The sequence below is a fragment of the Marmota flaviventris genome, chromosome 16 (genome assembly GCF_047511675.1).
Source record: "Marmota flaviventris isolate mMarFla1 chromosome 16, mMarFla1.hap1, whole genome shotgun sequence".
Taxonomy (NCBI): domain Eukaryota; kingdom Metazoa; phylum Chordata; class Mammalia; order Rodentia; family Sciuridae; genus Marmota; species Marmota flaviventris.
Genome location: NC_092513.1, coordinates 16,531,589 through 16,592,536, shown reverse-complemented (window position 1 = coordinate 16,592,536; position 60,948 = coordinate 16,531,589). Strand labels below are relative to the sequence as shown.

The following is a 60,948-nucleotide window of genomic DNA, read 5'->3' as shown; positions in this document are numbered from 1 at the left end:
TGCCCTGCATAAAACAGAGGCCTAGCATATCTTGGTAAAATGACTGCGTATTCTTGAACCTTGACCAGTCATAATTTTATTTCTTGGTGAGGGGCAAACATTAGAAGGGTCTTGAACTATTAATTACCCCAAAGCAAAATTTTCTTTTTCCCTTTTATCTAGGTGATGTCTTAAAACCATTTTAAGTGGTTTGAACTGCTAATGATTAATCTGTGCTTGTGAGTTGTGCTCATATTTTTTCCCCTATTTGACAAAAGATGGGGTATTTAACACTGAATCCTAAAAGCAATATCATTCTTATTTTTAATGACTCTATGTCAGCAACTGTCTTGTAAGTAAATCCAGATTGAAATTTTTCTGATTCATAAACATGCAAATTATGTAAGCTTCTAGTTTTTCCAATTCCCTTCTTCCACACATTTTTTAAGATAGGAAGAGGGCTTAGTAAGGAACTCTAATGGTGACACATTCGTTCATGACAAGAGTCTAATGTTTTTGTGTTATGAGCTCCAAATTAATAAACAAAACCCTTGCGTGGTAGGCTCATTAATGACTTTAAGCCAGTGAAACTGAACCAGATTCTAAGAGCCAAAACATAAACCCTGGTTTGTGGTCAAATTAGGTTCCTTTTCTTTCTTTTTTTTTTCATTATGTTTTGATTATTGCATCGTAATTATTCATAATCGTGGAGTTTATTGTGACATAGTTGTGCAGGCACACCACATAATTTGCTCCATCTCATTCCCAGAGCTTCCCCTTCTCGCCAGGTTCCCTGTTCAACACAAGTTGCTGTTTGGGGTATAGTTCTGGGCTGGATGCTATCTTGCTTTTTGCACTGAAATATTCTACTTCATTTTGACAGCGTTCTCCAACCGATGGACCAATATAGCAGGAGATACTCCTGAAGGGAACACAGAGGATTTCAGTCATGGAAGACCTCCCTTCCACAAGGATCATTCAGTCCTTGAATCTCTTCTCTTAACACACTAGTCCAGTGTTCAGCCAGTAACAGAAACCCTCCAAGGTTGGAGCCTTCTGCTCCATTTGAAAAACCCCCCTTCATCTTCGAGGGTTTTATTTATTTATTTGAGACAGGGTTTCACATGCTGCCCAGGCTTGGTCTTGAGTTGGTGAGCACAGGGGATCTACCTGCCTCAGCCTCCCAAGTGTCTATGACTACAAGCATTTGCCACCATGCCTGGCTTCTTATTTTGATGGCTAGAAAGTTCTTTTCTAATGTTTTGAAACTCTCACCTTTACAACTTGGATCTAATGATCTGGTTTTGTTTGTTTGTTTGTTTTTCAGAAAACTACCCACCCAACAAGGCCTTAACAATCTCAGCCTGTGGTATTTGAATGTTTGTTTTAAATTTAGCCTGATAACAAAAAGTAACACATCACTGCAATAGCTGCTGTTCATTAAGGATCTATGACAGGTCTATGACTTCAAGGTCCCCTTGAGTGTACATTTTCTAGATGTCTGATGTAAATACATAGCCAGATGCAAAAAATAGTAGACATTTAGAATATAAAAACTACAGCTAATATTTCTTGAGTATTTGGTGGGTCAAGTATTCTTAGGAGTTTAAAAATGTTATTTAAATCTCATGGTTTCAGGATGTAGAGACTATCATTATTCTCATTTCCCAGATGAGGTCAATGAGACAGCCTAATTGCAGAGGTCACATGGGTAGTGACAAGTTTGACTTTTAATCATGGCATGAATTGCCTCTGAAAGAAGTCCAGGAAAATAAAAGGAGGATGGTGTCTGCCCTCCTGGAGCTTCCAGTCGGAAGATGCCTCCAATGTGAGCACATAAAGGAGTACTCAAGCCAGGCAGTACTTAAGCCAGGAGTACTCAGCCAGGCAGTACTTAAGCCAGGAGTACTCAGCCAGGCAGTACTTAAGCCAGGAGTACTCAGCCAGGCAGTACTTAAGCCAGGAGTACTCAGCCAGGCTGTTCCCCTGCCTGTTCCCTGCAGGGAGGATGTGCCAGAGGAGTCAACGCCTACTGAGAATAAATAGGAATGGATGATACGGCTCCAGATGAGGATAGACAGAGAAGGGAATGCTGGACAGGAGTGTAGTAGGAACAAGAACCAAGAGGAGAGGCAGAGCACATGCCAGGAGAGAGGCAGTGGCTTGGGATGCTGGAAGACGCTCTGAAACCCACAGGCAGCAGGAAGTGGCACCAAGTCGCAACCGCCCCCATGAGCAGATGTATAACCAGCACTGTCAACAAGATTCCCAGACACTGCGTCACCTTTTAAATGGAGATCTAGAGGTTGCTATTTAAAGAAAGCCTTTCTGGAACGAATATTTACATCAAGAGAAATCCCAATTGACACTTTCTATGTTTCCTTGAAGCTGGTGGACACAGGTACCCCGTCTTTCGTCAGCAACACTTCCTTCCCAGGATGTGTGCTCTAAATCTGCTTGTGTGGATGTGTGTCCATCTGTCCTATTGCGATCGCTTCTCCTTCCTGTGGGGGAGTGCGTCACTCCAGGGCTGACACCACTTTCAAAGTCCAGCAGAGCCAGCAACAGATGCATGATCTATCCGGATCACAGAAAAGCCCTTCTCTGCTTATCATCTGTCCAAACATGTCATAGGTTGGATTTAATCATCGTTCCTGGGCAAAACCCAAATATTGCCACTTAACGTCATTGGTATATTTTTAAACCCAGAGAGATACACCACATCATCTAACTGGAGAAAATCAAGCCTTATCCACGTTAGCTGGAAAGGTTAATCTGCATAACTAAAGGAAGCCAGGTGGTCGGCGGTGCCCACATGCGTAGCAGTTATTTTACTCAACAATAACAAGTTGTATATAAATTGGTTTCCATGGTTTGTTCATCTCTGCAGGTGGCTGAAGAGACGGGTTTGTCTCTTTGCTTGTTAAGGAGCGAGCAATGTCACATTTATCCCCAACACATCGTAGAGAAGTGCTTCCTAAATATAAGGCTCTTTGTCTAAGAAGGAAGGTTTATCCTGACGGGTTGAGAGATCATAATGGCTTCAACTTTACTATTTTGCCTGCTCTCTTTTCAATTATCATTTGTTTTTTCTGCAAGAAACATTTCTCTCAAGTGCATGCAAGATACTGATGAATTCCTTTCTGATTTGAATTCAGTGAAGCCCAAAGAATACGCTCTGAGAAGTAAGTAGGCTTCCCTGGACCATTGGGGAGGTGGACGCAGGGCAGTCTGAGGTTTGTGCTAGAAGGATGGTAAACAAACTCGTAAGAATGAAAAACACAGGACCAAATAAAGAAGTGAAGAGAGGCTTAGCTTACAAATGGCACCAGGAATCAAAGAGGGAGGAGACTTTATTGCAGAAAGCTCGGTTGCCTGTCTCATCAGAGAACTCTCAGGAGAACCAACTTCAAATGAGAAGAGAATTGCTTATAAACTGTGGTACTGATTACTATTATTGAAGTTGATAACATTTTACTGTCCCAAGGCATAGCTTGGTTTATTTCTTTTTCTAGATGTTTAGTCTGCTGTAGATAATGAGTTGCTTTGTTATTTAGGGAAAAAGTTCTTGTTCATTATGTATGCCCTTGATACTAGATTCTAATGAGTGTGTTGAAATATGCGCTGACCTTGGGCCAGAAGTGAATTTATAGCCCGGCCTCTTTGCATGTGATATGTATGGACTTCGAGCAGCTACAATTTGTGTTTCGGTTTTTCTTTTTTCTGTGTATGTTTCCCAAAGTTATTCTTGCAGCTAAAGGGTCAGGAAATCGGATTCATTTTTAGTGGGATAAAACTCTGTCCCAGGAGCAAGATTCCCTGTGGCTGATGAAAACCACTAACAAAGAAAAATGTAAAAACTCCCTCTTTCTAGAGCCAGATAAACCAACATAGCAATTTCCACTTCCATGGAGAATTCACAACTAGTTTATTTTGTATTGAAAACCACTTAGTAGCATAATATATATCATAAGGAAAAGCATTTTGATAGAATGTAGGGTAACTCAAAATCACACATGATTTGAAACAGTTGCTATTCTATAGTGTTCAGATGTCCTGGTATCCAATGAAATGGTGATAAAATATAAACCCAATTAAGTCCAGTAGCCATTCTTCAAGTCTCATTTTGGAATTGATCATGTTTTGCTACAACACTTGGTGATATTGATAGGGAACATTGTGACAAACACCGGCCAAATAAGCCAGCCAAGAGAACCCAGAAGGTGCGATGGCTGGCTCAGATTTCTGGTGACGAGGTGGTGGCACATATTGTCATCATTAGTCACAGTCACAAGTTACGCTCCTCATACACCAACCATGTTCCATCTGTGGGAGCCTGATATGTGAAAACTATTTTTTTTTTTTAGTTAAAAAAATTGCCCAAGATAAGTGGTCGAGAGAATTGAATGACAAACATCAGTAGCCTAGGTGACTGTTAATTTATGCTAATAGATGAACACATCTATCTATAGTTGTTTTAACCGATTTTCATTCTAATGTACCAGAAAATACTTGGCATCGTCGCTCTGACATTTTGCCTGATATTTTTTGAGCACAGCGTGTGTTTCTGACCTTGGTTCTCAGCATGGTTTTCCTGACAGGCATGTGGAGGGAAGAGAACTAGTTAGTGAGCACTTGGACGGAGCAGACCCCCTTCTGCTCCCTGTGCAGTTGCCCCTTTTAGTCCCCAAAACCCCCCTTAAGGAGGGGGAGAGAATTATTAGCATTGACTTATAAATGAGGAAACCAAGCCACAGAGATGTCAACGATCTGACTTGAAGCAAGGGGTAGAGACAGGCCTTGAGCCCACATTATGACAGCCCACAGTCATCAGATTCCGGAGCCCCCGATTCAGAGCCTACTTTCCATCCTTGCCTGAAATAACCAAAAACAAAAGATCCAGCAGCAAAAAGGGATGAGAGGTATATGTATCAGCCCACGGATACACAGAAATAACATCAAGAAGGAAGAAAACAAGTTGCAGAAGATTATATACAGTATATAAGTTTAAACTAATGCAAATGAAGGCTCTGTGTGGCTGGGTGTCCGTAGTATAAATGTTAAGGAAAACATGAGACCAACTTCCAAATTCAGTCCCGAGGCAGGTCTGGAGGGGTGGTAAGGGTGGAGATGCATGGGGTGCATATGAGATTTCAAATGAGTAGTCAAGTTTTATTTTAAGATAAATGATAAGAATATAGATGTCTGGGTTTTTTTATGCCTTTTAAATATTTTTAAAAATTTTCTAAACACAATATCTTTATTTTATTTATTTTTTTTATGTGGTGCTGAGGCTCAAACCCAGTGCCTCCCTCACACGTGCAAAGTACACGCTCTACCACTGAACCACAACCCCACCCACTAAATGTATTAAATATCGCATAATTACATTTAAAACATCATTCCCAGTGGTGCAGAGATGGTAACTGGTGTTGATTCTGGGTAACGAGTGGGTGCTGAGGAGTACGGTGGAAAGAAGGCCCGTGGACTACATGCAGGGATGTTTGGTCTTGCAGAGGGCAACTGGAGTCGTGGCTGCTCTAGAGCAGAAGACTGAAGTCTAGAGACTCAGTCTGAGCAGAGAGGATGGTCTCAGGGGTAGACAGAAGACTCATCCTACATCTCTAAAACGAGGCTGTGTGTCTTCCTTTCCACTACGCCTTCCATTTGCTTTTTAGCAGACACAGGTTTACCATCTTAAATGGGAAAGAAATGCCCCAAATAACTCTTGTGTGCCCCATGGGATCTGGTGGTCTTATTTAATATCTGTTTACTGTTGAGCCCTTGAGAGAATGTTCTGGTCCCTTTAGTTCTCAGTTGTCTTCCTCTTTGACTTTGTTGTTTAAAACTCCATAATCCACAGAAATGTCTTATCACATATAGAAACTGCATCTTTGATAAAGTTGGTTCAAATGCCCCAAATCCAACTGGGCACCCTTGTATTTCCAGCTATTCTGGAGGCTGAGGCCAGAGTCTCACAAGCTCAAGAACCCTGGCGTCCTCCCTGCTGACCGACTTCTCAGTTGTCTTTCTCTCTGACCAGTGTAGTGTTAGCTGCCTCCTTTTTCTTGACCTTCACCTCTTTCCACGCCGGGGACTGTGCCCTCTGGGACGTCCTGCCTTGCTGACCGGCCTTCTTCCTCATTCCTTTTCTCTATCTGACCTCTAGAACTTTCCCAAGGTACTTGGTCCCTTTTCCCATTGTTTCTTGTAAATGAATCAAGCTTTAGTGACTGGAGGTGGTGCCCTCAAGTCCTATGAACTGTGCTAAGCTGTGACTGCACCCAAGCCCTGTCAGTTTGCTCCACGAGTTTCCTCACCTGTGAAATGGCTGGGCGGTGTGTCCCTCATTCTGGAAATCTATAGCAGCTTTTAAAAACTTTCAACTTCTAGGTCCAGCAGTATGCGACAGCCCATCTGGCTGGCTTGCCAGAGTCAACTGCTAAATGGTCAAGCTGGTTGTTGAACCGTTGTTTTTAAGGGTTAAATCATGTAAATTCACAATTAGGTTGTTCAGAACAAAAGTAAAAAGTGATCAATGTCCATCACTCTCTGGTTATTGGACTACATTTTATTATTATGTGTGTGTGTGAGTGGAGGGGGGAGCTGGGGATGAACCCAGGGCCTCACTCATGCTGCGCAAGTGCTGTACCTCTGGGCCACATCCCCAGCCCTCTGTCATCAGTTCTTTTGAAGGTACTCACATTGCTTGTGTCTGAATGGTGGGAATTGCTGCTACACTGCTGCTCGTGGCCTTCTGTCTCCACGGTCAGGACATCGTGTTGGGAGGTAGAATCAGTCATGGAGGGAGTATCTTCACCATAGAGGTCAGTAAGTGCTACAAGTTAGAGTTTACTTTCTTGTTTCATTGATTGTCTCCATTTAAGAAATTGATGGAGGCATGGTTAGGAAGGCAGATTGACTTAAAGATGTGTAGAGCATTGAGCCCTCCCATCAACATCACAGAAAGGTGAGGCAATATTCTTTAACACTCAGCCCATCATCTAATTCAGCACATCTCGGACACATGAGTGCATTTTTTAAAAAAATTATTTTTTAGTTTTTGGCGGACACAACATCTTTATTTTATTTTATTTTTTTAATGTGGTGCTGAGGATCGAACTCAGCGCCCCGCGCATGCCAGGAGAGTGTGCTACTGCTTGAGCCACAACCCCAGCTCATGAGTGCAGTTTTGACACACAGCTTTCTTATTTCACGTTCATATGACTCACTAAGATGAACAGAAATACCAACCAATATTCATGTCAGGATAATCCTTTTTGGTCAACGAAAACCGTAGATTGGCTATGGATGCAAGAGTTTGGAGGGGGAAAAAAAGAGTCAGTCAAGGATTCTATGAAGATCAATTGGCTATATGTGGAATTATACTAAGAAATATTGTGGATTTCACTATTACTTGTCATTTGTGTTTGTTATGTGTTGAGTTGTGTTCCCCCATATTCGTGTGTTGAGATCCTAACCTCAGGAAGTCAGCTCGTGACTGTATGTGGAGATTGGTGCTCAAAGAGATAATGAGACAACCATGAGACGACTAGAACGTCTCCATCCAACAACAGGTGCCCTTGTAGAAAGGAGGGATTAGGACAGACATGCTTAGAGGAGAGCCGGCTTGAGGACACAGCATGAAAGCAGCCATCTGGCATCCCCGAGAGAGGCCTTGGAAGAGACCAACTCTACCAACAGCCAGGTCTTGGACACAACAGGCTGCAGAACTGTGAGACAGTGAATTCTTATTTGTTAAAGCACCCAGTCTGAGGCATTTTGTTTTGGCAATGCTAGCAAACTAATACATGCCACACGTCCTTTATGTCAGTACAGTTTATAAAGCCACCCACTTGGAGAGTGTTGAGGGCAGAATTTTGTCACCAAAAAGATATGGTGATGCCTTAACTCTCTGGTTCTTTGGAGAGAGGGGTCAAGATTTTGCAGGCAGTCAAGATGAGGTGATACTGGGTGAGGGTGGGCCCCCAACGCTTGGCCTCCTTAAAAGAGGACGGTTCAGACACAGACACCCACAGGGAGACACCGTGCAGTGGTGGAGGCGTAGACAGGAGCGCTGCATCTGGAAGCACAGGAACGCCAGGGAAGGCTGGCCACCCCGGGAGCCAGGAGAGAGGACAGGACAGACTCTCCCTCGGAGCCTCCAGACGGAGCCAAGCCTGCCAGCGTGTGATCTCAGACTTCTTGTCTCCGCAGCCACAGGAGAATCCATTCCCCTTGTCTAAGCCGCCGGTCTGTTTGGAGATCTGTTAGGCCAACTCTAGAAAATGAATACAGAAATGAATGCAGCTCACTGCGGCTTGTCAAACGCACTCTCTAGAATTAAAAGCTCACATTTATCAACTGGGATGGAAAAAAAGAAACAAGACAATCCATCGTGGGTAGGGCCTGGGCCTCCTCTTCCCTGAGATGCCGCTGACCCGTGGGAAGCCGTTTATCAAATCCAGGCTGACCGCTCCTGACACTGTCTGCGGCCGAGGCTTTTGGAGAAGCTGCTCACATGGAATTCTAAGTCTGCTCTGCACTGGGCCCTGGCTTCCGGGGACTTCTGCATTTTCCTGGACTTTCTCCCTCTGGACAGAGTGATGGAGGAAGGGATCCTACTGGTTCCCAAGCAGCCTGCAGGGCTGTTCATTTCCTGTTTTCTCTCATCTCTTAACATCCTCAAAATCTTCCCCAAGTGGCTACTTTTGCTCTCACTTTTTCTTAACCCTTTTCCTCCCTGGTTCCTACACGAAGTCCCTGTGGCCAGGATGCCTCGCTTCCTATGCCCATGGCTGGCTTCCTCGGGCTTCACAGTTGATCTCCTGGAGAGATTATTTTATGCCTCATCTGTGTCCTTCATCATTGGTGCTGAAAGGGATAATGAGACTACCATGTCAGGGGAGGTGGTCGGTAAGTGGACACTGCGTAGGTGGGCACCAGCGCTCCACCCCAGCCATTGCTCTTCATCATCAGGAGAGGAGGAATGGGTTATTTGGTTTTCTAGTCTTTGGATGTTGCCTCTTCTCCCACCCAGCTTGCAATCTGGAAGGTATTTTACTCAGTGCCAGTCCCTCTGCTGGTGCTGGAGTTTGGAACAGAAAAGATGCAGAAATCAGAAAATCCATTAGAGCGAGGGTGACATCGTGGGCTCCATGGAACTTCTGGGTTTGCTGGATATCAGATATCCTTGCTGTGGCAGGCTGTAACACGCCCTCTCCCCAAAGCTATCTACATCCTAATTTGGGGAATCTACGAATTTTACTTGATATGAAAACAGGGTGTTTATAAATGTGATTAAGTTAAGGACCACTGGGCACGCTGGCACATGTCTGTAATTGCAGCAGTATGGGAAGCTGAGACAGGAGGATCACGAGTTCAAAGCCAGCCTCAGCAACACTGAGGTGCTAAGCAACTCGGTGAGACCCTGTCTCTAAATAATATACAAAATAGGGCTGGGGATGTGGCTCCGTGGTTGAGTGCCCCTGAGATCAATCTCTGGTACCCCAACCCCCAAATAAAGTTAAGGATCTTAAAATGGGGAGATTGTGCTAGATTATTCAGTTGGGTCATATACATAACCACATGTATTCTAAGAGAGGGAGGCATAAGGAGATGTGACACAGACACACACACAAAGTTGATGTGGCCACAGAGGCAGAGACTGATGTGGCTGCAAGCCAAGGGAGGCTGGCAGTCACCAGAAGTTGAAAGAAGCAATGAATAAATTCTCCCTTTGAGCCTCCAGAAGGAGAGCAGCCCTGTTAACACCTTGATTTTGTCACAGTGATAGAGATTTTAGACTTCTGGCTTTTTAGATCTGTGAGAAAATAAATTTTTGTTGTTTTAAGCCATCAGGCTTGTGGTAATTTGTTATAGTAGCTACAGGAAATGAAAATACATGCTGTTCTTTTCTGCAGGTCTAAGATTAATCATTGACCAGACACAAAGGGAGTGTTTGCAAAGAGCCTGACTTGGGAATTTGACATGAAATTGATAGCATGTGCAGATCTCTTTCTCACCACAAGGAAATCCCCAGCACAGGATGGTCAGCATTTTATGTGTGTTTGCCCTGTATCATCAACTATAGGGCAACAAGTATGCATTCTAGTTTTTTAAAAAAATCTTCATTGTAGTGAAAAAAAATCTGTTAGATGCTTAATAAATATTTGCTGTTAATGCTGAAGGTGATTATTTCTTTTGGGATTTATTTCTGGCTTAGCATTCCAGAAGCTTCTATTGCCTTTAACTTCATTGTGTAAATGTGTCACATTTTATTTATTGATTTTTTTGTGGTGTAGGGGATGAAACCCAAGGCCATGTGCATGCTAGCCAAGCACTCTAGCACTGAGCCACACACCCAGACCCCATCACATTTTAAAATTTAAGTCAGTCAACCCAGGTCTTTCTTTCTGCCATTCAAATCCAGCCAAAAACACATTGGCTGCGTGTTTTAATATCCACATATCATTGCCACCTTATGAGAAAGATTCGTCTGCCAATTAGGCCTACAGAATTGAAACAAGTTGTTTTTTTAATCTTTTGAAAATGAAAATCTGGAATAACTACCATGTGATCTGAAGTAGCAGGTGTGATTAATCATTAGTTTATTCTGTTCCTCCCTCCCCCGACGACACAGTGCATTTTGATTTAGATGGTGGCCTTGCCCTGGTTATCTCTTAGGTTCTTGACAGAAACTAATTAGGGATGAGGCTGGAAAAGGGCGACTTGTCCATTTGAGTTCATCATCAGGAAAGAAGTAATTGAAATTTGAGATTTTGTATAGCACACAAAACACACTGAGCTAAAAAACCACAAGTGCAACCAGTTTGCAAAGCAAAATGCCAAGTGGAAGAAAAAACTAAAATTTACTGTTCTCAGATGAGGAATTGGGTACCCTCTATAAGCACCCTCGAGAGTTTACCCCAGGGGAAGGCATGCTCAGTGTTGGCACTTCTCTTGTTTCTGTCCCCTCAACCCTTACAGTTCCAGACCCTTAAACTCTAGGTGAAGAGTGTGGGGTACCCCATCAGTGATGGAGAAGGTACCTAGAAAATCATTCGTCTATTTCTAATAAATGCATCCAATGATCATTTTGTTTGTTTTGTTTTATGGGACAGTGAAGCTGGATTTTGGATTTTTTTTTTCCAGTACTGGGAATGGAACCCAGGGCATCTCACATGGTAAATATGTGCTGTACTTCTGATTTACATACCCAGACTTGTAAAATTTTATTTTGAGACAGGGTCTGGCTAAATTGCTTAGGTTGGCCTTGAACTTGTGATACTCTGGCCTCAGCCCCCAGAACAGCTGGGAATATAAGTGTGCCCAGTTGGATTTGGGGAATTTGAGCCAACTTTACCAATTCAATTATTAATTCAGTTCAGCAAGTGTTCACTGGGCTCCTTCTCTGAGCTATGCATTAACTAAGACATGGTGTGACCCTGCCTTCTTGGGGGACAGGTACACAGTGACATACCTTACGGTGTGATGCATTGAGCAAGAGTCTGGAGTATTTCCTGGGTGAGACGGAATAAGGATGATTCACCATGTGCCAGTAGAGGAGAAGGCGGGACAACCCAGGCAGAAAGACAAGTGGCAGCCTGGTGCGTCCTTACCATGGAGCCGAGGAAGCGCTTGGTCTTGGGAATTCAGAGTTCATCCTACAGGTCAGAGTAGGCAGGCCTGGCTGCTCTTGGGAATCACCTGGGGAACTGAAAAACATCAATGCCCGAGCCCACATTGCATCCTTTGCAAAGATAGAGCCAGGGCACTAGTATTAAAAAAAAAAAAAAAAAAAAGTCCCAGGATTGAGAATCACAGCTCTAAATAAGAAGTTGAAAAATTTTCTCTAAAGGATCAAATAGTAAAGATTTTCAGTTCTGTGGGCCAGATATCCTCTGGGGCAACTACTTAAGCCTGCTGTTCTGTCCGTGTGAACACAAAAGCCCTGAAGATAGGAAAACAAATGACTGTGGCTGTGTGCCACAGAGCCTACTGACAAACGGTGGGGTGTGCTCTACCAAGCCCCGATCTAGACAATGGGGAGCGATTGAAGTTTAAAAAAATGCACTAATTTGAAATTGCATTTATATTTTATGACATATAAGTAATATATGAATCTACCCACACTGTAAAGGAATCTAAACAATACAAAGCCCAAGGTTTTTTTTTGTTGTTGTTTGTTTGTTTTTTAATTCTGTCATTCAAATACCAGACCCCTTCCTGGATAACAAAGTGTTACAATGGTGTATGTTTTTCTAGAACTTCCAAGAACCTTCTTCTTGCTTTTTTTTTTTAAATATATACATCTAATAGAAAGATGAGTTTGTGTAGTATATTTATAGTTTGTCTTTTTCTTTTTTTTTTCCTATACTGGGGATTGAGCCCACAGGTGCTCTATCACTGAGTTACACCCCAGTCCTTTTTATTTTTCATTTTGAGACAGGGTCTTGCTAAGTTTCTTAGGGCCTCACTAAGTTGCAGAGGCTAGCCTTGAACTTGTGATCCTTCTGTCTCAGACTTCTGAGTAGCCAGGATTGCAGATGTTCTTGAACTATCTTTTCCCCCACATAATAATATGTTTATCTATTTTTTTTTTGTTTGTTTTTGCATGGTATTGTGAAACACGAAAGTCCTACTGCTCATTGAACTATTTCCTGAGAGGGAGAACTATTTGAAACTGCCAACACTAAGCTAGTTTTGTCCTATAAGATGGTGCTTTCACTTGGTTCAATCTACTGTTCTGAATCCTATTTTTATGGCCATTACAAGCATTATCACCACAAGCATCTTGCAATGGGTGCTCACATATTTCCCTGGGCAGATTCTAAGACATTGAACTTCTGGTCACTGGGCACATCAGTTAGGAAGGAATCTTGGGTTAAACTCCAGGTACCAACTTTGGTAAACTTCAACATAAAGAGCAGCTATTGGCAGGCTGTCGGGCAGCTCATGAGATGGAGAGGAAGGACAAAAGCCTGACCTTTGGACCCGTCAGGACCAAACAGTCTCAATGGCAGTGTCCACTCCACAGCCTCTCAGCGGGGCACTGGTGGGTGGATGGAGGCCATATTTGGTTTGTTCCTTGTTTTACTCCTTCCAAATCTTGGGAAACAGTAAACCTCGTGTCACCATGAGGGGGAGGGAGAAATAATTGGGTTATAGCCTTAACCTAATCAGTGAATTAATCCCCATGGGATTAACCGAGTGGTAACAGGAGACAGGTTATGGCTGGAGGAAGTGGTTCATTGGAGGCGTGACTATGGGGTATATATTTTGTATCTGGAGATGGAGTCTATCTCTGTTTCCTGATCATCATGTGAGCCGCTTCCCTCCGCCATACTCTCCGCCATGATGTTCAGTCTCACCTGGAGCCCTGGAGAATGGAGTCTGCTGTCTATGGATTGAGACCTCTGAAACTGTGAGCCGCTAAATAAACTTTTCCTCCTATACAGCTGTTCTGGTCGGGTTTCTCAGTTACAGCAGCAAAAAAAGTAACTAAAACACCCTGTCTCAAAATAAAAAATAAAAAGGGCTGAGGATGTGGCTCGGTGGTTAAGTGCCCCTGGGCTCAATCCCTGGTACACAAAACACACACACACACACACACACACACAAAGATAAAATAAAAAATAAAAGAGGGGAAGGACATGGTTCATCATTTTTATTCAGTTTTAGCCTAAAAAATGACTGCTGGCTACAAATGGCCAAGGGGATTTTTTTTTGGGGGGGGCCCAATAATGGCCAGGAGGTTTTCAAAATAGCATAGCACTTTTTTGAAAAAAGCATACATGTAAACAAAATGCAGTTATCTCAACTTGATATCAAAATTTAAATCCATTAAGTCCCACATTTTCAGGTGTGTGGATGTTTCAACAAATTTGACACAGGCATGTTAAAAAAGGTTGGAAATCATGCTGTAGAACTTATGCATTAATATAATCATATTCTGCTTATATTATTATTATGTTACAGTTTACATGATTATATTATGTATTGATACTATATTTAATATCAATATTTAAGATTTTATGGGTGTGCAACACAAGGGACCATGGGACAAAATGGGTTAAACCTCAGGAGCTCAGTCGTGGTTGTGAGGAGAAAGACAGCTGTGTGAGAGGAGCTCGGTAATTTGAGGAGCTATATTTGGGGTTTTCTCTCTGCTCACTCTAAGGAATATCATTATTTTTAGTTATGTACAAGAAGTTATCTTCCAAACTGACAAGTAAAAATAGGGTCTTTTTGTCTATTTTAGAGGGTTCAGGTTAAACTGGGTTAAACACCCACCTCTAGTCTTGACCAGTTAGTTTGAACACATAGCTCTGATTTTTGCTATCTCTTAAAAAAATGTAGATTTACAATATAAAAGAAAACAATAAAAATTGAAGGAAAAAGAAAAACCACTAAGAGGCACGTTTACATGACGTACACATTGCCTATCACCTCTGGGCCTCAGTTTTCCTACCTGCCCCACCGCTTACTAGTAACGTGACCTTGGGTGAGGGACTTGACTTCCCTCAGTGTCCACATCTGAAAAATGGGGATTACAATGGTTACTTCTCTTGTTATCTCCCAGGGTCTCTCCCAAGGGAGAGAGTGTACAGAAGGTGCTCAAAGCTGTGCCTGACACATTCCAGCTTCATGTTGGTTGTTGCTCCCACAGTGTGGTAGATTTGGCTGTTACTTAGGGTCTGAGTATGTGTGTATACATGTTTGTGTGTGAGTGTCTGCACAGGTGCAAGGAATTGATCACCATGTGTTTGCATAGGAGGGGCCATTTATGTGTCCATCACCTGAAGAATAGCTAAATCAAATTTAGTGATGGATTACTATACATCAATTAGAAACCCTGCACTAGATATGCATAAAATACTGAAAATGAAGCACTGAGCAACATGTGTATAAACAGAAGGATATTGGAACACACAATTGTTCATGTAAGTGGCAAACGCACATATACAAAACAAGAACACCTATAAATGAGAGGATACGCTTCAAACATAAGGCATCAAACAAAAACTTCCAACATAGGGGAAATTGGGGACGGGAAAGGAGTAGATGAAGAAATATGAAAGGACATAAATTTTTTAAATGAAAGAAAAAAAAATCACCCAAGCAAAAGAGGACCTCTGCAAGACGAGGGCTGAGAATGGCATTGACTGTGCAGCTTGATCCCTCGTCCCTTCTGCTCTAAGGTTCAAAAAAAAAATTAGCTCTCTCCAAAAATAAGATCCCACAAAATCAGACACATAGATTTATTTATTTGTTTTAAGACATGAGTATTCTCTCATGAGTATGTGAGTGGAGAAAGAAAAGCTACCAGATTGTAGTTACATTTTTTTCATTCCTCAGAAAGCATTTATTAAAGAGTTTGATTTCTTTTCTTTTCTTTCTTTTTTTTAAATCTTTTCGGCAACTGCTGATAGGTCCTGTAATGGCAAGAGAATGCACTTCACCATTCTGTCCTGGTGATGATGAGCGAGGCTGTGTGAATCTGTCTCTCCTCCTTTTTTGGTCAAACAAGTGTCTGATAGGTTTGGAAGGTGAAGCCAAGTTCCTATAAATTCATTTGAAAGTGACATAAGGATGCTAATTTTGCAAACCTTTTCTGCTTTGAAATTCAGTGTATGACTCTGTGGGGAAGCTTGGGAGCAACGTTCTTAATGGAAACGTGGACAGGCTGGGATCATACAGTGAGTGCCTCTCCGCCCGGGGCCCAGCAGGGAGCTTCCAAGGGCAGTACTGCAAGCTTTATGTACAGCAGGTGAGTGTTGGGGACTGCTTGCTCTTGAAGGTCAAGTGAGTATAAAGATACAGAACACAATACAACTCTACGGATTGCTTTTCTTAATTAAAAACATCAAAAATTATTGCCATGTTTTGCAAAAAATCAAAACTACTTAAATAGTTGCTCAGCTTCTTCTGAGTGTGGGGAATTATTTGAGGCACTTATCCCCAAACCACATGGATCTTGACATATTCCTCCTACCACATGGTGTGGGGCAAGACCTCTGGAGGGCCTTCATAGGGAATTCAAGTTCAAGTCCTGGCCAGCACCTTCGCTAGCAAGATCCTGTACATGTTCTTTGGGTTTGTTGGATGTTCTTTACAAGCTCAGTCTTCTATTCTTGGGGTTCTTAGGGCTTTCACCATTCTCCCCATGTCCCTTCTCGACATCCTTACTCTCAAGGATATGACACTGCTTGGTATGGTGTGTATCAAATCAAGGAGCTTGGAACACAGTTCTAAGCACTAGCTCCTGAATCCCCATCAATTTTTGGAATACCAGAGGAGGATAGACTTTCCTTTACCTATAACCCTTTTTCCCAGAAACATAGCTCTAAACACCAATTTGAGGTTATCCTAGCAGATGGGTCTTGACTTTATGAATATATTGCTAAATCAGTTGACCAATGATGTGGGGCTCACTGTCTTCAAAGTATGTTAATCCTTTTACAGCTCAGGGGAAAAACCCTAGGAATAGCACAGCCTTTTATTAAATAGAGGATAGTTTTTTATACTTGTCACACAAGACTAAAAGAAACATTACTAGTTGGCTAAAACCAATTATCTGAAATAACAATAAGAAATGCAAGCTCTCTGATATTAAAGCTTATAAAATGCTTGCAGTGGTTGACCATGGAGACAGGGATATTATCAGTCAGCCTCATTTGTCTTGCTGAGGATTGGGATAATGATTGCTTGAGACTTTAATCAGTGTGTACAAACGTCATTTTCAAAGCAGATTAATGGTTTTGATATCACAGCAAAAAGGTCAGGCCTAATCAGGAATGTTATACATTTAGAAGAAGCATTCCAGAATTTACTTATAATTTGATCTTCTCTTTATTGGGACAGACATTCTAATTACCAGATTGATTGATTAATGAAATCTTTACTAGATTCTTGTGTCCTGTTACCCTGAAATGGCAACTTATCAATTGTGTTGAAAATGATAGGGGAATCAGCACTTAATGACTTCTAATCTGGAGGAGAGATTCATTGGGTCAGATTATCCAAAACCCGTCGGTGGCTGCTTCTTAAACAATCGGCTCCATTAAATCTGGAGATACATTTTAATTTAAATCTATGTGCATCTGATGATGTAGACATTTCACTGGAATCGCTCTGTGATGGAAAATCCATGTCTTAAGTGAGAAAACTTTCTCCTTCCAACACCCTTCTATCCTTCTTCCAATCTGCTGAATTTATGGGTGGTGTGTGGTGGCAGCATTACTTGGAAATGATCATGCATACATGCTGCGAACACTAAAATTAAAGAGCTTTGTGTCGTTTGTTTCTCAGGATGGAGCCGATTATAGTGTGGGCATATGTGTCCCTGATTCCTGTGCTGAAGAGGATGTGACGACGATGTCTCGGCTGGGTAGGTACAAGAGGAACTATTATTTCAGTATCAAGTTTGAACATCCCCAACTCCTTAGAGGCAAGACGGGTGGTTCCCAGGGAGTGAGCCAACCTTCCAGTCCAATCAATCCTCTCAACTGAGAGAAAAGAGTTGAGGGCTGGGAGCAGAAGTGAATGTCATGGAGTAGGCAGGAGGCAAAGAGAAAGAAGAGGAGGAGACAAGAGCTGAACATTCATGTAATAACAATGTGGAGTTAAACCGTCTTCCTTCACGCCGCTGCCTCTCAGGCCTGAGATAGGAGGTGGGTGGCCTTGGGTTACACGGTGTGTGCACTCTGCTCGGGCGCATGTGTTTGGCACCTGCTTCATCAGAAGGTGCTCCTGAACCAGGACTGGGGAGGCCGGAGCATTGCAGTGTTAAGAGCCCAGCATTTGGTCCTGGTTGTCACCTCCCAGCTTCGTGATCCTGGGCGAATCACTTAATCTCCACAGGCTCAGTCTCTTCCTCTATGCAGCAAGTGGGCGGGCTCTCAGGTTCACCCAGCTCTAGCTTTCTGTGGCTTTATGACCACTCCTGCCCTTGGCTATGGAGAAACAATAAATTTTAGCTTCTGTATGGAAATTGGCTTGACTTCCTTTAAATCTTTCAGATTTTTCTGAGCAAGAGCTTGAAAGCCTAAATTCTTTTTCCACTCATGTCTTTTGTATTGATCGTGGTCATCTAAGAGAGAACTAATGGGACAATTATTAAGAGTTGTCCTTTAAAACGTTGATATGGCAGCTAAGTTTTTGGAAACCTAACTTGTCCTCTGACTAATAATGATCACTGCAGCTTTGGGTTCACTGTCTATCTAGCCTAATAATTCATTTTTTTTTTAATAAACAAGAGCTGGTAAGGTAGTTTAGTGGTAAAGTTCTTGCCTAGAACATGTGAGGCCCTGGATTTGGTCCCCAGAGTCATCAGAAAAACAAACTCCAAAAGCCTCAATTTGTTAAGAATCAAATTCAGTTCTTATTGGATAAGCCATAAGTATCCTAGAAACAAAGATGCATTAGAAGGTCTTGTAAAATTGGCATTTCATGTGAGCGAGTGACTCCCTAAGTCTAATGAGTAAATCATCTTTCTTATTAAAGAGATTTAATTTTTCTGGCTCATGTTAAGCTTACCTGCCAGAGTCGCCTTTGGAATAAAATGAAACATTTGGAAAACTGCTATCAATAAAAAAGATATTTTGAGAAATTCACACTCTGAGAAAGATGAGAAGGTCCTCTTTGATGAACTGGAAGGCCCTGGTTTGGGTGAGCAGAGCCGACACGGGGATTAGTGGGTATTAGTGGAAGTTAGTCTTTGGGGTTAAGGCCTTTCTCCAGCTTTGGCACAGAGGCCAGGGTAGGAATGAGAACATCTCTGCCCCGGGGAAGGTCCCTATCCGGAAGGGATTTGTCAGGTATGCCTTGAAGCTTTTTGATGGAGCTGCCAAGTTTCCCTCTATAGATGTGGGGACAACCAGCTTAGCAAGGCCCAGCTGAGGGGCCACTGTAGGAGAAAGGCCAAGTGAAGATGACCACAGTGTTACGGGGATCGAGACGCAGGGCAGGTGGAAAGGACAGCTGTGGCCACAGGCTGGGATAAAGCACTGCACAGTGGTTGTCATAAGATGTTGTAAAATTTGACCCAACAGACTGTGAGCTCTTGAGAATAAAAATACACAGCACCAGGTGCGGAGAGTCCAGCTCCAACTTGAATGCGATGACTGTGAGACCCAGCTCTGGGCGGTTTCCCAAAGATTCAGGCCCAGGACTGCCAGAATCACTTTCTCTATTCCTTTCTCAGGGCTCCTGGGACCAGTGTGTGGAATATTGGGTGGCTTAGGGCACATCTGGAGACTAGAAATCTGAAATCAAGGAGTTGCTGAGCTTTTTGGAAGCTCTGGGAGAGCCCGTCCCCTGCTTCCCTGCTAGCTCCTGGTAGTCACCAGCCATCCTGGGCACTCTTTGGCTTGTAGACACACCATTCCAACCTCCAACTCTGTTGTCATGTGGGGATCCCCCCTGTGTGTCTCTCTGTCCCCCATTTTCCCACGCATACTGGATTCAGGGCCCACCCTGACCTTGTTTGACCTCATTTTAGGTTGAGTATATCTAGGATGATCCTATTTCCAAATAAGGTTACATTCCCAGAGACCAGGGATTAGGGCTTGAACCTTTTGGGTTTATTTTATTTTTGTTTTTTGGTACTAGGGATTGAGCCCAGAGGTGTTTTACCACTGAGCCACATCCCCAACCCTTTTTATTTTTTAAGACAGAATCTCACTAAGTGGCTGAGGGCCTTTCTAATTAGCTCAGGCTGATCTCCAACTTTTGATCCTCCTGTATTAGCCTCCAGAGTTGCTGGAACTACCGGTGTGTGCCACCACACCCAAGTCTGGACTCACCTTTTTGAAGAGACTTAATTTAACCTAGAACACTACCTAACATGGACTTGCTGGACTGGTTCCATTATCTGAGTTCCCTTAAGTGCAACAGGGCATTGGTCATGTGGTGTAGGACTCCTAGTCCTCTTAGCCCAGGGCGCTGCACTCAGAACGCTTGCAAACGTTGGACAAAGCCTACTGAAGTGCAATGTGAAGCCAGCCACTTTACCTGTCGTGCGGACAGCACAAGAGCTGAAACAGAAGAGCCTTGTTCTAAGGGTCTGTTTAGCACCGAGTCAACAAATTCCAGAGGCAACACGAGAGGGCTACAGATTTCTACTCTGAGGGGTTTGCTAGGAGTCTGTCTGGTCGGAAATTTTATATCATTTTATGATGATCACACTGTTCTGCAGAGGCCAAAAGCACTGAGTTCTTAATGGCTTGGAATCGGTGCTTAAGACTTCTCTTTTCTGCACCTTATTAAGCCAATTTCATCTTGCTTTGCCTATTATGATTAGAATCAGTAGACCAACCAGCACTTCGCAGAATGGATACCCCGTTGCCGACTGAGAAACTGGATATGTAGCAACTCCTTAAATTATCCCCAGAAGTGCCTTTCTGGTGAGGAATTCAAAAGGAATCTAAAATACTTCACAGAATGTCATCTTCTGTTCTTAGTTTAATCCAGAAAGTATTTCTTGAGCAATTTCATAGCTGGCCTTATGAGACGTCGCACGCGTGTGCTGGGGGTACCAAATCAACTCAGTGTTACTCATTTTGGGAAACCTGCAAGTTAGCCAGGAACATATGTGGACCTGAGCTATTAGGAGACACTATTAAGAAATGAATGTTGATCCTACACTGAGTGCTCGGGGTGAGCATCAACCTGAGGGGCAGTGGGGAGTGCAGTGGACAGGGGGAAGGAAACTTCATGGAGAGGGCTTGGTCTGTGGGTGCAAAGGAAGAGGCAAGGTGGGTGGGGTGGGAGGTCAGTGGGAAACAGATCAATGAAGTTTCTACTAAAGGCTTCATAGTCTCCTGTGTTGGTCTGGAACCCGGGATGGCACAGACACTTAAGGCCGATGGAATGTGCACCGGCAGCTCATTGATTTTATCGACTGTAGCAGAATTTAGAGCTGGGTGTGAATTCACAACACTGGAAGGGAGGTACTATTATTATCCCCATTTTACCAAGAGTGGGGATCTAAGTCAAGGAGAGATTATGTAATTTGCCCAAGGTCACATAGTACAGATAGACCCAGGATCCCAAACCTAGGACGTTCTTTTTGCACTCTGTGCTACATCCCCAGCCCCTTTTAAAGTTTCGTTTTGAGGCAGTGTCTGAGAAAGTTGCTGAGGCTGGCCTTGAAGCTGCAATCCTCCTGTCTTAGCCTCCCGAGTTGCTGGAACTCCAGATGCACACACCCAGCAGAACCTGTTCTTAATCACTATGCTCAATTTATGAATTTATCACAGGCTGATTCTCCTTGTCTGTAAAATAAGGAATGTAGTAATCCCCATGTAGGGTTGTTGTAAGATTAGAAATAATGAACAAAACATGCCTGACATCTAGTAGGCACTTAACAAACAGCAGCATGTGTTGTTATTCATGATTGGCCCTGTGGCTATATGAAACCCACCACATCCTCACCCTTTGCTGAGCCTTGGAAAGTGCTGCCTGAGAGCTTGCAGAAATGCAGATCCTTGGGTCTCTCCTGGACCTCTGCATCAGAAGCCTGTAGGAAGGGGAGGCAGAGAGTGACCCTTAGTAGGCTTTCCAGGTGATTTGAAGCCTCAATAACGTTTGAGACCCTGGTGCTTGTCTTCTAGTAAGATCTTTATGATTTCTTCCAGAGACTCATTAACTGTGTCCTAAGCCAATGCTTCTCAGCTTCCATTTGGGATGGTTCCCTCCCCCAGATTTCCAGCTTCCTTTTGTATTTTTTTCATCTAATATTGCATTTGTTTCTCTCTCTTGTGGCGACCTGTTCACAGAGAGAGATCTGAACCAGAAATGGCTCATTATTAGGCTTCTCATTCCCAGGGTGGTGTGCTAGGAAAGGATGCAGGAGAGCGGACAGGCTGTGCATTCAGGACACGTGGTCCATTTCCAGCTGGGCTGAGGGCCAAGCTCTGTGGCTTCCAGCATATCTGTGCCCTGGTTCCCCTACCCTCTCCCTACAGCACACACAGTGATTCCAAGACTCCCGAGGATCCCCAGCTCCATGGGTGCCGAAGTCCCTTAGATAAAACCGCGTGGTGCTTGCGTAGAAACTTCACACATCTTCCTGAATGCTTTGAATCATCTCTAGGTTACTTATGATGCCCAGCATCTCAGGTGAATGCTGCGTAAATAATACTGTATTGTTTAGGAAATAATGAGAAGGAAGAGAGTCTGTCTGCGCTCATTACAGATAGGATTTTTCAAAAAAAATATTTTTGGTTTGAGGTTGGATCCATCCAGGGAAATGAAAGATCTGTATACAAAGGCCATCTTCCCTTTCTAATGTCAGACTTTCATTTTAAAATAATAGGAAAGTACTTATGAAAGTGCAAAGGATCGTAGTAAACTCAGGAATTAACACAGCCTCTTCTTCTCTCTTGGTAGATATTTTGAGGTTCAGAAACACTTCGTTCTTGGCTCCTTCCCTCTCCCTCTTTACAGCAAATTCTTCCTCCTTGTCGGCTGGGAGTGTGGCCAGATGTGCTGCTGGACTGTTCCCCCTGGACACATTTGCTGCCCTGTGTCTGTGAGTAGAGGCGTCTGAGGCACCTGGCCCGGTGGTCTTGTTGGGACCTCTTTATCAACTTCCCCTCCCCCACTGCTTTTAGTTACCTAATTTCCTTCACGGAACCATGTCTGGCCAATGTGCCTTGCCTGGATGTTTGTCCCCCAAACTCCTGTGTTGGAACTTAACCCCAATGTAGTGGTTTGGGGAGGTGGGGCCTGAAAGGAAAGTGAGACAGCAAGAGACAGGCAAACGAGAAATGAAGGATGGAGACCAGGTAGAGAGCCACACGGAAGTTTATTCTTCAAAGCTGACACACAAAGGCCATCTGTCCATAGAGAGGAGAGAGGCCCCAGGATGTTTGGGTGTTCCGCTTTTGTGAGGTAGGGGCCTGGAGTTGTAGCTGTGGCGCTGTGGGATAGGCTCGCGGGTGTTACATCAGGGCTAGGCCGGTGGGAAGAGCATGGGATTGGGGCACCATGGGGTTTTCCAGAGTCAAGGGGTGGTGTGCTTCTGGGACTGGCTTGGGGTTATGGTACCATGGGGTAGTTCACTAATGGGGTAGGGGGAGTTCGGGTAAGAAGTACAGGAAAGTGAAACTTACCTCATAAGATGGCGGTTAACATTTAAGATGGCTGCTCAGATGTTAAATCAGTACCCTATAGGGCCTCTGGGAGGTGATGAGATTGTGGGATGGAGCCCTCATGAGTGGGATTAGTGCCCTTATAAAAGGGACCCCAGAGAGCTCCCTAGCCCCTTCTGTCATGTGAGCTCAGCTAGTAGGTTCCAGGAACTAGAGAGCTGGCCCTACAGATCCCGAATCCACTGGCTCCTTGGTCTTGCTCTTCCCAGCCTCCAGAACTGGGAGAAATCAAGTTCTATGGTTCATAAGCCACCGGATCTGTGGCACTTTGTCACAGTATCCTGAGTGGGATAAGGAATAGAGAGGTCTCCATTAATCTTCACAAGAAGAAGCAAAATGTACCAGGGAAAGGCTGACCACACCCATACATGGCTGGGTTTCATAACCACTGAGAAACAAGTCCTGTCCCAGAATGGTCCAGAACTTAGCTGTCATGTGACTGCAGTGAAGATAATTTCTTTGCTTGGAGGTGTTGCCTCTCCTGTGAGTATCTTGCCCTTTCCTTCTTGTTTGCATTTTTAATTGTTCCCGAGGACAAAGCAGATAGATGTGGAATTGTCAGGTCCTAACAACGGACTCATTTGACCATGTTTTCCTCAACAGTTCATTCCTACTGTCCCAGTGGGAATGACCACGTCTTCTTTGTTCCCATCTCACCAGCATCGAAAACCACCCTTATAAAAACTGGCATCAATCTGATAAATGAATAAATTGGTTTAAATTACATTTTTTAAAAAAAACTGGTAAGGAAGATTTTTTTCCCCTGAGTTTATCCACCGCTGTATTTTTCTCTTATATTATTTTCCTCACCCTCTCCTGTGTGCATTAGTTGGGTTCTTATTGATTTTTAAAGTTTCTTACATTTATAAAGTATATTAATCCTTAGTCATATCGCTGCAAATATCTTCCTCCGTGTTTGGTTTGCTTATGATAATTTTTCCAATGATAATAAGGAGTTAAGTGAAACTCATTAATCTTCTCCTTTGTCATTTTTTTCATTATTTGTTATCTTTAGAATGTCATTCCCCACTATTAAAATTGTTATGAATACTCAGTGGGTGTGTTTGTCGGCTCCTTCCTCGGCCCCTCCCTTTGGGGTCAGGGAGGTAAGGCCCAGCCCTGTGTCTTCTCCCCGCAGCTTTCTCACCTTGCTGGGCCTGGCACTCCCTCTGGCTGGAACCATCCTCGTGGCGGCCAGGGGACAGGGCCCTAACCCTGGGACTTCACCAACACCTGGGACACCTTCCACCCAGTATGGGAGTGTGCCTTTGAGAGAGGCAGAGAGCAGGTGGCCAAGAAGCAGGTTCCAGTGGACGGCTTGCCCCACCCATCTCTCTCCCCCAGGAGCCACGAGTGGAGGAAAAGGTAGGCATTTTGCGTTTTCATGAACCTAAGACCACCCAAGAGAGGTGACTTGGTTGGAAAATGACCCCTCCAGCGCTGGGTTCTAGTGAATGCCCAGCAGCTTCTAAATGTCACTGAGGAGGCCGGCTCCCTGCTGCTCACAAGTCCGCCTTTGTTTCCCACCCGGGTGCCCAGGCAAAGCAAGGTCACCAAAAAGGCCGCTTTATTTCTTGGGTACAATTATCCAGTGTGTTTTTGTGCTCATCAAAGACTGGGTCAGGACCGAGCTCAGGGTTGTGCTGTGGTCAGTCTCAGGACAACTCAACAGGGCTCAGAGGTGCTTCTGCCATCACTAAGGTAAATAAATGCTTTATACACAACCTGAAGCCCGGGTAGGGGTGAGTGTGCAACACAAGCTGATGAGTGGATCTGAGCCAGAGACAGATGTCGCACGAGGCTGGACTTGAGAGGGATGCTCTGTGTTTTGTTTTAGTGGGAAGCCACGGGCACTGACTTCATGTGCACCTGTCCATCTGCAGGGGAGAGCACCTATGCACACACTGTGCACAAGAACTGCCTCACCAGGCAAAGACCTCTAGGACACGTGGAGTAATTTGGGCAGATTCTCTTTAGGGCTACACAAGTGTTCTTCCTTAACTTGAATGAGGGCAAAAGAAATTAAAAAAAAAAAATCAGTGAGTGGGCCAGAAGAAAATGATATGGGATAAAGTGCTTCAGGGAACATGTCCATGGTGGAAAGCATAGCAATGATTTTTTTCCTGACCCCCATTTGCATTTTAAACAAAAACAACAGCAAGGAGAAAAACAACAAAACATATTTGTGTTAAGCTGGAGATAGTCCAAGGGGGAGCTGAGAGGACCTCAAGGTCACTGGTACCCACTTGTTCTCCAAGTCAGAAGCAGTTGGCAGCTCCCCAGGATGCAGCTGTGATGGAGGGCAGATTTTTTAGCTCCTGGGCAAGGGTCCTGCTGCCCTGCAACGTCTACACGTGGGTCTGGTTTTGCCTGCTGGGCCCTGGAAGATCAATCTGGAAGATCGACTCTCCTGATGATCCTGTCAGATCTTGAGAACAATTATGGTGACTGCCCAGATCTTGGAATCTCTCAATGACTTCTTGCACGATGAAGTTCCAGACTTTGCTCTGCTCTTCGTTGGGTGGCATGGTCAGCATAGCAGAGAGTACAGGCTCAGAGATCCCCAGTTAAGCCTGCCTTAATTGCTAACTCTGACCTTGGTCAGATTGTTTGACCTCTATGAGCCTCAGATTCTACATGTGTAAACAAGGGCACAAGATGGGACTTGTTGAAGGAATTAAATGAGATTATGTGAATTTACCTCCTCTGAATTCATCCTCCTTTCCCTTATTCTCTTCAGTTAAACCAGGAGAGGGACAGGTTAGGATTTTGATTTACTCAAACTTTCTGCTTGGACTGCGTTGACCTTGCTGAGTAGTAGGCAGCAGGGACAGCTGGATTTCAGAGTGAAGGGAACTGAAGAATCCTGCATGGCTCTCATCAGCACTTCGCCAGCCCCCAGAGACCCCACTTCAGACCAGTTGGCAAGGTTTAGGGCAGACACACCTGGCGTGGCGTCAGGCATCCACCGCTGAAACTTGAGGTTCCTCACCCGAATTGAAACTCTGTGATCAGAGAAACCCAGTGGTTCTCAAACCTCAGTGTGCATCCGAATCACCTGGAGGACTTGTGACAACTCTGATCACTGGTCTGGGGACTCCCATTTTGAGAACCAGTGACCACATGCATTATTTCATCCAGTCCTCCCCATGTCCCTGTGGTTTACAAAACTTTCCATTTACAAATGAGCCAAACGGGAATCAGAGAAGCTGTCTTCCCTACAGACCAGTTATTTTCAGATGATTTTTATGACCCTGATGGTTAAGTTCATCCCCAAATAGAATTAGAGAAAATAATAATAACAACAACAACAACATCATCAACAACAACAATGTATTGAGTACCTGCTCACCCAGGTAGCACTGAGCTCAGCTAGACCTTTGGCATTGTTCTAGAATCTTACCAAAACTGTCCATTCTAAAAGTGAGGAAACTAGGATCAAGGAGGTTAGAGCACTTGTGGGAACCTGGCAGGCCCTGGTCCTGTGTCTGTATCACAGCACGGGTCTTCTCAGGAAACCGAGGAGGAGTCAGGTGACACCAGGTGTAGAAAGCTGCTGGCTGTGTGCAGTTAATCGCCAAGTCTCAGTGCAGGACGATTTTCCTAAATGAAAGGGCGAGTGCTGGGCCTCTGGGCAGAGGTACTTCGCAGTGAGTGGCTTCGTGGAAAACTCAGATTTACCCCTAGAACCTCAAATGCTAGGTAATTAAGTTCTTTCATTTAAGAAATTGATTTAGATTTCCAGAGTTTGGTTATAAGCCAGGTCTCATTCGTGAATAAGTTCTAATTCTGCAAAGAAACATTGATGTTCAATTTAAGGCACTAAGTTCTGTACAGGAAAAACTGGGAGTCTTTTGAAGTTATTTTGAGCTTCATAGATTCTTATTTCACAATTCCAGCCACTTAATCTGCTCTTAAGGTAGTTCAAATTAAATCTTAAAAAATACAGGAAATAAATTAACTAGGAGTGAGTGTTCATTCCTAAAGCAATAAGGCTTAAAATAGTGATAACAGTAGCTGTGATCTCATGTTGTCTATGGATTGGTCTCTCTTCAGGGTATTAGCTCCTTTGTTCTTCATGATGATCCTGGGATTATAAGATCTATTCTGAGTCCCATTTTGCAGGTGTGCAGACAGACACAGAGAAGTTAATTATCTTTCCAGAGATCCCAGAGCTAATAAATGACAGCCAGATTCAGAGCCAGGAGCACCTATAAGGCCTGTACCTTTGTTACTGTGCCACCTCTCTTGTCTCCATGCCTGTTCTAGATCAGAGTTAAGGTGTTACTGTGGTGGTTCATCCTTGGATGAGCACCAGCTATGCCATTTCAAGTAGAATACAGGTTCTGTGGATCAGGTGATTACTTACTGATGTCTACTTTCTTCCCCCAACCTTCATAAAGGCCTGGGGAGAGGGACTGGCATTCTGGGGCCTCATGCTGGACAGTGCATTCTGTGCAGGGCTCTGTGGGTCACCAACCTCAGGTCAAACTTGTTAGGGAGGATCAAGGTTTGGGGGTGGGGAGGTGTGCAAGAGTCTGCAGATGGGTCTAGTGGGGACCGTGGAGCAGTCCAGGGTTGGAATGAGAGCTTCAGGTGGCTGCCAAGATCTCTGTGTGTTTTGGCTCCTGTTAAGGGGTGCTGTGTTGATAGGGCTGGCCTTCAGGGTGGACAGTAACAACTTTGCTCTGGCCCAGGGTTTCTAGGAGCCGTGGATCATGCTCTGCAGTGCTTTTCTTGGCAGAGGAACATGCCGGCCATCTGGACTACAAAGATGCCAGGAGGCACCTGCCCTGCACTGAATGGCATCCGTGTCTTAAGTCTCCTCTGGATCATCTCAGGACATACCAGCCAGATGACCGCGTGGCTGTCTTTGGGTGCGGAGAGCTGTGTGCCTTCCCTCTGAGAACTGTCAGGGAGGATAGAACCTTCCATGTGAGATGGAGTTGGGCCACGGGACATGAGCATGGCAGCTCCCCTGTTTTAGAGACTCTAGCCTGTGACCTCTATAGTGAGTGGCTCAGAGGAGCCACTCCTAGGTATAAATACTACATATAATCACATACATAGTGATTCCTGGGTATTATATATTCATCAGTCAGAGAGCTGGGTTTCCTCTGGGACTTGGTTGATAAAGTCAGAAAGTAACTTCTTTTTCTTTTTTTTTTTCCTACCTGGAAACAGGCAAGCATAAGTAAACCTGATTTGCTGGCATCGAATCAGCCTTTCTTGACAGCCCTCTGCTGCCACTCTCTACCATAACCATGCTGCTGTCTAGCAGCGGACCACACATGAATCAGAATCAGAGAGGGGGCTGGTCCAGGGCAGACTGAAGGAGCCTCCTAGGTGACCTGCACCTGGACTGACGTTGCTAGAGTCCATGGGGGCTGTAAGCACCGTGAGAGCACAAGGGAGGTCACAGCCTGAGTGACAGCGACTTTAGTCAACACCTTTGTTCCCAATCTAAGTTCCCTTAGTGAAGGACAGTGGCTCATAGGGCCTCCCAATGCACCGAATGTTGATGGTGTTCCTCTTGCTTTTCTGAATTGAGAAATCATGTGACTTTCCTCCATTAAACAAAAAAACCCTGCTTTTTCATGTTTGTTACAGATAACGTGCTTGAATGGAAAACCAGAGTGCTTAAAAACCCACTGTACCTTTATTCTCGGAGTGGCCCCTTCTATCTTGGGGTTGATACCTTCTTCCTGATAAGGTAATCAAGTTGACTGCATTTGCCTCTGTTTTGCTGGTTCTGGGCCGTGTGCATGCACATCGCCGTTCTCGCCTTAGTGAGCAAGGCTGATCTTCCGCACTTACCTGCCTGGGCCTTTGCTTCTGTCCTTTTATAGACGGTGCTGTTGTCACAGGCTACTCCCTTCAGTATCCATGGTTCATTGAACAAGTTAGGATGACTCTAAGAATTGGGCCTTTGACAAAAGTCAATTTTCTTTACCAAAATTGTCTATTTCATTGGTTCTCAAAATCTAGTCCATAGACTGGTGCAGATTCATGATGAAGTTTCTAATTCTCACTACAGTGAAATGTGAAAAATGAAGAAAATGATGTGATGTTTCCTAAAATTGTGTTTATTTAAACTAATGCAAAGTTAAAATTTCCTAATTGTTTAATAAATGGCAGGTATTGTGTTAAGTACTTGGAAGCATTACCTCACTTAATCCTCTTGATATCCCTGTGTAATAAAGGGATTGTTTCCTTCTTTCCTCCTTTTCCTGAGATGTGATTCATATAACATAAAATTAACCAAAGTGTAAAACCCAGTGGCATTCAGCACACTCAGTAATGTTGGCAATGACCCCTATCTGGCTCCTAAACGTTTTCATCACCCCACATGGCCATGGAGCAGTTACTCCCCAGTACCTCCTGCTCAGATCCTAGAGACCACCTGTCTGCTTTTTGTCTGCATGGATTGACCCTTTCTAGAGAATTCATGTGTGTGCAGTCATGCAACACACAGCCCTTGGGCCTGCCTTCTTTCAGTTAACATGAGGTTTTTGAGGTACACCACGCTGTAGCATGGATCAGCACCCCATTCCTTTGGAGGACTCTGTAATAGCCATCGTGGGCATGCACTAAAGATCCCCACTTGAAGACAGGGAGGCTGAGACTGAGGGAGATAGTTCTAGTGGACATGGGATCTGAACCCAGGATCTGACTCCGGAGTTCATGTTCTGTGTTTTTCCATGTCCTCACCTGTTTCCCAGGGAGATGGTGACAGTAGAGGGTGTGCATTCAGTCACCACCCACTATGTACTGAATGCCCTCTGTCAGCCATTGTTCCATGCCCTAAGGTTATTTCATGGATAAAACAAATGAGGATCTTGCTTGGTGCTTCCATTAGTGAGTGTGGAGGGGGTGGGAGGTAATTAACAAAAGAAAAAATAGTCTAAGTAAATACCAGGAAAAAAACAGAACAGGGCTGTGGAGGAGAGGGAGTGGGCAGATGTTTAGAGTAGGTCTGAGGAGGCTACCTGGTGAGGTGCTGTTTGAGCGGAGACCAAAATGGCAGGAAGGAAACAGATTTGGGAAAAGCTAACCAGGGGAGAAGGTTTCAGGCTGAGGGATTGACTAGTGCAGAAGAGCCAGGGTAAGAGCGAGGAGACCCTGTGAAGGAGAGGAAAGGAGGCTGGAGCAGAGCCATGGTGGGGAGGTGGGGGGAGGGGGAGGGGGGACGGGGGGGGGGTGGGAGGTGGGGGGGAGGGGGAGGTGGAGGTAAAGAGGAGCCACGGGCCGGGCCAGACCACGGAGGACCTGATGGGAACACCAAGGAGTTTGACTTTGTGTTGGTGGATCAGGAAGTTGGTTGTTTTAATTCAGAAAGTGATATGGTTTTATTTATTTTTAAAAACCATCACTCTGGCTCCTGTGTATTTGAATGATAAACCCAAGAAGGGCAGGAGTGGAGGCGGGAGGTCAATTATGTGATCTTCATCATATTTCAGATAAGAATTAATAAGGCTGGGGCAGGGAGAAGGTCATGTCAAGATCGGTCTTAGAGGTGGAATTGGTAGGACCTGCTGATGGATTGGATGTGAAGTGTAAGAACAGGGGAGCTGGGGACCATTTCTAAGTTTTGGCTTCAGTTACTGAGTCTGTGGTGACTCATTCACTGAGATGGGTGACACTGAGATGGGAGGAGAAGCAGGGAGGGGAAGGATAAGACTTCTGTTTGGAACATGGGCCCTTGGGACATGCACATGGAGATGTCATGAGACTATGACTGACATTACATGACTATGGGGATGGGTGGAAATGTCAAGGCCGGGGGCATAGATTTTGGAATCCTTGGGAGAGAGGAGGGTTTAAAGCCATAGTATTGAAACTGATCACACTAGGAGGGTAACAGAAAGACAGATCTGGACTGAATACCAGGGTCTCTGGTGTCCTAACCCTTAGAAGCTGGGAAGAAGAGGAGGAGCCCACAAAGGAGTTTGAGAATGACTGACTGTGAAAGGGGGCACAAGGTAGACCCTGTGGACACCAGAAAGCCCAGGGAAGAGAGCTGCTCAAGGAGGGGTGTGGTCGGAGGGACCTAGCACTGGGAGCTGAATATGCAGAGAAGTGATCCCTGGACTTGGCAGCTGGAGACTTTGGGTATCCTCATCAGGGCCATGGTCAGTGAAGTGCTGGAAACAGAAGCCCATCAGGGTGAGGTAAAGATGGGGGGAGGTAGAGGCACTTACTGTGGGGAGCTCTTTTAAGACATCTTGCTGTTTAAGGGAGAAAAGGAATGGAGTGGGCCGTATGATTTGTGGGGGACACAGGGTGGTTGGTCATCCACAGAATGCTTCAGGGCATAGCTATAGTGTGTTGGGAATGACTGAAGAGAAAGGGACACATGGGTACATGATGGAGATGCCAAATAACCATAGCAACAGAGCAATGTTTCCACATTTAAAACAATTTTTTTTTCCAAGCCCAGGAAATTCAAAAGTATATGAACCATGGCGTTAGGAGAGAACTAGCTCCCAGCTGGGCAAAGCACTAGTAAGGGATTACTAATCCCCATCCAGCCTTGCAACACCTACCTCCCTACTCTCCTGGTGGCTTCCTCTCTTCTCCATCAGATGTCTTCTCAAATGTCACCTTCACAGCCCAGTGTTTCTTGACCCTGGTCCCCATTTAAAATGAACCCCTCCAGCATTCTCTAGTTCATTTTTTCCTGAGATTTTCTTTATGTAACATACTATTGATGGGTTGATTGATTGTTCTCCTTCTTTTTCCACTGGAATGTACAGTAGGACTTTTTTCTCTGCTGTGTGCTGCTGTGTCACCAGGGCCTGGAGCAAGGATAGCCATAGAGGGCTGCTCTACATTGAAATGAATCATTTCTCCATTGTTGTATCTCAAGACTCTGCTGTGATAATTCTTTATAATGCAGAGCAAGTGGGGTGCAGAATGAGCTGAGACCTACCTGTGAGGGCAGTGGCTCAAGCTAGAAGGTGGCCAAGGTGACAAGAGAGAGCAGCCCAGTCAGGCAGAGTTCAGAGCACTCGGCAAAAAGTCTAGTATTGATACAGGAGCCACTGGGCACTAGACTTTTCCAGAGAGCACAGTGGGGTCTGGGCAGACAGGTGAGGCACACAGTTACAGGACACCTGTGAAGGATCCCTGGGGAATGGGGAGGGCTGCCTGTGGGACAGCATCAGACACCAGAACTCTTTTCCCTGAAAGGGCAAAACCAGGCATGCATACATGCACATGCATATGCACATCACTCACACACACACACACCCATGCCATAGGCTGGAACGGGTCTGACTGGCAGGCCTGAGCCCTGGGAGGAAAGCTGGCAAGGACAAACCAAGATGGCTAGAACCAATCTGGAGACTGGTAAGCAGCCAGTAGGAGGGAAGGATGAAGGGCATGAAAAGCCACTGGCCATCCTTGTGCCATCAGTGGGAATCTCAGACACCAGAGGAGCCACCGAGTAGCCTCATGTATCCCTATATCCACAGGCCAAAGTTGTTGAACTGCCAAATATCCACGAATACTCCAAATATGTGGAGACTGCCTTCCTCACATGTGGACTGGTCTGGGCGGAAGAGAGCTGAGCCTTTTACCAGTGATGCTCAGATCAGCATCACCTGGAAGCTTGGTAGCAGTGCAGATTCTCAGGCCCAGCCCAACCCAACCCCACTCCCTCAGGGGGTGGGACCAGCAGTCTGGGGTGTCACAAGCCCCCCAAATGATCCTGATGCCTGCTAAGGTCAAGCCCCATATGAGCCCAGGGCAGGTGGGGGAAGAGCTGGGGATGACAGATGGGGGAACGAGGTAGATCCTGATTCCAATCTAGAGTCAAAGAAAGACATTTCTTTCTTCTTTGTCCTTATTTGTTTCTATTTTTTTACTGCCTATCTCTGTGACTTTTTTCCTTCAGTATTTATTTTATTCCTTTAGAAGGGTCCCATTTGCCTTTATTTAAAATTTTTATTTGAACAATGGAACAATATTATCTACATTTTTACAGATGAGAAATTCAGTATTTGGAGATGAACTGATTTGTCCACATCTCCCCAGCAAGTAAGGTGTCAATCAGAACCTAAGAATGCAGGTTGAGCATGCCAAATCTGAAATCTAAACTGTTCTCAAACCTTCGAGGACCAACATGATGCCACAAGTGGAAATGTCCACTCCGGCCTCATGTGACAGGTTGCAGACAAAATGCAAGCACACTAAACATGCTGCTGCCTCAAAGCTACATGTGCTACGTGAGTGTGAAATGAATGGATTTTGTGTTTAGATTTGGATTCCTTTTCCAAGATAACTCATTATGTATAAACATTTCAAACTCTGTAAACACTCCTTGTCCCAAGCCTTTCAGATATTCAACCTCTAATATGTTTTTCATGGAAGCTATGTTTTAATTGCCACGTCACTGATATATATGCATCAGAACCAAAGACTGCTGATTGTCTTTAAGAATAACTAATGGAAGGGCCTGGGGTTGTGGCTCAGCGGTAGAGCGCTCACCTAGCACGTGCAAGGTGCTGGGTTCAATCCTCAGCACCACATAAAAATAAACAAATAAAATAAAGGTATTGTGCCTAACTATAACTTAACAAATATTTAAAAAAAATAATAACTAATGGAGCCCAGCTACTTGGGAGGCTTGGTGGGAGGAGGAGGCCATCCTCAACCTAATGAGACACTGTCTCGAAATTAAAAATAAAAGGACTGGGGATTGTAGCTCAGTTCTAGAGGACATCTGGGTTCAATCCCTAGCACTGTAAAAAAAAAAAAAAAAAGTGACTAGTGGATGACTGTTTGGGATCCTTTCCTACCTTGCCAGCCGGCCTCACACTTCTCCATTCCCATCCTGCTCAGGACTCTGGGACGTAGCCTTTTGCAGCCCATCATCCTGCCCACAGCCTGTTTTCCTGCCAGGCTTCTCAGTGCCCTCTGCTTATGAACCTGAAGGCTGGGCGGCGCACACCCGCACGCAGAGTGAGACCCAGGCTTTGCTTAGCAACCAGGCTGTAGAGGGGAGTGCCCAGTCTCTCTGAAAAGAAAGGATGGCCCTGATTTATCCTTTTCTGAAATGAAGAGGAAGCCGGAATCAGAATTGGCTGTCCTACTTCCACCCTGCAGCACTCTTTCTTACATGTCTCTATAAATTTTGTTCCTATTATAATGAATCCAACTTGCTTTTCAAAGGCAAATCTAGCAGGGAGAGAATGAAGACATTCTCCAGCCCTCCAGGATCCCTTCCAAGTTGGGCCCAACACACGCAGCCTTGTTTTGCAATAGGAAATAAATTTAATCCTTAGAGAAACACCCACAAAGGTCATGGGTCTAAATGCCACAGGGTTGGGCAACTCACTCACGCACTTGCTCACCTAAAAGTTATAACTCAGCGCCATGACCCACCACCTCCGTTCCTCTTGCTGAACATTCTGTCTGTCATGAGTTTGCCACTGGGCTGTGTCGGTTAGGAATTCTAACTGTGATCTTGAGCAACCCTCTTAATCATCTCTGAATCTCACTTTTCCTGTTAGGGATGAGGAATGATAATGTCTTCCCTTTGACTTAATAGACCTGTGAGTTCATTCACTCAATAAACATTTATTGGAAGTAGTTCTTGGTGTGGCTGCAGAAGCAAAGGCAATCTCATTGGGGAAAGTGAATGAAGGTGATGCCATACTGTAGAAATGGAAGTCCTTGACGTTTCTACTTGAAAAGACCAACATGGTAGCTATCAGCATTGTTGACCAAGTATTTCTGGAACTCCACCCTCCAGGAACTTGGCAACATTTCACTCTCCAAGCCCCACTGGGCCTGGGTGGGCCACATCACTAGTTCTGACTAACAAGTAGCACCTCGTATTGCCATTATGCAAAGTGCTTTAAATCCTATGCTGAGAACTTTGAACGTGTCATGTTTAGACTAGAACTGAATTGCTGAGTTAAGATCCTCCAGAACTCTTGTTCTGTGCTATGGTCACTGGTGAACTTTCAGACAGCAGCAACTCCATCAGCCTAAGTTCCAAAGCAAGGAGATATCAAGACCCAGGCAATCGGTTGTATGTTTCATGAGCAAAATAAAACAACCCAAACAACTGTTGCTTTCATATTTGGAGCTTGTTTGTTACTGCAGTATCACTTAGTCTATCCTGACATGACCATTTATCAACAAATGAACTATATTATTGATAAGTAATTCCTCTTTTCTTTCTCTTAGTGGTTGGTTAAGTGCAAGGTCATTTCTAAAGATTCAACAGAATTCAGACAAAGGACTAACCCCTAAAGTCATACTCAGATACTTTCTTAATCGTCTTATAAGGTAGGTTTTTTATATAATTTCTTACTTCATTGTAGCTGTATAATAAGTTCTTATTTTTTTTCAGTGCTTAATCCTCTTTTGAAAGAATTTCCAAAGCAAAATATACTAAGAAAATAATTTTTTTCCTTAAATACAGTTGGTTTTTGCTGATTTAATATGGTTCAAGTTCTAGCTGGGTATGGTGGCTCACGCCAGTAATCCCAACGGCTCAGGAGGCTGAGGCAGGAGAGTGGCGAGTTCAAAGTCAACCTCAGTAAAAGTGAGGCACTAAGCAATACAATGAGACCCTATCTCTAAATAAAATACAAAATAGAACTGGGGATGTGGCTCAGTGGTTGAGTGCCCCTGAGCTCAATCCCCTATACAAAAAATGTGTGTGTGTGTGTGTGTGTGTAGTTCAAGTTCTGGTAGAATAAATGCCGTGAAATTTGTATCTTCCACTGGCAAAAGCTCCCTAATTCCTCAAAAAATGGAAAGCAGATTTTGATAAAAGTACTACCAATTTCCATGATATCTATATGCTACTGGAGAATCAGTGTGACTGCGAGTTGGCCGACACTGGACCTTGTAAATCAGAGTATGAATAGTAATGATAAAAATAAAAGACGACACAGCCGGGAAGGGAACAGGGTGAAGCTCAGCTCAATGGCCATTCTGCTGAGAGGGAGGCGGGAAATTATGGCTTCCTGTGGGAAGGGGGTTGGTTGAAGCAGAAAGGATTCCAAGATTGACACAATACAGAACCAGTGATGGCAAAGTGGCAGTGATAGAATGCGATGTCAAAGTTAAGGCGAAAAGGAGACTTCAACACCTGTACTCCAACTCTTCCATTTATACATCTTTTCTGTCCTGCTTAGAGTTGAGCTGGACCCCCACTTTCAGGACTCCTGTTCCAGTCCCATCTTGGTACACCACATTGTCCACAAAATAGTGAAAGCCACCTTCAGGGCTAGTTAAATGAAGTGGGCAAGAGCAGAGGCCATAGCTCTACTGCTGAGCTGGCATTCTGGCTCAGACACTGCTGTGTGACTGAGTAAGCATCTCAGCCTTTCTGTGCTTGAGTTTTCTCATCTCTGAAATGGGGCAAATAATGGCACTTAACCTTGTAGGACTCTTGCAAGGATTAATCGAGATAATGCATGTGAAGAATTTAGAAAATGCTTGGTGGGTAGTAAGCATTCAGTGAGTATAAGCTACCATTGTTATTGTTGTTATTTATTTCTTTTCCCTTTTCCTTCCTATTGGCTAAGAATGAGGATGAGCTCAGGAGTAGACCTTTATTGGCTTTTTACCATGGTCCTTGTGGTTTTTTCCAAGGTGCTACCAAATCTAGCCCTCCTCCTGGGAAGGATAGAATGCACAATGTCTTTTGGGTGACAGGCTCTGGGTTAAGCAGCCTGTTCTTCCCTGAGGATTCCTGAAGGAGAGGGACTGGCTTAAAGGCCAAAGTTGGAGACCATTAGGGATCAGATCCCATCGTCTGGCAGGTTTCTCTGGGAAACCTGCTTCAGGAGAAAAATCTGGAGCTAGGATGGAGGATCCAGGAGGGTTTTTACAAGCGGATAAAGAAGTGGGATAGGAGAAGCCCCAGTGGAAGTGGAGTAGTGGTGAGAACTTGTGGGTAAGTTACTGCAATATCCAGGAAGGAGAGCAGGGTTTGGTGATTGGCAGAGGGAGTAAGGACTGGAGAAATCTAGCATTTCCTGGCCTGAGCAACATGGTGCCTGATGGAAGTATTGTCGGTCAGAGAACTCCGGAAAAGTGGCAGATTGCAGTGAGACTAGGAAGAAGATGACTCCAACCTGACACCAACACACAGTCTGAACTCACAGCCTGTGAGGTCCCCAGGGACAAAACCACCATGGGCTGGGACATTCAGGTGTTCTCATTCATGCCGGCAGAACTCCCTGATTCTACCTGGTTAGGATTTAATACTCCAAGAGGACAGGAGGCGAGATCCTTCGTCCACTCACTCCGTGCCAGGCACTGTTCTAGATTCAGTGTTTTAATAAACTCCTCCCAGCGTTGAGGAACACATTCAACACATAGAGATTCAACATTAAGTTACAGCATACCAGTCAATGGAGAACGGGTCAGTGGTGACGAGGGCCACAAAGTGGTCATTTGGAGAGGGAAGTGAGGTGGGGTCTGCTTCTGGAAGGGTAGTCAGAGAAGGTGACTTTGAAAGAAGAAAAGGAATGTTCTAAACAAAGAAATGCTCAGGGGGAACCAAGTGAAAAAGTCCTGAGAAGGGGTGCAGTTGGTGTGTTGGAAGGACTTCAAGGAGCCCAGACACGCTCTTGGGAGCAGAGCGAGCAGCCTGGAGGGCAGGAGGGAATGAGGTCAGAGGGCATGTTACGTGGGGCCTGGGGGAGCAATTTCCACGTCGTTTTAAGATGGAAGCCTTCGAAGGGGTCTGCAGGGGAGTGGTCCAGTCAGAGTACAAGATTCACCCTGGCTGCAGCACAGCGAGCTGGACGTGAGGGGACAGGGCTGGAGTGGGGAGACCAGTTGGGAGCTATTGCAAGTTATAAGAAAATTCAAAAAACCCCACGGCTGGGGGCAAATCAGAAAAAGATCATCTACTGGGAAATGAAGGGCACAGACACCCGGGAGCTGCAGGATAATTCCAACTAAGAGCCACATGTTAAAAATTGTTTTATATTATAGCTTCTGATGAACAGTGTCTAACTGTAGTCGAAAGTTATAACTAAAATAAGGGGGTCCCCTTCCAGCCTCTCTCCCCACAGCACACATTTGTTAACAGTTGAATTCTAGTGGAGACTTTCCTTGTATTTGTAAGCACTGCCCCCTGCTCCCCACCCCTAAGAGCATTGTCCTACATATTGCACAGTTTTGCACGTGGCTTTTTTACTTAATGATTTGGTGTCGCTGATGTTAGAGGTCACCTGCATGGCATTATGTTGTAGGAAGCCATTATGCATTTAGCCTGTTCCATTGATGGGCATGGAGGTAATTTATAACTTCTTGTCTTAGGCAAGAAGACAATGTATATCTGTTATTGTGCGCTTGGATGGGTATGTTTGTGGGGTAAATTCCTTCAAGTGGAGTTGGTGATTTGTATGCCTCTAAATTTTTTCTTTCTTTATTTTTATTTATTTATTTATTTAAATGATTTATTTTGGAGTACTGGGGATTGAACCCAGGGCCTCATGCATGCTAGGCAATGTGCTCTACTGCTAAGCTACACCCTGGTCCAAGGATCCCACTTTTCAAACCCGCTTTGTCTTTAACTCTTGGAAGCTTGGATAAAGATGTACTACTCCAGGTGTGGTAGCACACGCCTTTAATCCCAGGGACTTGGAGATTGAGGCAGGAGGATCACAAGTTCAAGGCCATCCTTAACAACGTAGTGAGGCCTTGTGTCAAAATAAAAAATAAAGAGGGCTGGGGATGTGGTTCAGAGATTAAATGCCCCTGGGTTCAATCCCCTGTACCAAAGGGGGAAAAAAAAAAGAAACAGCACATATTAATTTCTATGGTCCTATGTGTCAAACTGTCCGTGTATTTATCTCATTGCATTCTCAAAAAAGCTTAGGAGGTAGAAAGCATCATCCTTCTTTTAAAGAAGAAGGAAGAAGAGAAGTCAGATGTGAAGACTTAAGGCAAATCTAGAAGTCACGCTCTGGTTCTTTTCCTGTAGCTGCCCTCCCCCAACAGCATTGGCCCATCCCCCCGAGACCCACTGATTCTGAGCCTTCATTTTCACAAGTACCAGGGGAGGTAGATGGAGAAGGGGTGGGCGCACTGCTGGGGTGGGGCAGGAGGGATGTCCCCCCTGACTGCATCTGTCCTGAGTGCTGCTTCTGAGGGGAGCAGGGTGGACACTCTCTCCAGGGAGAGGAAGGTGGCAGATGGTGGGAAGGGCGTCCAGGGAGGTGGGAGCCAGAGGCTCGGAGGAGCAGCTGCAGTGCCTCTGGTCAGATGGCTGGCAGGGCAGGCCTCAGGCCCCAGGAAGGCTGCTGCCCAAGCAGACACTGAGGTGAGCTGATCTGGGAAGGTGCGCTTGACATCCTCACCTGCTTTTTCTCGCTTTGATCAACAATTCCATCTCTGTTCCTCGCATGCCCAGTGGACATTGTGTAGGATGCTCTCATTGCCCAGAGGCCCGGGAGCCCAACGGGCCTGATGCTTGGTACTGATTCACTGTCCTGCAGCTGTGGGTGGAGATGCTCCAAGTCCTGCCTGCACCCCACCCAGCCCGGATGCCTCATCCCAATGATCTGAGGTTGTGTTAGTTGGCTTTTTCAATGCTGTGACTAAAGGACCTGACCAGCACAATTATAAAGGAAGAAGAGTTTATTTTAGGGCTTATGGTTTCAGAAGTCTTGGTCCATAGAAGGCTGGCTCCATTCCTCAAGGCTCGAGGTGAGGCTGAACATCATGGCAGGGGAGAGGGGTCGAGGGAAGCAGCTCATATCATGGTGAACTGAAAGCTGAGACAGAGACTCCACTTGGTAGACACAAATATATAGTCAAAGCCATGCTCCAATCCCCACCTCCTCCAGCCACACCCTGCCACTTCAGTTACCACTCAGTTAATCCCTACCAAGGGATTAAATCACTGATTGGGTTAAGACTCTTACAACCCAGTCATTTCTCCTCTGAACCTTCTTGCATTGTCTAACAATGAGCTTTTGGGGGACAGCTCATATCTAAACCATAAAAGAGGTTCTATGGGGTCTACTTGCTCTACTTGAGAAAAACTACAGTGAATATCAAGATGTATTATTTTTTTAAATTAATTTTTTAATTAAAATTTTATTTGTTTTAATTAATACATGACAGTAGAATGCATTTATGCACTTTGATACATCATAAATAGGTGGGATATAATTTCATTTTCCTGAGTGTACATGTTGCATAATCATACTGGTCATGCAGTCACATATATTCATACAGTAATAATGCCTGTTTCCTTCTATTCCTTCTACTACCTTTCCTATCCCCACATCCCCTTCCACTCCCATAACTTCCCTCTACCTAATCTAAGGTAACGCTATTCTTCCCCAGTGCCCCCCCCCGCTTTATTCTGAGTTAGCATTTGCATATATATTCTTTCATTTTTAGTTTTTTGAGGTGCTAGGGATTGAACCCAGGGCCTTGCTAAATATTCATCCTACTACTGATCTACTCTCAGCCCAGAATATACTTTTTAAAAAGAGTGATCTGACCTTAGTGCACCCAGAATCCCTTCCAGAACTGTATGTGATGCCCTGTCACACCTCACTCCCAACTCTGCCAGACACCCGTGGCCAACTGAGATGTCCCTCAGGTGCAAAGTATGTGCTGGGTTCTGAAGATTTAGTAAAAGAAAAAAAGAATATAAAGTAGCTTGTAATACATTTTTAGGTTGGTTACATGTTTGAAATGATAATATTTTGGGCTAAATAAGTGATCTTAAAATTAATTGTACCTTTTTTTTTTTTTTTACTCTGTAAAGTGCAGCTACTAGAAAATGCCAAATGGGGGGTGATAGATGGGGTTCACGTTCCATTTCCACTGAGCCACACTGATCTGGACACCTGGAGTCTTATGCTTCACCTTTGTGACTACTTTGGGTCCTGCATGGGAGCAGGAGGGGTATGAAGGAAGGAAGAGATGAAGCCCCAGAAGAGGAGAGGGAAAGAGGGAGCGAGGAAGGAGATTGTTATTGCTCGAGGTGCTGTGGAAAGAACACGAACCCGTGTCAGATCTCAGCACTGCTGTGTGATTAGGGCAAGTCACCCTAATCTCCTCATCAGTAAAAGGGAGGAAAGGGCTACCTGACTGGATAGTCTGAGGGTTAGAAATATCTAAAAAGCTTCTATCACAGAGGCAGTAAATGACGGTGATTTTGTGTCAGGAGGTAGCACTGACACAGCACATGGGAGCAGCTTAGCAGTGATCCTGGACCCCTGGATGCCTGAATGCTGGAGTGTGCTGGCAGGAGGCTGGCCTCCGACACAGTCTGTTGTAGAGCACCTACCCTCCGTCCCCCAGGCGCCCACCATGGGGCTGAGCGGACCTCTGGAGAGTCACCTCCTCTCTCCTGCTCTTTCCTGCCAGACTGCAGCCTCTTCACCTGTACTCAGTGTGCTTGTTGGTTGGATTGTTCCCTGTCGTTCCCTGGGGACCTGTCTGGGAAGTACCCAAATTCCACTGGGATAACTGCCGGCAAGCTTGGTGGACCAATCTGCTGTTGCTAAATAACTTTGTGTCCGTCCAGAATGCGGTGAGTCTCGAGTTGTTGGCTTTGTAAGGGCAGGTGGGTCACCGGTGCCTCAGTCACGGGATAGGGCCAACCTGGGGTGGAGCTGTGTCGGTCTACACAGGGGGCAGCTGCTGTGGGAAGCAGAGGAGGGCATAGTAGTGTTAGTGAGGGGTAACAACCTCCAAGGTCCATGTCCCAAGGTGACAGCCCCAACCCCATCATGGTCCCGTACCAGTGCATGTCCTTCACCCCAAAGGAAAGGACACCATCTTCACCATACGCACCAAGAGCCTATCCTGGGGTGGAACCTCCCACCACACCCTCACCATAGGAAATTCTACTCAATTTCTAGCCAGACCTGACAGAGCTTGTTCAGAACTACAAGATCCGTTCATGTTGTGGCTACCCCAAAGCCCCAGAGTCCTCATAATAAATGTGGAATGAAAAAAACTGAAATAACTGTAATTAGATCATGTCACCAATTCCTCAAATGTCTTGAAAGCGGAACCAAAAGAGAATTTCCTAAGTGTGGCAGGTCCCTAATTATGGTACATAACCACTTACTAATGAAATGGCCAGCAGCTTTGACGAGCAGTCCATTGGTGACAGGGGTCCTGGGAGACAGTCTGTCTTCCCAGCAGACTGTGTTCCCATTTTGGGGAATCAGGGACAAGGACAGAAGCCAGTTACCTCTTTGAGGTGAAGTCCACCTTAGATACCCAGAAGCTAGGGTGCCAGGGCCCTCAAGACTGCTACTTATGCTTTTCCCCACCATGAAACATTGTCTTCAACTGTGGACAAAGATGCCCCTTCCTTGGCAGAAGTCTGAGTGCCCTGGGACCCTGGGGTCCAAGGCACAGGAAAACCGTCCCCTCACATTGAAGGAAAAGTGGAGGTAACTACCTTATTTCTCAATATCCATGGACAGTTCCAACCATGTGGTTTTGCCTAGACGATCCCACGTGGACCCTGTTTGGGAACACAGGGGCTTCCACCCAAGTGCATCTGGAGCCACGCCGTGGTTCCAAATGAGCACAGTTTTGCCACCTAAAGTTGGGGGCGAAGACCAGGCAAGGGAAAGAAAATAACACCAACTGCTGAGTTCCAACTGCACTGTTTTGATAATTACCTTGCACATGCCTGTAACATGATGGAGTCCAGTTCCCACAACTGTTCAAAGAGACGGTTACTGGTTTTCTAAAAACAAAAGAGAAAACTGTCCGAATCTCCATGTGGTAAAATCTACTATCCAGACTTGTTCCAAGAATCCATGGACCAAGGGATGTGAAATAGCACTTGCTCAAATTTCCTTCTCTTCCCCAGCCAGCTCCTCATCCCAACCACCTACTGAGCTCTTCCTCCAAGTCCAGGCAGGTGGGAGATGTGGAGCAAGAGGAAAGACCTGAAGGCAAGAGGTCACTTTGGCTTCTCTTTGCAGTGTAATGGCTGGACCTGGTACCTTGCCAACGACTTCCAGTTCCACCTCACCACACCGCTGATTGTCCTTGTCTACAGAAAGTGAGTCTAACTGGGATAACTGCCCCTTGAGACTCTAAAGAAAGTGCTCTAGCTGTGTGTAGAGCAGATTTTTTTAAATTGAGAAAATGAGTTTTCAGAAATGCAGGTCCCATGTCCTCTGTGTTTACCTTCTTCCACATTCTCTTTTTATGGCCCAGGTCAGTACGTTTTTGCAGAGTTATAATTAGCATGTAGGTAATATCTACTGTTCAGGTTTTTCCACGTCAACTCTTCTTATAAACACTTCCACTTATTGACATAACCTGCATACCTGTCACTTTTAGGATTTATATGTCATTTTTGTGGCTGGGCATCTAGATTGAGCCCAGTTTTTCATGATTATAAATGGCACATCAATGAATGTCTTTGAACACACTACTTCTTCTCCTGGTTATTTCCATGGGGGCAGATTTCCAAGTGGAATTACTAGGTCAAAGGGTAGGAGCAATTCTGTGCTGCTCGTTTCCTAGTGTAGATTGCTCTCTGGAAAGAAAAGAAATTTACAGCACACTCAACAATGTATCAGGGTACCTGCTTCCCCACATTGGGTATTTATCATCTTAATTTTTGTTAGTTTTAGAAATACTTTATGGCCTCAATAATTCATGCGGAGATTTATAGTTTGTGGACCACTCATGCCATATTTTAAGAGATTTATTATTCTTTTTTTTGTCCAAGTACTTGTTCAATTTAAGAAATATTGGAAAATATTAGGATTAAAAGAGGGAGATACAATCACCCAGTCTCTCGTCACTGAAGGTGAGGCAAAATCACTGTTAATATTTTGATGATTATGCTACTGATATTTTTTTCTGCCCAGCATTATATACATGAAAATGTTCTGTATAAATATGTTTCTATCTTTTATTTAATAGCTTGTGACCTACACATTTCCCTGTACTATTTTACTTTTAGAAAACATAATCATAAAGCCTGCATAACATTCCATTTCCTGGATGAACTGTGATTTACTTATACCTTCTCCCATTGTTAAATACTTGGATTCTTTCCAATTTTATGCTTTTTATAAATAATGGCCTGATGAATATATTCATGGCAATCATTTACCTCCAACTCCAATATTTCTTTAGAAAGCATATCCTTGGGAGGAATTACTGGGCCAAAGGGTATGAATGTCTTTGGGGCTCTTGAATCATAACGATGAATTACTTTTTAAAAATCGAGACACCTGTGTTTGACATTTCTACAAAACTGCAGAGCCTCTTAGTCCCAACCCTTACTTACTACTATGAGCCAGTACAGACTCCACCTTGCTCAGAGCCTGGGTTTACAAAGCTCTTGTTTCTTACCAGAGCTTCTCAGTATTATAGCTGGGACTCCAGGGACCCTCTAGTCTTACACATGCAAAATTCCAAAGTGCACAAGCACTAATTTGTGTGGGGCCACCCTTGACCCATGGGAAATGAAATACACTGGGAAAATGCTTCCCTCTTGCATCCCCAGGACAGTTCTGAGATACATTTCATGAGGCTCTGAAGAACATTCTGGAAGAACTGAGCACTGGTGACCTTGATAGCACATAACCTTGTACTGGCTTTTCCCGCTTTCTTGTTCTTCTTCCCCATCCCCAATCCTACTTCCACAAGAACTGTGCACACCCATTTATCTCTGGCCTGCTTCCAGATTGGCAGGGGGACACCAGGATCCCCTTCCTACTCTGTCCCCCTCCCATGTCCTTGGAGTGAGTGTCGGTGTCCACCTTACCTGCCTTGAGCAATTCATTTCTCTCTTTAATCAACCATTTACATCCGTATAGTATTGTGTAGATGACAAAGGACTTTCCCTGGCAAGGCCTCATTTTGAGCGGCATCATAAGCTTCTAGACAAGGAAACTCGAGTTCAAGGCCCTGTCCAGGGTCACACAGCTAGTAAAGGTCCTCCCACCTCAGCCCAGCTCGCCTGGTCCATCGGGTCTCCCCACCCCCACCCCCTGGCAAAGTGAGGCCAGCTGGAGCTCCTTGGTTGTCAGGCTTTATAAACGTGGTGGTGCAAGGACCTGCAGGGCCCTCCTCCCCATGTCCTCTCTTTGCAGAAGCAAACATGTGCTTGTCCTCCTCGGGGCCCTGCTGTTCCTGGCATCTTTCACTGCCACTGCTCTGCTCACACTGGCTTACAGACTTCCCGTGTCGTCTCCATCGGCAGCCAGGTAATGGTTCCCAGCCTGTCCCTCTGTCCCTCTCCTGCCCTCCCATGCCAGACCTCCCAGGGAGGACGGCTGAATGCCAGGCTGCTTGCTCTGTGTCCACCGGCTCGGCTCGTGGGAAAGCTGGGTGGGAAATTTTCCATCTGCTTGAGAAAGCCGGTTGCATTTTTGCTTCCAAACTTCTGAACCTTTCAACTTGCCTCGAGGGGTGCTCTTGAACTCACGCCGCCGCCCATGGAAATGCTTCTCAGAGGAAAGGAGCGCCCCCGCGTGGCAAAAAGGTGCTTCTCCTCTAGTGTGTGAATGGCTGCTCCGAATCTCTATTGTTGGATGGAAGGACCGGAATTTAGGAATTAGGGGCTAACTTTTCGAGGTGACAAGGCTACTACTAGATGGCCTGGATGTGATTGAACCTAGGACCTTACCCACGATGCTATTTTTCCTCTCCGATGAGCAACGTGTATGATTCTTCCTTATAACCACGCTGTGGAATCACCAGCTCATCTATTCTCAATTCAGCAGAGTGACACAGAGCATCAGACAGGTCAGCCATCTGGGCTGATTCCTCCAGTGACTGGCTTCATCTGTCCCCCTCCTGCCTGCTGCCTCCAGACCCACAGTGACCTCACGTCCACCACATAGCACACTCCTGGCATAGGGCCGTCACACTTATCCTTCCCCCTGTCTAGAATGCTCTTCCATAGGATCTAAGATCTCTATAGGGCTTTCTCCTTCACCTCTTTCAGATGTCTGTGAAATGTCACATTCCCAGCCTCCCCTTCATGGACCTCCCCATATAAAATGGTGCGGACAGGCCTGGTACATAAGTGCTCCCTACGTATTTGTGAGTGGGCAGGACGTGTTGCTAAATGAATGGATGAAACTACACAGCAAGCTTCTTGGCCAGGAGAGCACATGCCCTTCCCATAAATGTCATCTGCCTCTGTGGGTGTGTCCAGGTGATGGAGAAAGGAGGCTTACTCATGCCTACCCCTGTGGTTCCCTCTGCGGGATGCGCTTTAGAGTCCCCCTGGGAAGTTTAGATCCTACTGGTGCTTCTAGCCCTACCTTGGACCAATTGTTTGGGAATCTCTGGAGATGGAGCCCAGACAACTGACTTTCATAAGCATTCCCCAGGCATTTTAGTGTGCAGCTATGTTAGAAGAACCACTCACTGATCCTCAGGAAACTTCCCTGCCTGGTTGTCCCTGCATGGGCCGTGAGGGGAGTCAGAGCTGAGAGCATGTTTAGCTTCAGTGGGGGAACAGTGATACATTTAAAGCACAGTTCCCAATTGAGGCTGCGCTTTGCAAGCCCAGATGAGCTTTGACCATCTTCCTCTCTGGGTATCATGCCCACAGTTTCTTATTTAATGCGCCTGAGTGTAACCTGGACATTTCCTGTGACAGATACTCCATAGGTGGTGCTACTCGAGCTTGACGGGTATCAGGATCCCCTGGAAGGCTTCTTATCACAAGATGGCTGGCTCCTCTACCAGTTTCCTCCTATTCAGTAGGTCAGGCGAGGGGAAGGCAGGAATTTGACTTCCTAATAAGTTCTAAACATGCTGCTGCTGTTAATGTCAGGGGACCATACCTTGGAAATCACAGCATCCAAGAATACTCTTTGGTATCTTCTCAGGAGCCCAGCTTGGACCTCTCAGAACGCTTTTCCCTCATATTAGTCTCTTCTGGGCATCATGTTCTCAGAGCTATCCTGGAGTATCAGCCACCAGAAACAATTATTTAAAGTGAACAATGTCATCCTGTATCCTAGGGATTGGGCATGGAATTTGGACAAGCCAACTGCAGCCCAAGGCAGGTCACTATTGGTAGATAAATGAACAAATGTGCCCAAATTTACCTTTGGTTTTGCTGGTTACCCCAATGGACATCTCAGAGATTCCCATTTCTATATCTAGAAGAAACATAACCTTTTATTTTATTTTCTTGTATTTTTTCAGTGAAAATGAGACTGTAATGTATTTCTTGGAATACTACACCAAGCCCTACTGCCGATATGGACCATTCCTTGTGGGCCTCTTTCTGAGCATTTTCATGCACCAAAACCATCAGTCAAATATTCTCAAGACCAAGGTATGGTTTTCCCATGCCTCCCTGTAAGGGCACTGGGTTGGTTGGCTTGGTGCAGCCATCTGTTCACACTCATCCTAGCCATGGGCAGGAGGAATCAGACTATAGGGTAAGTTACTGTGCTGCTGTGTGTTGTGGATGTATCTTTGTGCTAAAAGATAGGAAGGAGTTGATTTTCTTGCCAGATCCCAATTCTCTTCAAGGAGTTTCTGTTACCAAGCTTCCAATTTAGAGCTCAGTGGAGTCTCCTCCATTAGAACTTTGGTTCAGACAATGATCTGGGAATGCATGCCCATGAGATTATCATGGCAAGGCCCTCATGGGAGGGGACAGAGTGGGTTGGGTTTTTAAATCCCTGCAGTTTCTATAGACAGGATTCCTGGTCAGGTTTGATGGTTCTATCTGGGAATCAAGATGGGAGGTGTCTAAACATGGGGAGTCTGTTCCTTTGCCTTCCATGTGGGCCCTGAGCCCATCTTCCCGTCCCTGGCTCTCTTGTGGGCAGTGCTTCTGGCTCACCACTCAAGCTCACTGCTCAAGCTGGAAACCTGGGCTTGCAGGGACACGTCTCCTGGTCACAGACCACTCCTCCAGCTCCAGCCAACCACCTCAGCCTGCAGATTGTTTCTCTTGCTGTGCTTTCAGGACCTCTGAAGCCAACTTTGTTGAAGCTGTTATCTCTTCCCTAGATTTCTTCACTAGTTTTCTTGCCTCTGGGTGTGCTGATCCCAGATCTGCTCTTTCTTGATCTGTGTAGATGCTCATGCTTCCTTCTCTGCTGGGAACGTGCTTTTCCACCCTCCAACGTCCCCCACTGCCCCTCCCTTTCACCTGATTTAACTCCTGTCTCTCCTCAAAGGCTCATTTAAGGTTTTCAGATAGGTCGCCTTCACTTATCCCTCCAGGCTGGTTGGATCCCTCCCTGCACATTGCCTGGTTCTGTCTCTTCTTATCTTTCTAATTTATTTTTTAACAATATTTTTATTGGTGCATATAATTATACATAATGGTGGGATTCGTTGTAACATCTTCCTACATGCTCACCACATAATAATATAATTTGGCCAATATCTTTCTCCTCCTTGAGGGCACAGCATCTCTTACTCACCTCTGAATCTGTGGCGCCTGGTTCTGAGATCTTAACTCACTGAAGCCATTCAATAAATGAAGGAATGAAAGAGAACTTGCTTTCCAGTGGAAGCAAGGAATTCCATTGCACTAGCACGATACAACTCCTGCCCAAATGCTTCTGTAAGACCCTCCTTTTGTTTGCCTCGGTTGTGTGTGTACCTCACAGACATTTTTACATTGGTCTTTGTAAAAATCTTCTTGTGTTGATCATGGCAGGAACAAAAGATAGGATTTAACCAGAAGTAAAGGGGCCGTGTGACTTTTTAATAGGTTGGGTATATGATATTCCATAGAAATAGAGTATTCAGTTGTAGATTATAACAGAGCACCATTGAAGGCTTGTTTCAACATAGTCCAGGTTACGTGGGGTGTGAAGATGAGTGTGAGCAAAGGGGAAAGGTTAAGATGAAGACAGAGCATTGGGGAACCACTTCAAGGGCCAATGTCAGGAACAGGGAGTGTGGAACTAGGACACAGCGGGAGAACAACAGGGACACGTTAGGTGGAACAAACTCAAGCTTAAGAAGGTTTAAAATAAGGACCGAGTGCAAGCTGGAAGGAGCTGGGCATGCACCATGTCTTGGGATGAGTTCAGGCAGGATGCACTACTGGTAGAAGAAAGGACAGGGAGAGAGCATGCAGCTGGGATGCACTTTATAAGGCTGCAGGGCGGTCAAGGCCAAGGACTTAGCAGTGGGCTGAAGGGGATCCTAGGCTGACAGAGCTCAGAGCCCCTGAGGGTTTGCCTCTCCTTCCCTGTAGCTGGAAACTAGGGCAAGAGCCGGAGACCCGAGAAGGTCTAAGAGACTAGATGGTGGACTGATCTGAAGTTGGCTCCATTCTGTAGATATCATCACAGAAGCTGGAGAACTAGAACATGGGGAAGCAAGACAGAGCCGTGGAAGATGATTTGGAAATAAAAAGGTCAAGAAAGGTGCCGTAAGACATGACCTCAGACTAAGCAGTAGCATTTAAGTCAGGGAGCTGTCGGAGCTGAGAACTTCCCCACTCTCCCTTCCAACATTTTGTGTCCTGGTGTCTAGGGCACAGTCCAGGCAGGCAAGGTGGCCTGTGGGCTCTCCCACTTAGGTGGGGCAGGATTCAGCAAAGAGCCACCTCTGGTTAAGAGGCAGAATGGGAGGTCAGGAGTGGTAGGAGCAGGTTAGAACATGACCTAATTGACTTTTTCTCTTTTAACCTTCATTTTGAGATGGTTGTAGATTCACAGGATACAGAAAGGTCCTGTGCAGCCTTCAGCCAGGTACCAAGTGACAGCTCAGGGTGTATTTCCACACCCAGGAATTGACATAGGCACAATCCATAGACCCACCCATTTCACCTATATTCATTTATGAACATGTAGTTCTGGGCCGTGTTGTCCCCTGTGGTGATCTGAGTAACCACCACCGCAGTCAAGGCACAACTCTTCATCACCACACGGCGTCACCTTCTCATCCCACCCCTTTACAGTCAGACACACCTCTCTGCCCACCCATTGCTCACCTGTGGCAACTGGTAGGCTGAGTCCTCTACCTGAGTCAAATTTACACAGTTGAGGTTTCTGAAGCGACAGAAATAACACCCCCCCCCAAACAAAAGTGAGTCTGTGCAAGCAGACATGAATGCACAGTGGTTTCAATGGGCTGTGAGCCACTTCTCCTTTCCCTGTAGGTGCAGGCCCTGTTGGGGTGGACTTGCTCCCTGCTGACCCTGTTCACGGTTGTCACTCTGGCATACGTGCTGGACGATCTCTCCGCTGAGACTTGGGTGGCCGCCGCAGTCTACCAGGCCCTCCACCGGACCCTGTGGGCCGCCGCCGTGGGCTGGGTCATCTTTGCATGCCAGGAAGGCTATGGAGGTAGGAGGTGGCCCTGGGCTCTGCTCTGGCGCTCACATAGGGTGGCAAATCTAAACCACAGTGTGTGTACCCAGAGGGGCTTCTCTGTACTGGAGTGGTTGATGAATGGCTCCTACTGACTCAGAAACATCCATTTGTGTGTATCCTTGGAGAAAACACCCCACATACTGTTTTAGATTTTATGTTGGTCTGTGTACAAATGTTAATTCTGAGGACAAAGTTGTTACTGGAGACAGTAAAGCTAGTTTAGAAGTTGGAAATAATTCAGGTAGAGAAATGCACTGAGAAAACAGTAACTTAGTGCCAGGGGATAAGACTTCTGGTCAACCCACCCTGAGCCTTTGTCTCTTCCTCTGAGGAGGTAAAGTCAAAGTTTCCAAGACCCCCTTCCATAACCAGGAAACTGCTGCTGTCAAATCAGCTTTTGAGGTGCTGGAGTCAAGCAGATAAAGGTGAAAATGGAAAGAAAAGAATCTCCAGGTTAGAGATCTCTAACGTTTTCCTCCCTTTCTTCTCTATTTGGCATGAGATAGGAAGGAAGAGAGGGCATGGGGTCAGCAGATGGCAGGACTTAGGCTGGTAGGCAGTGTCCACAAAAAGTTGCAGCCCTGAACTTTCCAGAATCCCTGAGGATGAAGATCCAGGGCCAGCAGAGGCACGACAGCTTCACCCTCTGGGAACATCTCTGGGATGAGGTTAGACCCCACCTGGGAACCCAAACCTATCAGCCTCAGCAAAGGGGTCGGAAACATGGTGTGATTCTAACATGGCTGATGGAGCCCAGGATGTGCACCAGGTCCTGTGGAAATGTCACCTCTGGTGCCCCAGGTAACGCTGGTCATGCCCCTAAGAGGCACACCTATAATGAGCTCTGTTTCTCTAGGAGAACACAATGCATGAAGTGAAAGCCACACAGCTGGGAAGTGGCCGAGCTAGAAGGAGCACCCAAGGCAGTATAACGTCAAAGGCTGATGCTCTTCGTTTCTGAGCAACATTCCCCCTTTTGGATGTTGATTAGAATAATTCTTGAATTTTTGAGAATTTTAATCTAGTGATCATTTGTTCTGTTATATTCCATTTAGTACTGAGGATTGAAATGAGGGTCTTGCACATGCAAGGCAAGTACTCCACACTGAGCCACATCCTCAGCCCTTTTAATTCTCTATCGAGTCAGGATCTCATTAAGTTGCTGAGGCTGACCTTGAACTTGCAATCCTCCTGCCTCAGCCTCCTGTGTGTTGGATTACAGGTGTGCACTGTCATGCCTGGCTATAAGGCACACACACACACATACACACACACACACACTTTACAGCACTCGGGCTTGAACCCAAGGCCTCATGCTTGATAGGTAAATGTCTAACACTGAGCCATTTCCCCAGGCCAATGTCCCAATTTTAGAAGCTTTCGCTTAAATATGAAGGTGATATTGAAGAGGAAGAGGGCTGTGTTCTTGCTGACTATTGTGTCTTCATTTATGGTGAACTTCAGACCCCCTGACCACAGCCGTAGGTCCTTCCCCATTCTGGGACAATGCCCCCGAGTAGTTCCCAGAACCTCAGAATGTGAGCAGCTACTGCCCCTGGCCCAGCCCTGGCAGTTCACAGTACTGTGGCAAATGTCACGGGATTCCTGTCTGCTGTGTCCTGCTGCTATCAAGAATGACTAGCTGATGCAAATGACCATGAGAGAAGAATGACTTTGCTTGTTAGAAGACTGAACAAATCTGCAGCTATATCATTACAGTGGCGTTAGTGACTTTTCTCAGTCATTAGTGTGAGTAAGGTGACATCTCTCTTCCTCCAGGTGCCAAATGAGCCCTTTTGTTTATTCCCGAGTGATGTATCAAAGGGGGCTGTCACGAGTCAATCCACAGGTACAGGTGTGACTGTTATCCTGGGTTCATGTCTCCAACACTGTTTACAAGATATCAAAATTTGTCAGGCCAGGCGCGGTGGCACTTGCCTGTGGCTCGGGAGGCTGAGGCAGGAGGATTACAAGTTCAAAACCAGCCTCAGGAATAGCAAGGTGTTAACCAATTCAGTGAGACCCTGTCTCTTAATAAAATACAAAATAGGGCTGGGGATGTGGCTCAGTGGTTGAGTGCCCCTGAGTTCAATCCCTACTACCAGGAAAAAAAAATATTGATCAGTAAGTGAATGCAGGAGATCTAAGTGTTCAGATAAGTTTTGAGAAAATGTATATTCCTGATGACCTTTAGAAAAAGGTGACATTTCAAGAAGTGTCTAATTGAGACTCTCAGGATGAAGGAGGATCTATAGGTTCAAATGATCGTTCCAATCATTTTTAGTTGTACCAACATAGACCATGCAGATCCCGTTAGCCTCTAAGTTGTCCCCTTAGACAACCATTCATCTCCTGACCATGTTACTCCTTTGGCTGAAATCCTGTCACTTTTAGCTGTGGCCCCTGAACTTATGTTTGGACTCATTCTAAAGGGCTAAAAATTCTTTGGATCTTTCATGTTGGCCTCAATTATTTTTCTCCTAACTTTACTTAAATACAAACAAACATAAATCTGGATACAAGTTCTTATAGCACATACATTTATGAAGCCCCCCCAAATTTATAAAATGACCATAAAACTACAAAACCAATAAAATCTGCATTAGCTCCATTAACAAAGTGATGACAATTTGCTGGTGTCCGTTGTGGCTCACCACTGTGTGTGGGATTCTTGGCTTCGCGGGGCCTTCTTGTGAGCTTGGCGTACCTCTCTGAGATTAGGCTCTTTGATGACTTAATTTTCCTCCAACTGTTTTTTGTTTTGTTGCCTGGTGATATCTTGGATCACCTTAATTTGGATTCTGCTCAGAGCAAATCCATCTTTTATCTCTGAATCCATCTTGCTTTTTTATTCACTTAATTACAAAAAGTACTTTTGTATACTTGTTTTTATGCCAAGTGATGTTCTAGATGCTGGGGATATAGCAACAGGGAAGGAAAAAACCCAATGGGGTGGGGGTAGTGGGGAGCCTAGAGACTCCGTAGGCTGAATAAGTGCCCCCAAAGAACTCAGAGAGGGGCTTGTGGCTTCATGAGGCAGTGTGTGTCCCCTCCAGGTCTGGTGAAAAGGGTGCTTTCTTGTGACATCTGGATTTTCCTGGCCGGCATCAGTTACGCTTGCTACCTGGTGCACCCGGTTCTGATCATCCTGCACAATGCACTTCAGGAGACTCTTATCCACTACACTGATTCCAACATGGTGAGTTAGCCCCAGCCCCCAGTCCCCAGTTCTGTCACAGAACCACAGTGTTTTTTTTTTTTTTTTCTCTGCAGTGACACAGCAAAGTGTCAGCTTTGTGAGAAGCCTGTTTGGTTTTCCAAAGAGATTGATTGTTCTGTTTTACTTGGGGGAGAAAGAGGAAGGGCTTTATACAGGGTGACATCTTTATTTTAGTTTTTAATGTCTGGGACTGTCTGTTCTACAGAGCCATTTCATATAACCAGGATGACACATTCTAAGATCCAAACACGAGGGAATTGGAGAGTAAAAGTGCATCCGCTGTACCCCTTTCCCTTGCAGTTCTATCTTTTCACTGGACACTGTGTGCTGACCTTCGTCTCTGGGCTGGCCCTGACGCTGTTCATTGAGAGGCCGTGGCAGGAACTGAAGTGGACCCTGTGTGGCCGGGTGCCTGCAGAGCCATGAACACTCTAACTAAAACCCAGAAGAGTGGATGGCCCTTTGTTGGTGGTGACAAGCAGAGGCCCTGGTGTCCTCATTAAGCAAAGGATGCTTGTGTTCCTGAGAAGAGCTGTGAATCTTGTTTCGTGAACATTTAATACATACAAGTTCTCTGTGTTTAAAATAAAAGAGTGTTCTATGATAATTTTTGTAGGAGCACAATAATCGCTCTCGACTGAATCATTTTAACAAAAATCTGGATTTCTTTTTTTGGGTCTTGGCTTGCATTTGATTTTTCTTGTATCAATGATCATAGTGTAAGATTAAAATAGAGCCAGGCTTGGAGGGTCCAGAGTAGACAAAGCCAGTTAACCTTCCTAAGTGACCTTGAACCTTGCTGGATTGGCAGATGTAAGCAAAACTTAACTTGAGCTATTTCTTGTAAATATTTATAATAAAGAAAAACAGAACTTAATCAACCCGGAGCAGCCAATGAACTTATATAACCAGGGACTTTCCAATGCCAGAGACTAAATAAGGCAGCTCTGTAACTGTCACCAATCACATGTTGTGTTTGCTTCCCTCCTGCGCCTGTCCCCCTCGCACTCCCTCCTCGGGAGCTCCTGGACCACTTGTGCCTTGGGGCTGCTTGATTCGTGATTGTTATTTGCTCAAATGGCTCTAAAATGTGATCGTGCTTCAATTTTCTTTTTTACAATAGAAAATGATCCAATGTAGTGAATTTATTGTAATTTGGCTTATGAGGTTCACTTGGGCTCTGATGCGTGCTCTTCTCAGTAAAATCACATGTAGCTTTCCACACCATGATCATTTGTGTGTTGTTATGACATCTTTGTGGTCTTTACTCTGGGACCTCTGGGTGGCATGACCCATGAGCACACATGATTCGTGGGGTTTCTGATCACTTTCTTCTTGAACATGATCTTTTCTACAACATGGTTCCTGTCGTGGATTGAATTATGTCCTTCCAAAAAGATATGCCCAAGTCCTAATCCCTAGTTCCTCAGCATGTGTCCTTATTTGGAGATCATCTTTACAGGGGTAATTAAGTTTAAAAGAGGCTGCTGAGCTGGAAGACTAATCTAACCTAGTGGTGTCTTTATAAAAAGAGGAAATTTGGACCCAGAGACAGACACACACAGAGAGGGAGGACAATGTAAGACACACAGGGAGAAGATGACTGTGTACAAGCCAAGGAACGCCAAGCATGCTGGTGAACACCAGGGAAGAGGCAGGATGGGCTGTCCCTAGAGCTGTCAGGGAATGTGGCCCTGTTGGTACCTTGCTTTCTAACTTGTAACCCTTACAACTGTGAAGGAAGGATATGTTTCTGTGGTCTTAAGTCACCTAGTTTGTGGTGCTCCGTGATAACCACTCTAGGACTCATAAGGCCGGAGGACCAGGCTCTCAGCCTTGGGTTTTTAGCTTCACCTCAACTACCTACACTTATGAATATCTCTTTCTTTTGGTGGTGCTGGAGATTGAACCCAGGGCCTTGCACATGCTAAGGTAGCATTCCACCATTGAACTACATCCTTATTACAGATGTTTAACATTGCTGAGAATACAGCTCTCGGTTTACTTAGTAATCAAAGTACATATTAATAGTCATGGAGCTACCAGATGCTCCTGTACATGGGATGGGCCACTGGTATGCACTTTGCTGTCAAGTAGATTGAAGAGAAAGGCCACTGCTGTGTGGGGAGGTCTGGAAACTTCAAATCCTCCGACAAGGCAATTGACAGCTACCTTGGCCTTTTCCAGGCCGCAGAGGGAATGAGCACCACATTTCCCTGAGAGCTGGTCTTTGGCTGCTGAAATCTGACCTGAAGGAGGGAGGATCAATCTTCACTTGGCATCTTCTGTCTCTTCTGTCTCAAATAAAGCAGCCACTTTGGGTTTAAGATGATGGTGAAGTTCATCGAGTTCCTTGGGCGCCCCCTGGTGGCTCCACGGGCACCTGAGCCCTCTAACTTAATTAGACCTCAGAGGAGTTCTAAGGGCCAGTGGCACTGACCAGGTAACCTGGCAACGTGGGTGGACTCCAGGGGGAAATGACTCACCTGCCAACTTTGTTCTTTGGCCAAATTGCTAAATGCTTCTAGTTATGAGGCTGGAAACCTGGGGCCTGGGGAAATGATTTTCCATTGACAGCCTTGCAATGATTTTTTTTTTTTTTAAATAAGGAAGAAGAAAAAAAAAAAAAAAAAAAACACCTTCCCTCCTATTGTGGTTATGTAAACCTTGGTGTTAGAGAAGTGTAATTCTGTTCTTTCAACCAGAATTCCATGGAGGTTTAAAATTTATAGAACTGTGGACCTTATTTGGATGCTGAAATAAATTGTAAAAAGGCATGTGACATTTATCAGACAATTGGAATTTGAACACTGATCAAATACCTAATTATATTTGATGATATTAAGGACTTATCAAATGTTTCATGCAGTAATGGTATTATGGTTATATATATTTTAAGTTCCTAATTTTTGGGATGCATATTTAAATAATCATGAACAAAAAGATACAAAATAATTTTGGGAGAAACTGGCAGAAATGAATACTGAGGTGGGTAATTGTTTTATTGTTGCAGTACTAGGGGTGGAATCCATGCATGCTAAGGAAGTGCTCTACCACTGACCTACCTTCACAGCTCCTTTTAATTTTAAAAAAATATTTTTTAGTTGTAGTTGACACAATATCTTTATTTATCTATCAATATCTATCTATCTATTTATTTATTTATACATGATGCTGAGGATCAAACCCAGGGCCTCTCACGTGCTAGGCGAGTGCTCTACCTCTGAGCCACAATTTTTCTTAAATCTAAAAAATAACTCATTTTGAGCTGCACAAGTTGGCCTCAAACTCGAGATCTTCCTGCCTCAGCTTCCTGAGTAGCTGGTGTGTTCCACCACCCCTGCCTCATGTAGTTAATTTTTGAAGCTGGGTGGGTGATGGGTACATAGTACCTCATTAGACAATTTTCTCCATTTTTATATGTGTTTGAAATTCATATAATGACAGAGGGGAAAAATCTACCAAAATAACATTTTCAGAGCAGAATAGGTATAAATTGATAGGTGCCTCCTCCAATTCTTCTAAATTCTGACACCCATGTTTTATCCCCAAGAACTAGCCTGTGGAGACAAATAGACCAGGGGTGGGCAACGCGTCGACACCTGCTGATGTCCCCATGCCTCTCTCCCAAGCCTTCACATGGGCTGAGCTGGCGGGTGCTCCCACCACGGTGTGCATTCAGAGCACAAGTGCCACAAGTAGAAGAGCACCCTCTGCCCCTACTCGTGCCCTGTGTGCCTCCTCAGCCAGGCCTTAGAGCAGCACTGGTTAGGGTTAGGGTTAAAGTTAGGGTTAGGGTTAGCATCTTGACGAAAATTGCTCTTATAGTTTTCAGCCATCCTGACACAGGCCCATCTCCCCTGGGTGCAGCGGGAGTCTAGATTCTGGGGTGGAGGGTGGTCAGGCGGTCTGGGTGATGATCGCTTTCTCTCCCCCATTTTCCTGTTCACTGCTGTGTCTGTACCCCTTAGCGCCCCAACGAGCTCACGGTCAGTGCTAAATAGACATTAGCCGACAAAGTGATGGAGGCCACCTTTCCTTCCTTCCCATGAGTCTAATCCAGGAAGCTTCTCATCAGATAGGCAGGCCCCTCTCAGCCAGGTCTTAGATATGATCCATTTTATAAGAATCATCCCCCAAATGCCCACCTGGTCCCCCTGTCAGTAATGTTCAAAGTTGGGAGGTCAAAGGGCACCTGGAAGGGTGGGAAGCCTTTACAGCTTTATTCCCTCGACCCCAAATAGAATATAAGTCAATGAGACACAAGGACACGTGCCCTGGGGACTTCTGGGAAAGATGGTCTTGCTTGGCTGAAGGGAAGGAGTAGACATCAGGGTGAGTCCTCGTGCTTGCCACCCTCGGTCTTGTCAGACCAGGTATCTAGACTTGCAGTAGCATCTTATAATCATGAGGGTGGGCAAGGCTGATGCGCTGAGGCCAACAGAGCAGGACTCTGGACAGAGGCTGCCAGGCACAAGGGAGGATGTGGGCACTGCACTGAAATCTCAAGAAGGAAGGGACTGTATGGATACCCCATCCTGCAGGCTGCCAGAACCCTGGCTGGACAGGCCTTGGCTCCTCAGGCAGGAGGCTGGAAGTTTCTCCAGGGAGGTCTAGCCCAAGATGAAAGCCCAACATATTAACCTAAGAGGCTGTTCCAAAAACGTTCCAGCCACACCCTCTCCAGTGGAGCTGAAAGTGGACTAGCTCAAACCGTGGACGCTGAGAAGGGGGATTGATGCAGCCTGATTTTCCTAGAACCTTCTTGGTTTTAACACTGAGCCTTTCCTATTCTGGGACCCCTCTATGCTGGACAGACAGGGAGGCTGCTGACCCTAAGAAAGCTTCCCCTCCTTTTCAGTGGCTCACTCTTGATCATGAGAAGGACAGCCAAGGGTGACCACAAACCTGAGAACAGCTCTGACATCTGGAAGGGTGAGTGTAAGAGGGATTTGCAGAGAAGCGATCATGTAGGAAAGAGAGTAATCAACAAAACCATCGCTCTGTCAGGGAGGAAGGAGAAGACATTACTTCCAATAACACAGAAGCAGATGCCAAGGCAAGAAGAGATCTTTTCCCTTCAGTCATTCATTCAGTCCAAGCCAAATATTTCTGAAAGCCACCTAGTTGTAAGACATCAGGAATATTAATAGGTGTTGGGAATCCTGTCTTGAAGGATCTTCAAATCTATTTGGGTGACCTGAGCAGGAGAAAAGGACTCGAAGTGTGTGTGTATGTGTGTGTGTGTGTGTGTGTGTGTGGTGCTGGGGATTGAACCCAGGGCCTTGTACTTGTGAGGCAAGCACTCTACCAACTGAGCTATATCCCCAGCCCGGAAGTGTGTTTTTGCTCTGGATGGACAAAGCACCGGTCATTTCAGCACATTCTGCAGTATAGACAGATGCACTGACTCCCCACATTTCCAATGTGGATTGAATTTAGAGGATGCGTTGCTTACAAGGAGGAATGCGTTCATCTCAAGTAACAACCAATTGTTTGTAGCATTTCTTTTTCCATAACTTATACATTAATTGATGTCTAATTCTGTACCTCCTGTTCCTACCATTGTCAGTAGATATTTTTTATTTTTATTAACACATAACTCACATACAATGAAATTCGCCTTTAAGAAAGTGTACTATCTGTGAGTTTTAACAAACTCGACGCCACCACAGCAAATATACAATGGTCCCCTCATCCGTGAAAATTCTCTGGGCCCCTTTATAGTTAACCCCGACCCTCCTCCTTAGCTGTTGGCAACCACCTGTTTTCAATCCCTGTAGTTTTGCTTCTTCCAGACATAGTTATTGTTCAGTACATAAAATATTTCAGACATTCAAATAAGTCTAGAGAATGACATAATTGATACCTCACATCCCTGTCATCCTAATTAAATACAGGTTAGCATACCACTGTGTTTCCTCTCCATGCATTTTTGTTTAAAAAATAAAATATCATAAACACAGTTGTAGAACCCCTGCATGCCATTTCTTTCCTCCCTTTTATCCAAGTTTCATCCATGTTCTGAATTTTTTTTAACAACATGCATTTGTTTACAAATGGTATGTAGCACACTTTGCTTTTAAGCTCTGTGTAATTGATCCATGCTGGATCGTCCTTTCAAAAATGTGGTTTTTTCCCCATTAAACAGGGTTCATAGAGCCAGTCCATTAATTTTTAATGCTAATCCTATTCCATTGTGTGCCTGTGCATTTTAATTGTTAACCCATTCACCAGTTGGTAGACAGACATTTGGATTGTCTTCAATTTTGCACGATTGCAAACATGGCTGTACCCTTGTGGAGATGTCTTAGGAGAGTAATGGCAGAGTCAGCCTTACCAATAATGACAGATAATGTTCTGAAGGGATTTTTTTAAAGCAGTTTTCGCCTTCACTAGTAATGTGTGGTGGTAGATGCCAGTGCCTAGGTGCCTTCCCACCACTTGGCTCTGTTAACTTGTTCATTTCCTGCCTCCCTGGTACTTTGTGTAAGGGAGCATATGAGCATTTCAATTTGCATTTGCCTGTCCACCAAGGTAGCTGGTCCTTTCCATGTGTGCTTTGACCATTTGGTTACCTGTTCACCGATAGCCTACCTTTTCCATTGCCTATATTTCTATTGGGTGCTTGTCTTTTTATTCCTGATTTTGAGATATCTGTTATGTTTTCTGAAAATTAATCTTTTGTCAATTATTTGAGTTGCAAAGAGTTTCTTCTGGTCTGCTGAAACTTCATATATGATGTCTCTCCTGTGACCATTTTACACTTTAATGCAGGCAAAATTATTAGTCCTTTCTTTTTGGTTTATCTTTTTTTGAATCTTGTTCATGGAATCCTTAGCAATATTCTTTTATATTTTCTCCATGGGGAAAAAGGCTCCAGGGAAACTTCCTGATCTCATGTTGCAGTCCTTGAGGTTCTTAGTTAGGTGGATTCATGAGGTTAGAGGCATGCTCTGTGGGAAGGAAGAGTGGGAGGACTTTGTCCTCCCAGGAGAGATATGCTGGGGTCTTAGGCATTTTTAGTTGTTTTTAGTGGGTAGAGGCCACAGATGTGCTAAACATCCTACAGTGAACAGGATAGTTCACTCCCCACCATACCTGACAAGGAATTATCCAATAAAAAATGCCATAAGTGCCTAGGTTGATAAACCTGCCTTAGAGGATCATGGTGATGACTGCAGTGTTCACAGGTGACTGGTGACCAGGCTGTCAGCCCTTGGAAACACTGGGCCATACTGTGTTGAACTTGGCAAAAGTGCCCCTGCCAAGTGTGAGGAGTCTA

General features: G+C 45.0%; 1 protein-coding gene across 1 annotated transcript; it reads left to right on the top strand.

The window, feature by feature from the left end:
- Nucleotides 1–1,796: 1,796 nt before the first annotated feature.
- LOC114103338 (O-acyltransferase like protein) lies at nt 1,797–54,089 on the top strand. Its single transcript, XM_027948992.2, has 16 exons — nt 1,797–1,807; nt 3,079–3,164; nt 15,612–15,751; nt 17,293–17,371; nt 22,375–22,516; nt 24,277–24,503; nt 27,836–28,015; nt 28,749–28,851; nt 35,337–35,438; nt 41,508–41,673; nt 43,091–43,170; nt 45,224–45,337; nt 47,298–47,430; nt 50,230–50,416; nt 53,500–53,642; nt 53,964–54,089. The coding sequence occupies exons 1-16, from the start codon at nt 1,797–1,799 to the stop codon at nt 54,087–54,089; spliced, it is 2,019 nt and encodes a 672-aa protein (XP_027804793.2).
- The last annotated feature ends 6,859 nt before the right edge of the window (nt 54,090–60,948 follow it).

Bases quoted from the DNA above. Each gene is read 5' to 3' on its own strand.
- LOC114103338 (XM_027948992.2), top strand. The intron at 22,517-24,276 runs GTGAGTAGAGGC...TTCTCCCCGCAG, and splicing joins ACATTTGCTGCCCTGTGTCT to CTTTCTCACCTTGCTGGGCC. The intron at 43,171-45,223 runs GTGAGTCTAACT...CTCTCTTTGCAG, and splicing joins ATTGTCCTTGTCTACAGAAA to AAGCAAACATGTGCTTGTCC.